Below are 60,948 nucleotides of genomic sequence, written 5' to 3' on the forward strand. Positions count from 1 at the left end.
ATTAAAGAAGAATGAAACTTGTGTACTCACTTAGGAGAGGATACATAAGAAGAACTTTTCTTTGATCAATACCAGGAGGGAACTTTGCATAATAAACCTTGCATAAAGAGGATACAAAATAAATGTGAATTATCCCTTTTACTCCCAAGATCTCATTTAATTCTTACCGTCTGCTATACGATGTTAGTTCTGAGAATTTGGTATTGGATCAACTTATGACCATCTCATGGACATTTTTCTTCATTCTCATTACTTGTCTGCTCGATATTGAAAGGAGAAATTCCCCCTCGGTCACTCATGGGAGTTAAAGGGTCAACTTTAAGTTAATACCAGTAAATGCAATGAGACTTGATATTGCAAAAAATTGCAATTTTGTAGAAGTGGAAAACAAATTCGTAGTCATTATCATGATAAAGGTAAAGAATCTGAAGTGTCGGCCAACACACTACCAGCATTGGCCGACACACTACCAATGCATTGGCCAACAAACTGCCAATGCATTGGCTAACACACTACCAACATGTCAGCCAACACACTACCACTGCATTGGCCGACACACTACCTACATGTTGGTAAAATTGAATGCATAAGACCACCCTCATAAGAAAAGAAATCTAAATCACTGCCATTTTGAGAATGAAACACTACCGTAATTTCCGGTCGATTACCCGCGGGTAATCTGTTGATTTTGCATTAAATCCGCGCCACTGCGGGTAATAGGGAGGTGCGGGTTATGTGACAATTTTAAATTCTTCTGGAAGTTGAATTGAAAAAATTTCTCACCTACCTGCGTTTCCACCTCTCAAATGAATTTTATTGTATCAAAAGTGCCACAAAGCGGCACGAAAACATGATGCCAACTCGAGTTTATTTCACGCATAATTAGTTGCGTGACAAACAAATTTTTATCGGCACGCGTGAAAACAAAACCTTGATGGTGACAAAAATAATCCAAGGATATCCGGCGCATCAGTAACAAATTTCCAGTTTTCACTAGCTTGAGCTAAAGAGAATTTTCCCGTTTTAAGGGACTTGTTAGGCCCAGTAGAACAGGAGATATCGATTTTTTTGAGAAATTGCCGACAGTAATTTTAAATCCCAAATGCATCACCAGAATGTTGAAAATAATAGGTGCGAAACTTAACTAATTTCGCGCTGAGAAAGTATTTTAACGACAAATGAACAATGGATATTGCTCATTACGCTCCTACATGCTATAAAAAGGTAACTGACTGAATAAGAATTATAAACCTTGATCATTCGCGATAAGTGTATCCACGAGTCACCAATTAAGTTAAAATGCCTGCTGTGAAACGCCCACGTCACAGTTTTACGTTTGATTATAAGCTTAGAGTAATAACTCTTGCCGATGAAATCGGTAATAGAGCAGCAGCAATAATCAATCAATAAAGTATAAGCTAATATTGACACAGAATTGTGCACATGTCTGAATCGAAAGACTGAAATGTATCGCCTTAATGTCACGTTTTCGCCACCGAAAAAGTTGAATAACAACGTGCGGGTTATCCACCGGTGCGGGTAATCCGTTGACTTTTTTTTTCGCCGTATGCAATAATCGGCCGGTGCGGGTAATCGGCCGTGTGGGTAATCGACCGGAAATTACGGTAATACCTAGGTCTTCTCCTAGTGTTTTTTTTTTAAGGGTTGGGAGTTAGCATGTTACATGTTGGTAAGCTGGTCACACTAGAATGCACTGTTTAGCTATGTGCAGCTCATGTAGTGGTGAGAGCCTCAGAACAGCCAAAGTCTCCAGAAACTGAGCCAAACTAAAAAGCCATTTGTACTAACTGTAAAAACCATCACATAGGAATGTCAGAAGCAGCTGGGTGGACTCCTTCCGGTCATTAAAAGACTTTGCCTCATGAAGAAGCTGTTGCCACTGGCACTGGATGATGCCTTCTATTTGTAGAGGGCTTCATCTCCGAAAAAAAAGGCTCCTTTGGGATCCACCAAGTTTGAAAAAGTCAATGTCCAACATAATAATTATTCATTTTCATGTTGTCAGTGAAAGTTTTCCAAAGAAGACATTACAGATAAGTGTGGAAAAGGAAGGGTTAGAATTGCTTTACATAAATAAGGCCCAAACAAAGTCACCGACACACCATCAATACACCACTGACACATCTAGTATGTTAGACAGATAAACAGTGGCCACTGTGTCGGCTGACAGTTGGTCAACGTGTCAGTAGGATTGGATTCTTTAACTTTACCATTACCATTATGGTAACTTTTAAAACTTGTTTTAATGGTTTTTTGCTTTATCTAGTTAAAGAACTACACGGTAATAATAATTTAATCTTTAACAAAGATTAACTTACCGGGTGACATCAAACCAAATTAATTTAACTATGACAAACTGTGCTCTAGGTATAATCAACTGCATTACCATAGGTGTCTTGGATTCTTCATTGAATTTAATCAAAATCTTTCCTATTCTTATTGATCTGCAACAATCGCGTAATCCTTTCTCCATTGCTTCACCTATGGAAAAAGTTTGACAAAAAGAGATCCATGGATAAATCAATAATGTAAGCATTCTATATAGGCTTTACAGCTGGTACTTTTAATAATAGCATCTTTTTAACCTTTCATACCCTAACATGAGATGACTATGCTTATTCTCCGTACTGTTCTCTATACATTTCCTAAGGTGTTGAGAAGGAGAATTTGTCTAAAAATCAAAAGCTAATCTTAAGTTGGTGAGTAAAATTCATAAAATATAAAGATAACAAGACAACAAGCAGGGTTACTTCAGGAAAGCCTTGGATTGAAATTTGTTTGATTCCAAAAAAAAAAAAATTTACTTCTTCATGGACACAATAGTAGTTATTCGATTAAAAGAACTAAATGCAACACTCATTCAGATATTCTTTAGTTGTAATCTTTTTGATGAGTAAATGGAAACTTAATCATGTTATTCAGGATGTTTTTCTAATTCAAGGAACTAGAGATTGAAAAATCCTCTGCCTACCATGAAGAAATAATCTGGTTAAATTTCACGGCCTGGGCTATTTTTCATTTAAACATGAAGAGCATTATCTTTTCTTGGGAAAGGAATAATAATATAATTATAATAATAAGGAAAAAGTATTTCATGGATGAGGTCTTTCCATATTTCTCAGTTGTATGCAAAGTAAACAATGAATAGCCTGATGTAACTGCAATACCTTTACTTGAATGAAAGACAGAAAGAGAACAAACAATTTTGTACAAATACGGTTAAGAATATATGAAAGTCATATATTTGAACTGCGGATAAAGACATGAATGAAAGTGATCATCGCAGTGATGTGCACTACTAAGGCATATTTCATATATTTTCATATATTCTTAACCGTATATTCATCACTTCACGGGTTTATTTAGAACCACTATCATGACCAGCTCCCAGTTGGCTTGTTAGCTCAGTTGGTAGAGCGCTGCACTGGTATCGCAGAGGTCATGGGTTCAAATCCCGTACAGGCCTGAAATTTTTTTCAGGCCTTATTTTCACTACTGCCTAAGTAGTGCACATCACTGCTAGGATCACTTTCATTCAAATTTTGTACAAGTAACTCAATTTGGTTAAATCACAATATGTATGTGTTATTGACCAAGTGTGAGGTCAAATTGGCCAGATATTAGCTAAGTTCTTTATTTGCATTTTTATAGACCATGAGGAAGTTGAGTCAGAAAAGGAACAAGGCTAACATGCAGCCATCTTGACTGAACAAGCTTGGTCAAAAAGAATTTAGTATTTAGCAAAAAGATTTCACTTTATCAAGAATCAAGAATGATACTTTTATTTCAAGAGCAGGAAAGAAAGCCAACTGCGTTAGTGTATTTGGAACACAATAAACCCTCCAGAGTCATCAACATTTTCTTTGTTTTGACTGTTTTCTACCACTTTTTGCAACTTCATCCCCAACACTGCAATTGTTTGCTTGTGCGGGATCAAAGTGGGCAATCCTGAGCAGGCATGATGGGTCTATGTTGCCCTCTTAGGTAGCCAATCAGAACACAAGATTCCCCTCTTATTGCCCACAAGCAATGCAAGCGATGCAAGCGATGCGATAATACACTATACAAGTCATACATGGACATAACAAGAAAAAACTAATTTATAAAACATAGCTGTAAAAACCCTGAGCATACAAAAATTTCAGTCAGTTTGTGTCTATTTATTTGCTGAACAAATAAATGATACATTGTTGTTTATAATTTTTTCCTAATTTCACACTAACCACTTCGCATAATGCTGACACCACAGTTTCCTCTCTGAAAAGCTAACCCTTCATAGGAGGCTCCTGTGGAGATAAAAGAATAAAGTTAAGGGAATTGTAGAGGACCTTTGTTGCTACAAGTTCAGTCTATTATAATTTGAATTTCAAGCTATAGATATTAAAAAATAGTCCAAATGTCTAAATCTTTAAATTATTGACACTTCCAAGGAAAAAAAAGATCTTACCAGTGGGTGTCTTCACTGTGCAGGTTTCATATGGAAGCTGGTTCAGGCCTTCCTCTACCACCAGTCTTATCTGGGTAAGAATAAAAATCAGTTTTAACTATTAACTACTGAAAGATGAAAACCAGACTAAGTCTTACATTGACGCAGTGTGTTAATTCACTCACAAGGCGATCAGCATAAAAGACAAAGTCTCCTCTCTCTGTTTCTCTACAAAGACAAAAGGTAGTAAGCAATGAGGATTTGCAAACATCACCTTTCAGTTAAACGTATTGAAAATGGAGGATGTCAGAAGGTAGACCACTGGTTAGTCAAAGGTTAATGTTACGCTGAGCCAAAAATACAAATTTAGAAATAGGCAAATTGGAGCACAAGAGGACAATCTTTGTAGTAATGGAAAAATAAGGAGTTCCCTCCTTTTTCCATGTGGAGCATATCACATCGAAAAAGTAGCCTCTATCCCTACCAACCCAATGCGCCCAAGGTCAATGAAGTATGACGTGATTTTATGTATTCAATGAAAGAGAGACAGGTAAAAAAAAGGCACACACACACACACATCTAGCCAGCTCCTCAATAAAAGGGTCATCTGGAAAGGCACCTTAATTCAACTCTCGATCTTGAACTTGACTCAGCTGTGAATTTAATGATAGCTTGAAAGCATCTCGTAATGGCCATGCAATCACTCGTGAATTCATTTAAGTTTAACTAATTTTTAGACGTCTAAGATAGATTTGCATCGATCCTGTTGGCAGATTTAAACAAGAAAATAAGAACCTACTTGTCTCTCAAAATTGTCTGTAGCTCTCGAACTTGATCATTTATCTGGATTATTTTCAGTTGTGAGCCAAATTCGTCTCTCGTAGCCGTCACCGGCGGTTTTTCGTCGGGTGCTGCTGAAAGTCCATTCAAAAGTTCGCCGTTTTCTGCGGCAATGTTACATTTCCCGGTCGTTTTAGAATCTTTTCGTTTTCTACGCGTCTCATTTTCTTCCTTACAGCTCAAAACGTCGGGCATTTTCGACAAAATAGCAGTAATTCATGCCCAAACCTTCCACGCTACCCACGACACAACTAAAACACGTTTTGAACGAGGTTTCGAGCCTCGTTCCAGGACAAACCGCGCTAATACCGCTATCAGCTACTCGAATCAGATCGCAAGACTTAGTGCTCGTGCCGAAAAAGATCGGATTGTTGCACGCTGCTGAGTATGGCGAAACATAGTATTTTTGACTTTCAATCGCCCGATGCTGACCTAAAAGACGATGTCCTAAGGAGCCGACTGTTCGAAATTTTAAGAAAATATGCCAGTGGTCCTGTTATATCAACTGAACTGGAAGATGGCAAGAGCTGTTTGTTTATCTTCTTTGGAGAAAATGGGGGGTAAGGAAAGTTAACTATATAAACTTTCAGGAAGTTGGGTTAAACTGCAAAATGCCAGGTTATGAAGCTTACCCTTGACATAGATTCCTCTTCGTGGAGTTTTAATCACTGTAACTAAAGAATCGGTCGCAGGGCTTGGTGTGTGCGATCCTGAATGTCTTGGTTGGTCGCGCGATGAACAAATACTTTGCAAAATTGGTGGAAGGGGGCCGTGGGGAGAGGGGGAATAGGTAAAAATCATAGTAGGAGGATACCTAAGTGCAATAGTTAAAGTTATTAAATAAAGTCCCTCTATGTCTAAAAGTGAGTGACAAAAACGAATCATTCTGACCAAAGCCAAAACGTGCCTAATCAACCATGCCCTGGAGTGTTATTCAAGCTTACGAAATTTAAAGGACAACTCATGCATTAAATTAAACGTTATTCGCCAAATTAGGTTGGCTTTCTATATTGAAGATATCTTTTGCAAAATCTCTAACGGTCATTGACTGGAATATTTTTCCTTTTATATGCTATCAATGTCAAGGGTAGTAATGGACACTTTAAAAAGCCTCAAAAAGGAACTATGATCTTATCACTTCTAAGAGCAGGAAAATTTCAGAACGTTCCATTCCAGTGCTTCCAGTCCCTAGGAGATATCTCTTCGCTGAAGAGGTTTTTATGAGGCATCCAAAGAACTATGATACTGAAAATTGCTACTGCTGAACATTTTGACATTGACTTAAATTTCCTCTTTCTTTTCTCATTATAACTTGTATTTATTAACAGTTTATTTTACTTAATTTTTAGACCAGGTTAGGAAGGACCATCATGTGAAGTTAACTGACTTAACCATCTGTTATAAATGTCACTCATTGTTTAAAATGTTATTAATATTATTTATTTACTTAGTGGGCTTGTTTTTTGGAACACAAAACATACCATTAATATTTCAGTCTAGTTTTTTGGGTTTTCTGATTTTCATATATTACATTAAACTTATATTTTCCCAATATTTTTATTTTCTATAGACATTGGATTCTGCGAAGTTTCTCCACCGGTTTGATAACCTTGGATGTAATGCAATGTGGGAAAGAAGAAATATTGTCTAAGGATGTAAGATTTTATCACATGATCTGTTCAATCTTCAGCTAAGAATAAATGTCTTGACCCACTTAGTCACTGTGTTACTTGGTTGCTTCAAACCTTTACACCCTAACACCAATATTTATAATTTCTCTGTACTGTTCTCTATACATTTCCCATGGTGCTTACAAGGAGAATTTGGCTAACAATCAAGAGCTTCTTTACAATTTGGTGATCATTTCCTTTATTCTTGTGATCTTAGTGTTTGGTTCAAGGGTTATAATGTAAGGGTGACCATGTAAGGAGAAATTAGAAGTCAGTCACTCTTAGGAATAAGGGTTGAATAAACTCCCATCTCTAGTAGAACTGTACTTACAAAGGTAATCCTTTTTTTCCCTTTTCTGGAAGAAATCTTGTAAAGGTTCATTAGGTGATGATGTTTAATGCCACATTCTTTCCCTGACAAGAAGGACAATTTTTTGCACAAAATGTGATGTTAGATGATCTGACTTTTGTGAAGTATACCAAATATGCTCACTACTGTTTAGGGGTGTAGGAAATTCAATGCCACTTGCATGTACATGTAGTTTAGTCTTTGGAAATTATGAGTGCCTTCTATATTGGTCAACATGATAAACATTCTTTAAACATCTCAGGTGTTCATGATCTTCCAAGTTGGAGACTAACATGAATATTCTCTTTTATTTGGAACTTCAGACTTTAAAAAGTATAGAAAAGGAGATCTGCAAAGTTCTCTCAGCTGAGAAGTCACTGCATTTGCCACCAATAAATCGAGGAGCTAAAGTGAACACCTATTATCCAACTGTAGATGATCTTCTAATCCAGTATGACTTTGACAGGTACGCATTATGATTTAATGAAAAGTGGGAAAAGCATTAAAAATATATGGAGAAGGGAAAAAAAAGGCAGAGCACGCTGCTTGTAAAAGAGTTTCCTATGGTGTTTTAATTTTAAGAGATTTTTTTCTAGTTAATGATATAAATTAGATTTTTAAAATGTAATTTTAGTTTCAAAATATTATTATTTTTATTTTGATACTGGGCCTTTATGGATACCAGCCTTCTCAAACTGATTGTTAAGAAATTGTTTTTTTTTAGTTTCTAATGTGTTCCTTTCCTCTTTGATTTAGATTAGAATTTGAAACCAATTCTCCCTACCAAAACATCAAAATTCTTCACTCCCAGCAGTTTGGGAATATACTTATTCTAGATGATGACATAAGTAAGTATTTTAGAGCTGCAAACTAAGGCTTTAAAGCTTTGGTTGCAGCTCTCTTTGTAATCATACACAATCATTATTTCAAGGGATGATCTGACAACTCTCTAGGCACACATAGATTGTCACCAGATGAAAACAACATAAAACAGGGAAACATTATTGACAGAAGAAAATACTCAACTTGCTCTTACATTGTACACAGAATTGTGATGACCATTAATAATACTAGCTTCTTTGCACAGATCTTGCTGAAAGTGACTTCATCTATACTAAGACAATAACAGGAAGTGGCAGAGAAGTCTTTAAGGACAAAACCATTCTTATTCTTGGGGGAGGGGATGGTGGAATTCTAAATGAACTCCTGCAATGCTCCCCTGAGTTTGTCACAATGGTTGATGTATCCTTTGAGTAATCCAAGCAACTTTGTAAATTGTATTTTGTAATTTTTTTCCTATTAGGAAACATGTTTTCCCTGTAGGGAAGTTCCAAAACAAGCATGTTGCTTTCTTTTCTTTCTAAACTGTTACGCCATGAATGCAGCTGATTAAGCCACACATTTTTTTCCCAATATTTTTGTAATAAATTAGGGGTGCAGCTTTGGCCACAAGAACATCTGAAAAATGTGCTACAATTTGCTTGAATTAACATTATTGATCTGAAATTTTTAAGTGTGCTTAGCAAACAACTAGGAACTTCATAAAAATATACAACAATAGAAATTATATGTACAGTTTTAAGCTGTTAGTTCATGTGTCTAAGCTGGCCGCATCAACAGGAAATTTTCAATTTGCTTAAAGTTGTATTACCATATGCTTGATCCTTAATTTATCCATTTTTTAAACTATGTAAGATTGATGAAGATGTGATAAACTGTGCTATAAAGTATTTACGAGGGATATGTGGAAATGCTTTAGACAATCTCTCGGGTGAACATCACAAGGTTTGTTGCACCACAGGTTGAGCTTAGAAATCTATGTAATTCATGAGGCCATTTGTGGTACTTACTACCATTTCAAGAAATAGTGTTTGACATGAGGAGGACTCAGCCTCATCCTATTGTCCCGTGCTAATTTTCTTCAGTAATTATCTTTTTTTGTCTTCAGTACACCCTTCTTGTGCCGCCTTGAATGGATTTGGGCCCAGTTTTATAAAGGGTAGATAATGCTATCCAACCAATAAATTGCTATCCAGTAGATAAGTGATAGCAAAAGGTATAGTGTTATCCACTGGATAGAGATTTATCCTTTGGATGGAGTTATCCGACCTTCAAACAACTAGGGCCTGAGGGATAATGTGTATAAATTTGGTTTTGGACATGTGATGTGCTTTGTAAACAGAATGGTGTCATCTTAATGACACTAATAGTGGTCCAATTAACTTCTAAAATCACAACTCAAAGTTTATTGTTATTCATATGTATTTATTATAATACTGAACTGTAGTCATTAATGATGATAATGCGGGTATCAGCGGCCATCCCGAGGGGTCGACCCTCGGGCACCCAGGGGCATTTGTCACAGCTGCCGTGACAAATACATGCTAAAGCCCCTCGGGTAGGGCAAAAAATTGGGACAAATACCCCCACCCTTGGAGCAACCTGGACAACATATAGTCGGTGTTGCCTGTTCCTCGATGCAAAAGTACGAGTGATCATGGTTTACTGAAGCCACATCAGCACTAAAATCCACACAAGTCTCTATGGAGTCCTCAAATTCAAGCTTTCTGGGGCAAACTTTCTTGGCTTGCGGTTGTTCATCACACTGTCTCTTCCTATCGGCAAGACGCTTAGAATGCGAACTAACCGTATGAAATTGAAATCTCGATGTCGCTTTCCTTAAAATGCAATGAACAGATTCTTGGATCGCCGAGTGTCTTGAATTTTTTATCCGCTGGAGGGCTAGAAGAACATTGAGCGAGCGAGCTTGCTTGTCCTGTGGCGAAAACCGCTGAACGTTGAGACAGCAGATTACGTGCAAATCCCGTGGGTATGGCCCCGGGGTATTTTGCCAGAAACACAAAAGCGCTCTAATGCCCCGCATGCGGGGCATGCCTTTGCTACAAATCCCCTGCTAAGCTGGTGGGTTGCCCTTGGGTTGCCCGGGGGTCGACCCCTCGGGATGGCCGCTGATACCCGCATAATTGGTCAGTACATTTTCATAGGTACACATTGGTGATTGCGTGAAATATTTAGAGCAGTGTATAGAGGAAGGCAGAACATTTGATTATGTCATCAATGATTTGACAGCAATTCCTGTCACCAAGGAGCCAATAGGTATGCTAAGATAAGGGAATCTCGTTTCTTTCTTGGTAACAATTATTGAGTGAGTAGGCAAGCTGGTCACATTCTCCATTAAGAAAGGATGTGTCTTGACCTTTTTTTTCTTAACCCTTTAACACCCTATTGTGATTGGCCTCTAATTTCTCCCCAAAGTATAACCCTTGAATCATATGTAAAGATTGTGAGAGTTATGAAAATGATCACCTACTTAAGAAGCTCCTGATTGTCAAATGAATTCTCCTTGTCATTGACACGGTAAATGTGGAAATATCAGTGTGGAGAATATGAATACCTATGTTAGGGTTTAATGGATTGAAAGATAACCGTGTTGATCAAGAGGTCTGGGCATGAGTATGGGTAGGGGTTGCTTGGTGCTAATAGGCAAGACACGTTGCCCTCTCACAAGCTCTCTCCACTGGCAAATAGTTAAATGGGTCTATGCACCTAGAAACTGTGCAGACAACTTGACCCAATGTCATGGGGTAACTTCTAAACTAGCTAAATGAGTCGGTCATCTATGCAAATTTTCTATGAAATGGTATGTCTAAAATTTCTTACCTTAGAGGTCTCAAACCTTCTTGTGTATCTCTGCCTTTATGAGAAGGAAGGAGCAATTTATTTCAAAATACTTGGGCACAGGGACTTGACAACAAGCTGCCTTGATATTTTGTACTTTGCTTGTTTTCTTTTTATGGTGTAATACTGATAAATGTTAAGTTGAAGTGCAACTTTTAGTAAGAGATCCTAATGTTTTCATCTGCTGTTTTGAAAGGTTCCTTGTGGGAATTCTTAAGACTGATTCTGGATATGTCAATGAAGGTGCTGTCATCTAGTGGGAAATATTTCACCCAGGTTTGTAAATTTTATTATTTTACATCATGAAATCTGTACTGGTAATTGTGTGTATATCCTCAGGGAAAGCTCTCAGCACTAAAACTAAACCTTGCACTCTTTTGTTTACATTAGACATAGCTTCTTTGTTGCATGTACTGTGTGCTTCTTTTCTGTTAAGAAAATTTAATAGTAAAGTAACTCATTGATGGTGGAATGAGCACCTTCTAGCCTATTAATTACGAACCTTGTAAATAGGAGACAAATAACACGAACAGGACACAAGGTTGGGTCTCTGAATTGTAACTTCTTCGGTTACACTCATTAAATCTGTAAACCAGAGTAGTATCAAACCATGTCAGGACAAAAGTAGTTAAGACTCATTACTGCAGCCTCATTTCTAGGAAGAACATAGACCTTGGGAACGAGGCTGTCCCAACTGTCAAACCAACTGACTGCTGAAAGAAGAACAGTAGAAGGTTTGAACTCAGATTAACAGAGAACAAAGATGCTTAAGTGTCGTTATGGAAAATTTAACCCTTGCACCTCTAGACTCTCTTCTACCACCTTTGAAGCAATTGGTCATGTTGTATCTTGCCTAAAGTAATATCATAACGAAAAATCAGCCTTATTGTACTTTAAGACTATATATGTATATATATATTTTTTATTTCCAGGGTAACAGTTACAATAAGCCGGATGCTTTACTAATGTACGAACAACAGTTAACCAAGCTGTCTTGCTCTGTCCAATTCAGAAAAGAAGACGTCTTTGTTCCATCTTACCACGAAAAGTATCCTTTGATCATCTAACTACACCGTTTTCCCCTTGTGTCTTTGACCACATTTCCATTGTAGTTTTGCATTCATAGTAGGGTTTACAGTTTGGGGTTTTGATTAAAAGTTCTTGGAACCGTGTGGCCTATAACTGTCCTTGCTTATACCAGGTTTCGTTGCCATGGAGTTACGAGGGTGATGTTTAAAGCCGAATAAAGGGGGTAAATTTCTAAAGAAACTGTGGTGCTGGGTCGGTGGGAGAGTATAACAAAACAATTCAGTATTATTAACTGAGTTGATAACGTAAATTGGCTACCATTATAAGAGTTTCAAAGCTGATTTTTACAGCCTCTGGAATGGAATGCTAGTACATCATAGGTTCATGTACCCGCCATGTTTTTTGTCACATTTCCGTGACGGTTCTCTCACATCCATGTGTACTTCTGGGTGGAGAAAGACAGGTTGAAGGTGAAGTGTCTAGTGTTATGTTCATTTTACCAAAATGAAATAACCCAGCTATTTAAAGTCGTTACATTTGACTAAGATAATAAAGCGTCTTAGTATGAAGAGCAACGGCGCGTTGAAAAGGTTGAACAGCATAGAAACATCAGATCCGCTTCAAGGTTTGTAATTATGTTCTTAACTCTATAAAAACCCTATATAATAATGATATATTGGCTCCTTGACTTATTTGATCCAGATGGGTATTCTACGAAATATGGAAGACGAATGAAAGTACACTCTCATAATACCAATTGTAAACTGAGCTTAATTGATGTCTTACTGGCGATGAAAGTATCGAAATCAATTGTATTTTAGCCGAAATTAGCTTAGTTTGAGGCACTAAACCGTCAAACGACTATGTTTAACAAAGAGACCTTGGAACATAATTAGGTCATCGTTTTAAATAATTTATTATACAACCGTTGTAATAGAACACGCATACCCCCACTAAAATCGTTGGTGTTTATTGTCATGAATATTAAACAACAGTCTATCAGCCCGCTTCTATGTAGCTACCTACTTTGCGTACATTTTAGCCTGACTGCTTGGCTTAGTTTGTCGTCGTGAAAAGAGAACGCTTACACCGAGGCATAGATGCCGTAATGATTTCTCAACGAGCGAACACTCAACTCCCAATGCCTTGTTTAAGGAACCGAAACGAGATAACCTGTGTCTGATACAACTCCCGCTTGCTACGCATGGTTATCTCGAGCCACGAGTATTTTGAACTTCTGTTTAGGCCAATTCGTCTTCCTAAACATTTATTTGACCCCGTCGATCATTTGAGCTTGTTGCTGATCCCCATAAGCTTAGAGAAAGCTTCTCAAATCAAGCCCAAAGGAAAAATGAACAACAAGGCCTACAGCTAACTTGGTCCTAACCGGGATTATCTTTGTAAGTATAAATAAATGGTGAGTAGGGCTACCCTCTCCCCAAATAAAGAAGAAACAAAGACAAAGTAACTTTACAATTAGCCATTGCAACTTATAATGTTAAATGCCTGCCCTCTCCCCCCTCCTGAAAAGTATCTCCCGTGATCTATGTTGGTATGTGTGGACTCGTAAGAAAATGAATCGAATTCTCGTCTCTCTCCTAAGGTGAGATTCATAGGGCTATCTTTAAGGTTAAGGTAGCTTCAAGGTTGCCATTAGAGAAGTAAAAAATTGTATTTGTGTTATTGTGATGCGGCAAGTTTGAAGGGTTTGAAGATTGTAGGGTGGGCTCTCGGCGACTTCCGAGCGAGAGAAATCGTCTTTCAAATCATGGTCTAACTCTAACTCGTTTGTGTATGTTAGACCAGTAGTGTTTTTTTTCATGAGAAAACATCATGTGAGCTTAAGGTCTTTCTGGACTTGAAAAAGGTAATAAAACGACGCAAAGATTGGTCTGCCTCATTGTCAGTTAACCAAACCTCAAAGTCATGACGATTGAATACTGAAGAAACATCTTCAAGAAAGCATCCACTTTGAAAGACCATAATAGTCATGAAAGGATTGTTCCTTTGGCCCAAGCCTCCTCTATCTCTCAGAGGAACTGTGACGTCAGCACTACCTTCACAGCGGCTCGCACACTTTCAACCCCCTTATAATCAAAGACGAATTTCAATACGGTTATTGTCTCAGAGTCAGTCATTGTGTTTCCAGTACTAGTCGATAGGAAACGTTTGATAAGAGTGCCCTTGACTTATTTTGCCCGAACTTCTTCGTACACCGCCTCTCGATTTACTACGTTCTGTTAAAGAAAGCGAGCTCATTCAATTTCATAAGATGGCTTCTAATAATTCTGGCGAAGGAGCAGAAACCGTTGAGATCACTGAGTTAAATGCTATCAAAAGCATAACAAACGATGAGATAATCGTTGAAAAGGGTAAGTTATATTGTTGAAGAGATTTTTCAAGTTATCCTGAACACGAGAGATGTTGGAAAGTACACTAACACTGTTTAAGCCTCCACCTCCCTCGAATTATGAAATCCGATACAGCAAAGCACTCGAATTGTTCTCGTTTTGAGACCAGAGTGCCTGTAAATGGGCGCACTGAATATCAATGAAAAATCAGAATATCATGAGAAATTTTACTTGACTATGTATGGTAGCGAAGAAAATATGGGGAACGACAGAGTGGGATGCTACGGAGTCCTGTACGCTTTTAATCTAAACACTTACGGGCAATAAAATAAGGAAGATGGCGGAATGATTGTGAACCAACGGGCCATATTACATAGTCGATGGGCGTCGTATTATATTTAGCAAGACTCAAGATCAGCCGCAAGAGTGACTTCATCGATACTCTGATGTAAAACTGACACGATTTTAAAGCTCTTGGCACAGACACGAAGGCCTAATTAGCATTTTAACAGGGCTAAATTGAGCAGAGGCCATTCTGCAATTAACATAAATGTCACGCAAATGTTTCGAATGATAGCTTTGTTTCCAGTCAGTCCTAAAAGCTACTTTCGGTAGGAGCCGTTCCTATCCATTAGTAAATGATATAACTGCCGTATTCTTTATTAGAGGTCATATGTTTGCTCCTTCGGTGATAGAGGTTTGTACATAGATCAGTCACGTTCATGCTCTATTTTTGTGGACTCCGAGTTTTCTGTGAATAGAATTCTGTACTTCTGGCCAGGCTTCGCTTTTAGCTGGTTTATTATCGGCGGAGATGTCCCAACTCTAAATTCTTAGCAGGTTGCCTCAAATGATTTATATTTTTTGCCCATGAAGAGCATAGCAGACGGGAAAGTGTATCATTGTTTCCCTGTGTCGTGAGAAGTCTCTAATAAATATGGTTTCTTCGTAAGCAGGAGCTGATTCAAGTGACGAGAAGAGAGAGAAAGCAAGACATCATTTCTCTGAGCCGTGGGAAGACAGTGATGTGATTCTAGTTGTGGAGAATGAAAAGTTTCATGTCCATCGCCTGATAATGAGTATGAACTCGCCAGTGTTTAAAGCCATATTCAAATCTCAGTTTAAAGAGGCAACCGCTAACGAGATTCCACTGCCTGGGAAAAACGCAAAGGGAGTCTTGGACTTTTTAATGAAAATTTATGGACCCCAGTACACAAAAAAGAAAGTGGAAATCACAAGTAAGAATTATTAGGATAATTATTATTTTTGTTTTGAGAAAAATGACTCATCTACGAGAGAACTTCGTAGACAGCTATGATTTATTCAACAAGGGAAGAGTACAATTCAACAAATCCTGAAAGTCACGCATCTTTTCTCATTTCCATTTGCTCCTTGGAATACCGTTATCAAAAATGACATTCAAATACAAGCACAAAAGTACAAAAGTTAAAAGTTATGACAAAAAAATAAAATCTTGTATTTCCATTTAGAGAATTCTTCTTTAAAAGCTACTTTGTCGATATTTTGAAGAATCCTTCTCTTTCATAGCCTTATCCCGTCAACCAAACACTGGGGTAGTGGGGTCAGGACGAGAGAATTTTAAACGTTTTGCAAACCTCTTGACTACGTCTGAGATTTAGCGAGGCCCTTTGAAGGACTTTGAATCCGTCCAGGAAGGTTTCGAGTGATTATACAGTCGTGGAAAAAAATTTAATGTCACCACTTGCATAATTTACACTTAGGTGTGCATGTACCACAGTATTAATCGGTACTGATTCTGCGGGGAATCAGTCAATTAACTTTCTCAATATTTACAAAATATTAAATCTTAGTGGAAAACGTGGAACAACTTATGCAGTTAAGTGACGAGTATCAAGTTACAGAACACATTTTCAAACCTTGTGTGGAGTTCCTTGAAGACGAACCTAAAACTAAGGAAAATGTCATGAAGATTCGAGCGCTTGCAGAGTTTTATGACCTGGAGAAAGTGTGTCAGGATTGCGACGAACTGCTCAGGGGTATGACGCTGGGGACTCTTTCTGAAACCGTCCAGTTTGAAAATGTTGAGAAGGATAAACTGCAGCATTTTCTGACGCAGAGGATAAAAGTGCTGGAAGATTATCTGGAGAAATTGTATCCACAATTCATAGGCCTCCTGGAATGTTGTTTGTGGTTGTGGCATGAGAATAACCGGTCCCTTGAATGGTGTCCTACTCATTTCAGCAGAGGAAAAGTAGATTTCAATCTTGATAAATGTATCAAGGGATGTAATGATTGTAAGAAAATGCTGGGTCGTTTGGCTTCATCCACTTTCCCAAGAATTAAAGGCTATTATACTAACAATACACCATACTATAATTTCCAAAACACTTATGGCAATGCTATCTCCAATCGTCATCGTTTTGACAAGTGTTTGCCAGATATAATTCAGAGATACTCTCAGTTAATGGCTTTATAAATGAAACATTAAGAAATGTGGCGCCAATGTAACATAAGTTAATAACTTACTAAGATTCGGTGTACATTTTTTCGAACTACATCGCATGAACATTTATTTTAAGATGAAATTTTCATTATTCTGGAACACTTGATAACTTGAATTTTGAGCATCATGGTATTCATGCATGGTTTTCACGAAGTCGCTCCTGATCATTCGGAAATAATTAAAATAAGGCTTATGCTCCACTGTTAGGGGCTTATTTTACAACAGAATTAGGAGAAATTTGTGAAGTATGTAGCCATAAAAGGTAAATTTGAAGAGGAAAGAGTTTTTAGATGTGACATGGATTGTAAACGGGGTTAAATTAAATTTGTAAACATGAGGGGCCTTAGGCCCCCCCAAAAATTCGCAGCATGCATTCTACGGAGGCGCTATCATTTGTCATCAATTTAGAGAATTACGTTAACACTTGCATTCCGTAGCAGTCCATTTGGTTCATTAAAACGGGACATGCCATGAAGATCAATCAACAGGTCACGAAGAATTAAACGTGCTCTTGAATTATGTAAAAAAAATAGTAGATTAAAGCAGTAAAATATTGGAGAAAAAGATTTGCGTTCAGGATGAATGCCGCCAAAGCATTACAAATGCATGTAGCCTCTTCAACTGTAGTTTAAAATTTGTGGCAAAATAGTGCTGTATTTAAATACTCATGTATTTCTGGGTATCATGAAACTTAGTCTCATTATAAATGAGAAGTATTACTTCAAATAAATTTCAAAGTTTCAGCGGTTGTTGTATCTGTGAACGGTAGCGCTCGCGTCAGCGTTTAGGATTCGTTTGCATATAAATTGCGTAACGTCATATGTTGTTTCCTTGTGCGTGCCACATACAGCTGGGCAAGGAACCTTCCGTCCATTGTGGTTGGTTTTCATAAACGTTAAAGGTTCACCTAATAATTCATGTTTCACCTAAACTCTAATGAAAATTTAGAAAAAACAATAAATCTTGGATCGGAATCGCGTGGCGCGAAGCTGAGTTAGATGGTGAGTTGGAAAAGTATCATGAGACCCTGGCCTGTATATTAGGCAACAGTTTTTTTGTATGGCAGTGATGAACAGAGAGCAAAGGTCTCAAAAGCCATATCAGAAGTGGCCAATTTAGTTATGGATGCACATGGAGCTAAGGATGCACATGGAACTTACCAACCGCTTATCAACAGCTCTTGAAAGAGTATGCGTGTGCCTGATTGGGTCTTGCTCTATTTTAAATTGCAAGCAAAATTGCCAGATGCTGCCTGGCAAACTCTTTTTAATCTCACTCAGCTTGGAAAAAGTAGGGTAAGTTTGACCTTATAACTCCAAGGTATTATGTTCAGAGTATAATGACTTTTTCTAATCCTTTGAAAAATTTAACGGCTCAATTTTTATCAAATTTGATGATTTCCAGTAGTTTGAAGCTAGATTTTAATCTCACGGGCAAGTAGCTAAAACCACAAAACCTAAAATTTTATACGACAAGAAGATAAAAAAGACCACCAAGATAATCCCAATGGATTCTAGTAAACTCACCTCTCACCCTTCCACCAAAGCCTTATTTTGTGGTCAGCGGGTGTTACCAGAAATAAGTTCTCTCAATTTCAACGGTTTACGATCAAGTCGCCCGAAACCAGAGTCATGTTCCCCGAAATTCATATTCATGTCGCCCGAAATCCCAAGTCATGTCGCCCGAAATTTTATCGAGTGTTTAAACTTGAAGAAAAGAAACATCTTAAGTAAATCGCAAGGAATAAAGTCGTAAAATGTTGACTCGTGAAACTCGGGCTGTTCGTTTCGCTCTCGTTTGATATCACGGAGATAGTAATCCTAAAATAGAACACGAAAATAAAAAAAATAAAAAATAATAGTAATAGCAGTTACAGTATGGTTCTAACTGTTATTGTTTTACCTGTGGAAGCATTCTGTTTCGAACGAAGGTTCACATCACTACGATTGGAACATTGGAAAACGCCGCCATCTTGAATACAGCACCTGCTCAAGAATCATCATATGGTCGCCAAGCAAGATTGTGACGTTGCGGTAAATTCAGACACGCATTAATACAAACATATTTATTGCTAGCAACGAAACCTAATCACACGCGAGGACGTGGGGGTTGTCCAAGTGACACCCGCCCCTTGAAAACCAATTCAAATGCCAACTTAAGGTATATTCGTTATGAAAAAAAAATACTTATTACATATCTGTTTTTTTTTTCATCGTGATAAAATAAACTATTCCTTTTAAAATAGAATAATAATAATAATAATAATAATAATAATAATAATAATAATATCATTTCTTGCCTAAACGCGAGCAAAACTAAAGAAAGCTAATCTGTACGAACCGGTCCATGTGCTAAATGAGTCGGTTCTTGAGCTCTCAGCAGCGGGGACCTGGTCACTTGGGTTAGATGCCGCAAGAGAACATGCAACACACAACCAATCTATTCTTCCTCTGATTATTTCCAAACGGTAGGTGGCTTGGTCGACACCAGTCCCGCAGATACGATGCTGCTAAAATCCGCAATCGTCGCACCGAAGGGCTTGCTGGCGTAGTCGAACCTCATTTCCGCACTCGACACAGGGATGAAGGCTCATTGTATAATTCTTTTGCGTACGCGTAATGATCTCGTGTTTCAGCCAGCTGATTATCTCGGAATGAGGTGGCTGTTATTCATTTACCCTCTTTATATATGGTTAACCGGATCAAAATTTACATGTGACCTTTTTTTAGTTTTTACTGATTAAAATAGTGGTTGGTTTGAGCGTATGATTCCTTATAGCTTGAATTCAGGAGTAAGCATAGGAAAGAATCCGAGTTATGCAGGTTAAATTTTGCCTTCCCCACGACATTGGGCATTCTAGCTACTTGATAACTCATTACATGTAAAGCAAGAGATGACATACATATTGCCCAGATAATCATATTCAGGACCCTGTTCAGGCCTTTGTAAAAATATAGCGAGATACTACTGTGCGCAGATGTCTTAATTAGGCTAAAAGAGCACATTTTTCTGGATAATTGTTCTTTTATCGCATAATACGCTCAAACCATAGTTGAGCGTATTATGCGATTAACAAGGTATTTAATGCTATGCTTTGATCTCAAAACCAAGTCGTAACTCTGAAAGCAGGCATAAACAACAATCCGCTCATCCTGTATCATCTGTACCGTAGAAAGAGATGTAAATGTCCACATTATAAGCAAATACACGAAACCACTGAAAAAAATAAATTTAGAACGTTGAGAACAACCCCTGTCTAAGACATGGATATCGCTAAGAGAATATAGTTATCACCCTTGATATCGCCCAATATTGTTTAACATGCATAATTATTTCAAAACAGCGAAACTTCTTTGCCCCTAAAACACAAATGGATATCATAAAAACATTTCTAAAATTTGTTGCAAGTTAAAAGCCCAAAGTTGATGTTTCATAGAGAAACAGTGGAGTTGCATCGTTCAAAGAAGTTAAAGGAATTTCTTAATTAAACCAGGTTGCCGCACTTATTTTCATTGCGGTTATTCTCTTGAAAATACAGCTGTTGTAAGAGTCTATCATAAATAAGTATTTACGCGGGTTTGGAAAGAATTGTGATTTGACTTGTTAGCGATTTTGCAAAGAAGTGCTATCTCCTGTGGTTTATGAACTATTCAAATGATCTTTGAATGCTCCTCGTGTCTCCAAAATTACTAGTGTCAGCCAATAACCTACTAATTAGTTTTGTAAATTTAAAGTGCTCTTTTTGAATTGGAACTGCTTCGCATAGGATTTCAATTTTTGATATTCCAAATATCAGCGTATTTATATTGGTAGCGATTAGTCTTAAAATCAACCTGAAATATCATCAGTATAATTATTCGGGACAAATATTCTAATTGTTTCAGATAACTACAGTAGGATCAGACAGCCGAGAAGGATGCTATTTACATCGAAAAAGATCTATAACGGGGGCGAATCATTAGTCTTTTGCAATTAAGGGGTTGGGTGGGATATTTTTGGTGAGTGCTAGACTTGGTAACATATAAATATAACGAGCTAAAACACAAACCATTCATTCCAAGAATGACATCACAACTCTACCTATACCAGACTCCCAACCCTAACCGCAAGTAATATAGCGCTCAGTTCCAAGAATTCCACTGAAACCTAAGCGTAATCTCGCCCTTATAACAACACTTTTTTTAATCAGCTAACTTGGTGTGCTTTCTTCGTGGCATCACGACCTCAAGTATTATGGCCTCGAACACCACCTCAGCGACAGAAATAGGCGAAAGTTCAGGTATTAAGTTCCTTTCAATTTCAGCCTCCGTTACAGCATGTGACTAGCTTAGATAATCATTCAGGACCCTGCTCAGGCCTCTTGAAAACATACTGAGATATTGTTGCATGCAGATGTCTTAATTAGACGAAAATAGCTTATTTCTCTGGATAATTGTTCTTTTATCGTATAATACGCTCAAACCATGGTTGAATTACGTTCACAATCACTTAAAATCAATCATTTTCGACCAACTGGTAAATCCAACTGGAATCGAACGCGATGGATCGAATCTCGACCATTTCAGTTATAGTATTCGGCTATAAGAAAGCAAACCTTTTGCAGAGTTAGGTGGTTGATATGATGATGACTTCCGCGCAGGTGCTTGTTGGAAACACAAGTCAGGTTATCACCGAATGAAGTTCTTTTTAGTACTTCCCTCATTCGAACGACCACACAGTACAATCAGTTCTAACTCTATGGTTTAAACAAATTCGAATATTATGGGGTGTAAGTATGAAATTACGCCGTCTCAGCTGATTTCCATGGTCTTCGAGAACTCGAGAGGTTCGTGACAAGTGTGAAATGGCTGGTAAATTGCCTTCTCGCAATTGTACGTAAATGTACATCTGTTGTTACAAATATTTTGCAGGTCGATAGAAAGTCTAATGAGTATTCCGCTTCTGTGCTCTCGAATACTTTCTGTTGCCAACAGATATGTTATTTGATCTCTCAAAATTATTGTTTCCGTATAATATGTGATCAAAGAGTTAAAACATGAGAGTTAAAAATCTCTTATAGTCACGACTTTCAAAATCTTAGGCGATCTTTTGCGGTATACATCGATTCGAAACAAATGAACACATAAAAATATGCATGCGTAACTTGCTTTAATTGGTTACCTTCGTAATCATTCATCCGTGAGAGAAGTTGTTGATATCCAAATACATCAATTCAGGAGCGGACCATTTGACTTTTGTGGGGCTAGATGGGTGATTGGGCGTTTTCATTTGGAAAGGGAGAAGGGAAGGGAAAGGAGAGTCCTGGGGTGCCCCTACCCCTTGAGAGACTTTTTTTCAGTAATCAAAAAGCCATTGGAGAAAAGTCCACTTTTTAAAATTTGTTTTGTGTCAACTAGAGACGTCTAAAGGTGCATTTAAAACTCACTATATGGAGAATATCAGATTTAAGATAAAACAGGTCGCTGCAAAACACGAGCGAAAATTTAACCTCACAGTTTGTAAAGCATTCTTTGTTAGCTCTGTGTACTTTATTAATTCTTTCGTGGATCCACTGTTTGTGCCCGAGCCTGCATAAAACACTATCATTAATCGGTAATGTGACATTGAGGTGGAATGTCGGGTAAAATTTCCGTAAGCCCGCATCCTTCATTATGTATAAAGCTATTTAATGAAAGAAAACAATTTTTCCCTCTGGGACTAATGCTATATTTTAGAATAGTCTGGGGCTATACGGAAATCCTTCCGAGTGTCGTGCTGTCTGTTTGTGTCACTCCTCCTGACCTTTAATTTTTAAAAGCATCACGCCGCATAGATTTGTACAAGTCATATGACGCTTTTGCGAGCTGGACCGACTCGATCATTTGTCAATATCGTTTTTACCTGCTAGACCTTAGAGCCTAGCTCGGTCGGTGCTTTTGGTACGTGTAAGGAAAATCACCCCTGTATCCATCTTCTGTACCTACGGTATGTAGTGGGTGACCTATCGAGGGGCTTGTTGGCACGTAAAAAGTAGACCGCAAAATTTAAATTCTCCCCTAAACGAACAGCATTTGCTATTCCGAGTCAAGTGCTTTATGTATAATCAGCATTTAACTCAGTCTTATCTGACGTGACAGTTCAAGAGGCACAAGAAAAAGAGAAATTCAGGCATTGTTTCGCTGAGCCATTAGAGGACAGTGATGTGATCCTTGTTGTGGAAAATGAGCAGTTTCATGTCCATCGTCTGATATTAAGCATGAGCTCACCAGTGTTCAAGGCCATGTTCAAATCTCAGTTTAAGGAGGCAGCTGCTGATGAGATTCCGCTACCTGGAAAGAAACCCAATGAGGTGTTGGACTTCCTGATAAAAATGTATGGACCCCACCACTCCAAAACAGAACTGCAAATCACAAGTAAGGTGCTAACGGACTCTTCTTAGACTTCTTAGGCACCTGATTCACCAAACAACTTTGCATCTTATAGACCAAGCTTTAATATAACCTCGCTTAGACTATTGTAGCACTGGTTGAGGAACCTGTGCGGTAATTTAAAAGACAAGCTTCAAAAATTGCAGAATAAAGCAGCTCGCGTTATGATGATTCTCAAACTATGACGTTGATGCTGATCAATTGTTAGAAATTTTGGGGTAGAAAAATCTCGACCGCCAGCGGACCAAACAAAAAGCCACCATGGCATTAAAATGCCTACATGGGTTAGCTCCGAACTCTTTATCATCGAAATTCCCTGAACGCAATACAATCTACAACCTGAGAATAATGTTTTAAAGCTGTGAATAAGCAAAGCCCAGGTGTTAGCTTTATCAGTTATTTCTAAATGGTTTGAGAATTTCTCAACGCACTCAGTCTTTCTCTTACTCTGTGGTCGAATAGCTTGAATTGCATACATTTTACCCATTATTTACTCATCGACCGTCGGTTATTGTGTAGTCTGCAGCTCGTTGAATGTAACCTCCTGTATAATGCTTAGGATAGGTACCTACCGGTATGCAATAATAATTATGTTTTCAGTGCGGCTGTGGTCTCTGTTCCGGCAGTTCATAGACAGTAGTCCACCATACATACCTTTTAACTGAGTGTTATATCTTTAACCATGCTTTTTGATCCTAGTGGAGAATGTGGAACATCTTCTGCTCTTAAGTGATGAGTACCAAGTAACAAAACAGATTTTCGAACCCTCCTGTGTTAAGTTCATTGATGAGGAGCCAAAAACAAAGGAAAATGTCATGAAGATTCTATCGCTCGCCGAGTTGTACAATTTAGAGAAAGTACGCCAAGACTGCGATGATCTGCTGAAGGGTTTGAGCCTCGAAACTCTTTCTGATACCGTTCAGTTTCAAAATATTGACAAGGATAAACTGCAGTATTTCTTAACGCAAAGAATTGAATTGTTAGAAGGATTACTAAAAGAGGTATATCCACAATTCATTGGCTTGGCGGAATGTTGTATGTGGTTGTGGGATGAAGAAAAAAACAGGCATGCCAGATTTGTGCCCCACTCATTATAGTGATGGAAAACCAACTACTGATCTTGTTGATCGTTTCGAGGAATGTAACAAATGCCGATTTGTGCTAGACAAAATTGCAAGATATACTGCCCCACAAAGACGGAGGGGCGGGTATTTGGAATTTTCTGGTACTTACGCTACTTATCATGCTAGTAGGCATCGCTTTGACAACAATGTGTCAGGTATTATCAACAAGTTCTCTCAGATAATGACTCAATTAAAATGAAAAATTAAGAAAGTCTTAAAGTAGTTGTTGAGAATCCCGGCAGAGGCAATGAAAAAATAGAAATATATAGAGCTGAAATAATATCTAATCGGACTTAGCATTTCCACCATACATCATTAAGGGTTTTAGTGCATGCTTTCAAATGAACTGAATTTGTCATAGGTCTGTTATAGCTTACGTAGGTCTCATATCTTACATGTCGATTTTTGAAGAAACTAATAGATCCTATGAGTTTGAATTTTACATATTTTACACATTATTTACTCATCGAACGCCGATTATCGATAACTGAATAAAAGCGATTATTGTTAATGTGCAGCTTCTTGATCCTTAGAGCCTGTATTTACAAGACTCTCGGCGTGCATTGTTAAAGATCGATCTAATTCTTGAAAGGTCGATTATTTTGTAATCAATGAAAAGTAGATTTTCTGCTAGATCAGTTTCGAACATTTGTAGTGGTAAAAGATTAATTTGTAGACTGTGAAATGCATGGCCTTGTAGGTTAAATCGGTTTGAGATGAATGATTTTGGAAAATAAAATATTTTAGAACATAAATGTATTTCTTGAACCTCATTGCGTAAAGTTCTGTAACTTAAAATAGTTTATTAAAATAAATTTTCTGAAGAAAGAAAAGGAGTTACAAAGATACAAAAGTACTTTGACGAACCTCACCAACACAAGTCCCAGTGTCTCCAGCTTGTCCGTCCTTATCCAAAAATTTTAGAATAAGAACGGAGATCTACAGAAGGGACTCGAACCTTTTCGATTTAAATACACACATAGTCCAGGTGAGATTCTCTCATTAGTTTGCTCTTTTTGCTGTTTTTTCGGGTGTTAGTCGTCTTTGAAGAGCCTTACAATGTGAGTCAAGATTTCTGCGATTGTTATCTTTGTTACGATTCAGGACTTGGCACGATTTTTAAGCTTTTTACCAAAACGTTTGAAATTTCTCGAATCTTTAGGGCCTGCTACTCAGTTCGCTTATTCGCCCATGCGGTAGATATACATTGAACGTTTCCATCCGGCTTGTTGGTCGCTTGCAAGTAATAAGAATAAAGTTGTTGTCATTCTAAGCACTTCGCTGCTCAGTCTCTTAGCGTTTTCATCTCAGCAAAACCAGCTGGACATAATCTTTCGCTCGGCCGATTCTAAAGTGTTCACAAACCGAGCGAACACTTAGCTACAGATGCCTGGTTTAGGACTCGAAACGAGATAATACTGTAACGTAGTCACAAATAGAGACGCCTGTGACTCGAGACACGGAAACTTGAACTTACGTTTAACCTGTCTTCCCGTGCATTTAGTTTGACATAGTCGACCGTTTGAACTTTTTTGCTAGTCCTCATTGCCGTGACGGAAGCGTTACAAGGTGCTCGTCGATAAGTTCTTGACAGACGCACGGAAATTAGGGTTTTGATTGTATAAGACCGTGGGTTTTTAGTGATTCAAAGAATACACAGTGACCATCGAACTGACCCGTGTGATTGTTTGTCGCGAGATCATTTACGACACCATACATATGTAAGCTTAGAGAAATTCGGTGTCACGGCGGATTTGGACCCCCCCGGTCCAAATCCGCTAGCGGATATGGACCCCTCTTCGCAGATTTGGACCCCCCCCCCCCCGCTACCAAACTTTCCTTTTAAGCATCGTTTGTATCATATTCGGTAACTAATTCTATTTGCAAGCTTTCTGTCGATGATTTTTTCAATCACAACACAACATTCCTCGATAAAGAAATTGAAATTATAACAATAACTCTCTGCTTCTTCTGATGCGAATCAACATCGATACGAAACGTCATAACAATAGTGCAGACTATTGCGTCCAGTCACAAAAATAACTCAGTCTGATTTTTTAATTAAATAACATTAAACAGTTTCTGAGCAAGAACGAAGTAACAGCTCCTACTACAAGTCGTTCGTAAAGCCTATGATAAGAAAAAATGTTTCTATTCTGAACTATTGGCACTCTCAGCTTATTTTCAGATGCAAATCAACATTAATGTCTACGTCTTAACAAAAGTGGAGACTATTTCATCGATCTCAATCTTATTTTCGAATTTTAACGATTATTAACTGTTGAGGGATCTAAAATAACAAACTCGCACTGTACCATGTCGTCCCAACACTTGGGCATTGAACAATAACAAATTAAATAAGTGTCATAAGTTTGTCTCTTACTGAATCTAGCGGTTTTCGACTATCGCGGAAAAGGTTCAAAAACGACCTTTCTCCGAACATTGAACTAAATGCTTGTACATTTTCCCTTGGTCAAAAGAAACATCCGACGGCTCATTTCTAGCTGCCAGTTCGTATGCATGGGCGATAGGCATATTTTGAATTAAAAACATACTTTAGTACGCACTGAAACGTAAAGTATTATCTATTTCTGCTAGAACGTTAAGGATGATGTTTTCACTCAGTTCTGTTGGGGGGTCCAAATCCGCGGAGGGGGGTCCATATCCGCTAGCAGATTTGGACTGGGGGATCCAAATCTAGGGGGGGGGGTCCAAATCCGCCAGGACACCGGCGCTATTGCTGTTATTATCAAAAACGCTCGCCATTCTTTCAGTGCGCGCAAGATGAATCAAGGATATCCTGAATATGCTGAAATGTTTGGAGCACTTTGATTAGGTGATTTAATACTTGGGCGGCCATTCGGCTTTGTTTCCATTTTTTAATTACGGCCTCTAAATCCTGCCGTGGTAAACTGGTACCTTATGGGCCCGGGGCAAGCTTTTTCGCGGAAAGTTTAAGTAATTTAATTACTTAAACTTTCCGCGAAAAAGCTTGTCCCGGGCCCATAAGGTACCAGTTTACCACGGCAGGATTTAGCACAGCAAAACACAAATTCTCGGAAACAGCTACGCATCCGCAATTTCCGTAGTTTCTGAGAATTACCGTGATTTGACTTCATCATTTGAAACAAAAGCTTTTTCCACGAATTGAAAGCAGCTTTGCTTAACTTTATTATTACTTGCTGGAGGAACTGAGCAACGGCTTCACACGCGTAAAAATCCGCTCAAGATGGCAAGTTCTTTAAGTCACGAAGAAACTGGTAAGTTTCACAAAATAAAGATGGTACCAGTATTTAACAATCGGGGATGTATATTTGTATAATTCAAGTACATGTAACACGCCGGCTTCGTTGGGATCACTAACTTTCATCTCATTTATGGGTTGCATCTTATTCTCTGCCGAACATTACAGTGCACGTTAACAGGAATCGCATCAAATTTTTATTTGCTATTCGAGCTTTAGCGAACGAATAGCCATTGATCAAATGTGAAAACGAAATGGCGTGGGTCCGGAACTGTTCCATTACGCGAAGAGATCGCGTAATTTTAAACAGATATGGTGCGCGCTGAGGTCAGCAATTTCAGCTGCGTTTGAAATCGAATGATTGATAGCACTAACTGAAATCCTAAAAACATTAAGTCTTGGAACAGAGACGAAACGTCAAAATAACCTTTATGTCAGCCGAGGTAGCTGTTCCCAGATCAAGGATTCTCGAATCCTACTTTGATTTCTTTCTTTATAGCTATATGTTACTTTTCTTTTCATTTTATTAACTTCTGATAAAAACCTTGGGGAAAAAGCTTTATCAGAGATATGTGCCTCTATGAAATGATTCAAAATAAAGCAAAGTGCTTTAAAATTTTTGAGGTAGAGGTACGTGACAGAAGATGCCAGTGACTCGCTGATGAGATATTTTTTTTCCAATTCATTCTCAAGCGCCAAAATTTCGGATAAACCATACTCGCTTTGATAGGGAATAATAAACTCAGCGCAATCAGCCCAGAAGCGAGGAAATGGAAAATTTCTCGCCGACAGACTGAAACGACTCAGACTTTTCTAAGAAAAAAATTGATATTCTTCTCTAGTGTTAAATTACAAATTTCGGGGAATAAGATGATTCAAAACACTTCAACTGAATCTGACTGAATAAAAGCCAGTTTCTTTTGATTTAAAAATCAAACACACGCTTAAGTTTTAACGGGGAAATAGATGAATGATGTGAGCTCCGATTACCTGGCCGATTTAGTTTAGAACGAGTATGGCTGAAAGGCAACCGATTATTACATTCAAATGAACGGTTGGATTGCGGTTGGAATACAAGTCCTCTTCCTTGTGCTGATTGATTTCACATTTCAGTGATGTATCTCAGCTGACAACTTTTCCCCAACTTGATTTATTTCAGTAAATAAACTGAGCTGTATTTAACAATCACTCAATGTAGGTCTTTGCAAGTTAATCACCAAATTTAAGTTAAAACTGTTGGTCTGAGACAAGGACAAGCGGAAATTTACCGTCACAATTTGTATATAATTTTTTCTTTATATTCGTGAAGTTCAACTCTCTAACGTGCTCGAGCCTGTTCTTAAAACACAGTCTACATTATTACTATCAACGACATGTCGTGCCATATGTTTGTTCAAAGTCACTCCTCCTGATGACTGAAACTTGCAAAAGCATCACGACTGTTCAGCAAAACTATGCTGCATAGGTCTGTCTTCACTTGCCCTCATTGAGTATTTTAAAAACTGGTGATTGTATTTTTCTTTTAATAATCTAAGCGAAATGAGGCGAAGGCAGAGCTCGTTGTCAACACGTGCGTTCCTCCAAATTCGCAATGGGCAATTAATGGGAAAAATGTTTCGGTGAAGCCTCACTCTTTAATTTGCATTACCTTTTTTTTTTAACTACCATCTACTCGCTCAAAAATTGTTCAGTTTTTGGAAGACTAAATCGTTCGGGTTCCTTTGGAAAGAATATCGTGCTGTCTGCTGTCACTCCTCCTGATCGACCTTTAACTTTTAAAAGCATCACGTCATCTGTAACGCTACAAACGACAGGAAAGTCCGGTAAGATTTCTGTAAAGCCTTATCCTTCATTGTGCATAAAGTTATTTGATGAAAGAAAACAATTTTTACCTTCGAGGCTAATGCTCTATTTTAGAATAGTTTGGGGCTATACGGAAATCTTTCCGAATGTCGTGCTGTCTGTTTGTGTCACTCCTCATGACCTTTAATTTTTAAAAGCATCACGTCACATAGATTTGTACAAGTCTTATGACGCTTTTGCGAGCTAGACCGACTCGATCATTTGTCAATATCTTTTTACCCGCTAGACCTTAGAGCCTTGCTTGGTAGGTGCTTTTCTGGTGGAAAGCCTGCGATAAAGCTGCCTTTTCCTTTTGCGTCAATGATTTAAATCAGTTGTTACCTCTCCTAACCAAGTGATATGTGACATATCAGTCATATGATATGTTTGTGTCACTTTTGTAAACTCTAAGTCGGCCTAAATGAAATCTTTGCATCCTGGTTCCGCTGTTAAGTCGTTTCCTATCGACTGAATTGATTTTATAAAGTGCATAAAACGGAATTCAATATGGAGGCAGGAACTTCCGTAAGAAGTGATAGGGCATTACGAGATCGGTTCTAGAAGATATGTTGCGTGGATAGTTCCTCTAACACGACATTCCCTTTCTTGGCAAAAATTTCTAGATCTGTCATGGAGATAATGTTTCGATTCCACAGTTTTATGTTGCATGAAATTCAGCAGGTTCGATTTCGTACTACAAGCTGTGGAAGGAAAATGACCCCTGTATCCAATTTCACATCTTCTGTACCTGCGGTATGTAATGGGTGACCTATCGAGAGGCTTGTTGGCGCGTAAAAAGTAGACCGCAAAATTTAAATTCTCCCACAAACAAACTGCATTTGCTATTCCGAGTCAAGTGCTTTATGTATAATCAGCATTTAACTCAGTCTTATCTGACGTGACAGTTCAAGAGGCACAAGAAAAAGAGAAAGTCAAGCATTGTTTCGCTGAGCCATGGGAGGACAGCGATGTGATCCTTGTTGTGGAAAATGAGCAGTTTCATGTCCATCGTCTGATATTAAGCATGAGCTCACCAGTGTTCAAGGCCATGTTCAAATCTCAGTTTAAGGAGGCAGCTGCTGATGAGATTCCGCTACCTGGAAAGAAACCCAATGAGGTGTTGGACTTCCTGATAAAAATGTATGGACCCCACCACTCCAAAACAGAACTGCAAATCACAAGTAAGGTGCTAACGGACTCTCCTTAGACTTCTTAGGCACCTGATTCCCCAAGCAACCTTGCATCTTATAGATCAAGCTTTAATATAACCTCGCTTAGACTATTGTAGCACTGGTTGAGGAACCTGTGCGGTAATTTAAAAGACAAGCTTCAAAAATTGCAGAATAAAGCAGCTCGCGTTATGATGATTCTCAAACTATGACGTTGATGCTGATCAATTGTTAGAAATTTTGGGGTAGAAAAATCTCGACCGCCAGCGGACCAAACAAAAAGCCACCATGGCATTAAAATGCCTGCATGGGTTAGCTCCGAACTCTTTATCATCGAAATTCCCTGAACGTAATAAAATCTACAACCTGAGAATAATGTTTTAAAGCTGTGAATGAGCAAAGCCAAGGTGTTAGCTTTATCACGGTTATTTCTAAATGGTTTGAGAATTTCTCAACGCACTCAGTCTTTCTCTTACTCTGTGGTCGAATAGCTTGAATTGCATACATTTTACCCATTATTTACTCATCGATCGCCGGTTATTGTGTAGTCTGCAGCTCGTTGAATGTAACCTCCTGTATAATGCTTAGGATAGGTACCTACCGGTATGCAATAATAATTATGTTTTCAGTGCGGTTGTGGTCTCTGTTCCGGCAGTTCATAGACAGTAGTCCACCATACATACCTTTTAACTGAGTGTTATATCTTTAACCATGCTTTTTGATCCTAGTGGAGAATGTGGAACATCTTCTGCTCTTAAGTGATGAGTACCAAGTAACAGAACAGATTTTCAAACCCTGTGTTAAGTTCCTTGATGAGGAGCCAAAAACAAAGGAAAATGTCATGAAGATTCTAGCGCTCGCCGAGTTGTACAATTTAGAGAAAGTACGCCAAGACTGCGATGATCTGCTTAAGGGTTTGAGCCTCAAAACTCTTTCTGATACCGTTCAGTTTCAAAATATTGACAAGGACAAACTGCAGTATTTCTTAACGCAAAGAATTGAATTGTTAGAAGGATTACTAAAAGAGGTATATCCACAATTCATTGGCTTGGCGGAATGTTGTATGTGGTTGTGGGATGAAGAAAAAAAAGACATGCCAGATTTGTGCCCCACTCACTATAGTTATGGAAAACCAACTACTAATCTTGTTGATCGTTTCAAGGAATGTGATGAATGCCGATTTGTGCTAGACAAAATTGCAAGATATACTGCCCCACAAAGACGGAGGGGCAGGTATTTGGAATTTTCTGGTACTTACGCTACTTATTATGCTAGTAGGCATCGCTTTGACGACGATGTGTCAGATATTATTAACAAGTTCTCTCAGATAATGACTCAATTAAAATGAAAAATTGAGAAAGTCTTAAAGTGGTTGTTGAGAATCCCGGCAGAGGCAATGAAAAAATAGAAATATATAGAGTTGAAATAATATCTCATCGGACATAGCATTTCCACCATACATCATTAAGGGTTTTAGTGCATGCTTTCAAATGAACTGAATTTGTCATAGGTCTGTTATAGCTTACGTAGGTCTCATATCTTACATGTCGATTTTTGAAGAAACTAATGGATCCTAAGAGTTTGAATTTTACATATTTTACACATTATTTACTCATCGAACGCCGATTATCGATAACTGAATAAAAGCGGTTATTGTTAATGTGCAGCTTCTTGATCCTTGGAGCCTGTATTTTACATGACTCTCGGCGTGCATTGTTAAAGATCGATCTTTAAAGATCAGTTTCGAACATTTGTAGTTCTAAAAGGTTAATTTGTAGACTGTGAAATGCATGGACTTGTAGGTTAAATCGGTTTGAGATGAATGATTTTGGAAAATAAAATATTTTAGAACATGAATTTATTTCTTGAACCTCATTGCATAAAGTTCTGTAATTTAAAATAGTTTATTAAAATAAATTTTCTGAAGAAATTAAAGAAAAGGAGTTACAAAGATACAAAAGTACTTTGACGAACCTCATCAACACAAGAAGTTTTCCGAGTGACTTCTGCTTGTCCGTCCTTATCCAAAATTTTTAGAATAAGAACGGAGATCTTCAAGAAGGCGGAAGGGACTCGAACCTTTTCAATGTAAATACACACATAGTCCAGTTGAGATTCTCCCAATAGTTTGCTCTTTTTGCTGATTTTTCGGGTGTTAGTCGTCTTTGAAGAGCCTTAAGGCCTATTTACACGGTACGACTTTGTCGCATGCGACAAGCTTACGACAGGCCTACGACATGACTTAGGACAATTTACACGCGCACGACATTTTCACCTACGACATGCCAAAATCGCGTGCAATTCCACTCGTTTCGGCCGCGGTCATTGTTTCAATAGGGAGCTTAATAAGCAAACCACGACGACAACGGCAACGAGAACGTCATCCAACAAAAGGTTTAATGAGCAGAACAATGGCTATGCACGTGTGTTATAAATCTTTGTACATTTCTTTGCCATCCTCTGCAAAACAACAACGTGAAATGACCAAATTCTGCGTCCTGTACGGAACGTGGACGACGACGGCTAATATTTCGTATTTCCATTTGGAATTACACGCCGCCATTGCACATTTAGCTCGAGCACGATTTTAGAGCCATTAACGAACCGAACAGATCTAGACAACTGTGAATTTCGCTCATAAAATATAAATTCATTTTTTACTTGGCGTCGTACCCAGCGTCGTCGTCGTGGTTGCTTAAGCTCCCTAATAATTTGCAAGAGAAGGAAAAGAACCTCTTCCTCGCTCCACAGTGATATAATATTCTCTGTTTCCTCATCTGAGAATGTATTTTTCGCTTTGGAAGCAGTCTTCGACTTTCCGGAGCCGACTTCCTCCGCCATTTTGACGCAAGAAAATTTCACCTTCCTCCCCTACTCAGTAGAAATTTGTCACAAAATACGTCATTTTCTATCAATTTCGGCTACGATTGTCGCAGCGTTTTAAAACATGTTTTAAAATCCTACGACATTTTTCGTGACGTGCACGACAGTCGTAAGCGAGTGGTAGGTTTGATTTACACGATACAATTCGTGTCGTAGGCCTGTCGTAAGCTTGTCGCATGCGACAAAGTCGTACCGTGTAAATAGGCCTTTACAATGTGAGTCAAGATTTCTGCGATTGTTATCTCTGTTACGATTCAGGACTTGGCACGATTTTTAAGCTTTTTACCAAAACGTTTGAAATTTCTCGAATCTTTAGGGCCTGCTACTCAGTTCGCTTATTCGCCCATGCGGTGGATATACATTGAACGTTTCCATCCGGCTTGTTGGTCGCTTGCAAGTAACAAGAATAAAGTTGTTGTCATTCTAAGCACTTCGCTGCTCAGTCTCTTGGCGTTTTCATCTCAGCAAAACCAGCTGGACATAATCTTTCGCTCGGCCGATTCTAAGGTGTTAACAAACCGAGCGAACACTTAGCTATAGATGCCTGGTTTAGGACCCGAAACGAGATAATACTGTAACGTAGTGACAAATAGAGACGCCAGTGACTCGAGACACGTAAACTTGAACTTACGTTTAACCTGTCTTTATGGGGCGCCATACTGCACATATATCAAAGGTTTGCAATAATGTCCAGTATGGCGCCCCATATGTCTTCCCGTGCATTTAGTTTGACATAGTCAACCGTTTGAACTTTTTGCTTATCCCCATTGCCGTGACGGAAGCGTTACAAGGTGCTAGTCGATAAGTTCTTGACAGTAGCACGGAAATTAGGTTTTTTGATTGTATAAGACCGTGGGTTTTTAGTGATTTAAAGAATACACAGTGTTACGAGTGTCGATGTAGAGCAGGGTTGTTCCTAGACAAAACTCAGGATCGTCGGTAACAACAACAAACTGTTTTATTTCCGCGTAGCTGACTTCTTGTTTTTATAGCACTAAGCTTCCTCGAAAATCTCTCTCTCTGTTCGATGGAACTGTCGCTCTTATATACATAAAGTATAAGGATCTAGAAACTTCTGTAAAGAACTAAATTTAGTAGATTAACGAGGTTTCTAAATTTGAATAATTACGTAAGAAATAGAACGTTCCAGAATGTTCTTTTTACCAGAAGGTCACGTCTAGATGACTTCGGGTTCTAGAATGTTCTATTAGAATGTTCTGGGACTTTACTTAGACAATTTTTCGTAACACACAGTGACCATCGAACTGACCCGTGTGATTGTTTGTCGCGAGATCATTTACGACACCATACATATGTAAGCTTAGAGAAATTCGGTGTCACGGCGGATTTGGACCCCCCCGGTCCAAATCCGCTGGCGGATATGGACCCCACTTCGCAGATTTGGACCCCCCCTCCCCCCGGCTACCAAACTTTCCTTTTAAGCATCGTTTGTATCATATTCGGTAACTAATTCTATTTGCAAGCTTTCTGTCGATGTTTTTTTCAATCACAACACAACATTCCTCGATAAAGAAATTGAAATTATAACAATAAATCTCTGCTTCTTCTGATGCGAATCAACATCGATACGAAACGTCATAACAATAGTGCAGACTATTGCGTCCAGTCACAAAAATAACTCAGTCTGATTTTTTAATTAAATAACATTAAACAGTTTCTGAGCAAGAACGAAGTAACAGCTCCTACTACAAGTCGTTCGTAAAGCCTATGATAAGAAAAAATGTTTCTATTCTGAACTATTGGCACTCTCAGCTTATTTTCAGATGCAAATCAACATTAATGTCTACGTCTTAACAAAAGTGGAGACTATTTCATCGATCTCAATCTTATTTTCGATTTTTAACGATTATTAACTGTTGAGGGATCTGAAATAACAAACTCGCACTGTACCATGTCGTCCCAACACTTGGGCATTGAACAATAACAAATTAAATTAGTGTCATAAGTTTGTCTCTTACTGAATCTAGCGGTTTTCGACTATCGCGGAAAAGGTTCAAAAACGACCGTTCTCCGAACATTGAACTAAATGCTTGCACATTTTCCCTTGGTCAAAAGAAACATCCGACGGCTCATTTCTAGCTGCCAGTTTGTATGCATGGGCGATAGGCATATTTTGAATTAAAAACATACTTTAGTACGCACTGGTACCAACACTTGGGCATTGAACAATAACAAATTAAATTAGTGTCATAAGTTTGTCTCTTACTGAATCTAGCGGTTTTCGACTATCGCGGAAAAGGTTCAAAAACGACCTTTCTCCGAACATTGAACTAAATGCTTGCACATTTTCCCTTGGTCAAAAGAAACATCCGACGGCTCATTTCTAGCTGCCAGTTCGTATGCATGGGCGATAGGCATATTTTGAATTAAAAACATACTTTAGTACGCACTGAAACGTAAAGTATTATCTATTTCTACGAGAACGTTAAGGATGATGTTTTCACTCAGTTCTGTTGGGGGGTCCAAATCCGCGGAGGGGGGTCCGTAAAAATCAAACACACGCGTAAGTTTTAACGGGGAAAAAGACGAATGATGTGAGCTCTGATTACTTGGCCGATTTAGTTTAGACGGAGTATGGCTGAAAGGCAACCAATTATTACATTATAATGGAACGGTTGGCTTGCGGTTGGAATACAAGTCCTCTTCCTTGTGCTGATTGATTTCACATTTCAGTGATGTATCTTAGCTGACAACTTTTCCCCATCTTGATTTATTTCAGTAAATAAACTGAGCTGTATTCAACAATCACTCAATGTAGGTCTTTGCAAGTTAATCACCAAATTTAAGTTAAAACTGCTGGTCTGAGACAAGGACAAGCGGAAATTTACCGTCACAATTTGTACATTATTTTTTCTCTATATTCGTGAAGTTCAACTCTCTAACGTGCTCGAGCCTGTTCTTAAAACACAGTCGATCATTATTACTATCAACGACATTGAGGTGGAATGTCGTACCATATGTTTGTTCAAAGTCACTCCTCCTGACTGGAACTTGTAAAAGCATCACGACTGTTCAGCAAAACTATGCTGCATAGGTCTGTCTTCACTTGCCCTCATTGAGTATTTTAAAAACTAATGATGGTATATTTCTTTTAATAATCTAAGCGAAATTAGGCGAAGACAGAGCTCGTTGTCAACACGTGCATTCCTCCAAATTCGCGATGGGCAATTAATGGATGCTGCCTCAGTTTCCTCTGTTGGCTATTTGGGTGATTTACTTGCCCATCGCACCAGTAGGAGGAGGTCTTTGAGTAATGGATCGCTCGTTCTGCAAAGCTTCATTGTTTTCTATCCTTACACCGTTTCCTTCTGACTTAGGCCATAGAATCAAAGAACAGAAAATATTTTCTGAAACTGTTCAATAACTTGCATTATTTTTTTCTCAGAGGGTACGGTAACGAATCCTGCAATCTCAGATTGGTTCTTAGCGCGGTCCGTATTTTTCTATCTCTACCCACGGGTAACGGTAATGCTTCCGTGAGTCGCCATATCTCGTTTTTGCGGCTGGGCAGTATTTTTAAGCAAAGACGTAGTCATTACCTCAAGTCAACAAATAACCTATTATTCCTCTCTTTTCTCTCTCTCTCTCAAATCACTTTGGTTGACAGAAAAACATTGGTTTCGAGTTTAATTTGTATAAACAAACGTTTTGTTAAATTGGTTGACAATCGGCCTAAAAACCGTCTATAATTAAGTACCAAGAAAGATAAAGCGTGAGGTATTTGGTTACCACTGAATTAATCGATGGAACTTTCATTCATTTAATATCTGACTTCTCTAAAATAATTTTTTCGTAGTGAAAGGGCGAGCGAAGTTTTCAGTTCTACAACAAATATACGCTCTCGGTGAGTCTCTCCAAGTCCGTTCAATTTGTACATTTGTACCGTAAATTACACAACAGAAACTAGCGTACTGAAGGAATTCAATGAGAATAAGCCGCATTAAATCCCCTCGTTACTAGTACTAGTTGAAGTGTCTCATTCGAATTTAGTTTTTGTGCGGGAGGAAAGTCCAGATTTACACACGCCATTGCAAACAAACGAGCAAACTGTCACAACTTCAAAATAAAAAAAATTTGAATTAACTTACAATTACTTTCCTTGCCATTTACTAACTGAACAAAGGTAAATCTTCGTACATTTATTAATTGTCGATAAGGACAAATAATACTTTCCGTAACGTCATTGACTATTTTTGAAGAAAACATTGTCGCGGTGACAGTCCTTGCTAAACTAGTTCCGTTCTTTTTTCAAAAGGATACACGCGCTCTCTAATTGACAGTTGTCAGATTGTGACAGATAGTTGTAAATTAAATGTTTCAAACTTTGTTTGGACGCCTTTTAAATCACCTTTATCATAACGCAAATGAAAAAGTTTCGGTGAAGCCACTTTCTTTAATTTGCATTACTTCTATTTTAACTACCATCCACTCGCTCAAAAATTGTTCAGTTTTTGGAAGACTAAATCGTTCGGGTTCCTTTGCAAAGAATTTAGTTAAGTTTAAGTGAAAAAATAAAAATGTCATTCACCAGCCTAGTGCCTCGGGCGGTACTCAAGACCTCGGGCACAGTTTTCCCAATACGGACCTCCCAGTTGGCGAATAACATATATTTATTATATCTCTCAGTTAGTACGTCCACTATGATTGGTTCATTTTGCGGGCCGTATTTCACTGCCCAAAAGTTAAAAGTTTGTCTTGATTGTCAAAATGTCTCTTGAAGAAAAATTTGAAACACATAAAAGAAAAGGTACGAAAACGAGTAAAAAGAGCAAAACTAAGAAGCAGATATCCCAAACTTTCAAGTTGGATTCTTAGAGTTTTTTTTGAGAAAGATAGAGAAAGACGACCCTCCACGACGAAGATAACTCGGAAAAAATTTTTGCTTATTTAGTGACACTTACTAGCTTCATGTTAAACTCAGTGAGCTTTTTACCTTTATCAATAATGGAGAGTTTGGTAGATGACTTTGTTTTTATGACCTCCTGCCGTTTGCGAGAAATGAAAAAATATCAAGATAATAGCAGAAGTTAAGCTAACCAAAACTACCGGTTTGGCACGATTTTTTGTTTATTCATTAATCTGTGTGCCTATGAATCAATAAAGGTAAGTATTCGAATGGTGAAGCAAACTTTTATCATTTTTTCGATAATAAGACAATACAGAAGATATTGAGATCGTTAACCGCGTTTTCATGGGAGGCATAAATAAGAATAACTTCCCAGCATGTTGCGAAATTTAAAATAGACTTTAAATAATTATCATGGGTCACGGAGTTAAGTCCTCTTAGTTTATATTATCTTAGTGAACGTACATTTCTGATTGATTATTGCTAACATGAAGACGCTTTCTTATACTTACTTGATATGAAGCTAATTCACATTTTCTAACGTAAAAGCATTCCGTTTCAAAGTTCCTATTTTCAACCATTTATTCCTTTTTTACTTGTCATTACCTCTCTTGTCCTTTTCCATCTTAGCAAATGATTTTTTTTGTGATCTCCTTTAAGTTCATGCTTGTTTTGTATTCGTAAAGTAACTCCTTGAGACTGTTACTCGTATTCTGTTCAAACATGACCTATAATTTGGTGTTTAGGAAAATTGCGTCAGAAACTGTTTGATCTACGTAATGTACTGCAGGCCATCATTTTACCTGGGTCTCAATGGCCGTAGATCCAAACTCAGTAAAAGATCAATAGAAGAAAAGGGAAGTTAATGGATTACATCGTTGAATTTCAGGTTTTGTTTCAGTATTACATGACAAAAAGGATAAAAATCCCTTTTCGGAGTCTTGGGAGGATAGTGATTTGGTGCTTGTGGTGGAAAATGAAAGATTCCACGTCCATCGACAGATACTGAGCATCCACTCGCCAGTTTTTAAAGCCATGTTGAGTACCCAATTCAAGGAAGCAGAAGCCAAAGAGATCCCATTACCAGAGAAGAAGGCAGATGAGGTGTTGAACTTCCTGAAGCAATTGTACATGAAAGATAGAGATGAAATCACATGTGAGTAATAATGTAAGGAGAACTGCAGACTGCCTGTGCACTCTCAGATATCCGAAGTATATTATGTTAAATGGATTGTCGCTTTTATGCAATACACGTGATAAAAACTGTGATAAGTTCCAGCTTCAATTTTCCTGCATTGTTTCTCGGCTTCAATCCTTTCGCTTACCGTGAGGTCCATGCAAGCTTATTGTATTTCAGTTCTAAACGGAATGTTTTGTTTTACTTGACAGTGGACAAAGTGGAGCATCTCCTGAGGTTAGCCGACGAGTACCAAACGAAGTCTGTTTTTGACGTTTGCTGGAATTACCTCAAAGTCCTGCCAGGATCTAAGGAAAATGCAGTCAGAACACTTTTCCTAACAAATATGACAGCCATGGCAAGGGGAGATAGAAGGTTAGATATTGTCCGCAGTGGATGCTACAACCTGATTAAAGACATGTCACTGCAAGACATCGTGAAGAAAGATGACTTCAAGAATTTGATTTGCGAGATGGCGTAGAAAGTGTTCTTGTTGAGAGGGTTAAAAAATTAGAAGGGCTTGTGGAAGTGGCGTATCCGCAACTTATTGGGTTAGTGGAGTTTTGCTTAGTGTTGTGCTTAGGGCCAAAAAAGCAGAATGCATTTTTCCGTAGTTGCCCCGAGCACTTTAATAGTGACCATATGGCACTTGAGGAGCTCTATACGCGAATCAAAAAATGCACAACTTGCAGAAAAATGATTGAGCAGCTAGTTTCCCATTCACAACAGGTAAAGAGTCAAAAATACCTAGGCCCGCCTACGACATCTTTCTCGTCAAGGGGTACTAAAGGTACCTACAAGGATGCCAAGCTGGAGCACTTATATGGAGGCAGTCATCATTTTGACTCAAAATTGGTCTCCGTCATTCAAGATTTTTATAAAGCTTACAAAGTGATTGCATCAACAAAAGCAAGTTTAGCTGGGGATTTTACTGGAGGGGCATCCCAAAAATTGTATTTCAGCACTTCCTTTCCGTTTAGTGATTTTGGAGAATAGAATTTGGACTAATCTAAGTATTGTCTCTTCGGATGGAGGCATCAAGCTACCTAAGACTCGCTAATCACTGAGCGGTGGGAACCTGTCACTAAATTTAGACGCACAGTCAAACCTGTATTAAGCGGTCACCCATGGGGAATGGCGTGGAGCCCCTTTAATACAGGCTGACCGGTTAATATAGGTTCCACCGAATAGGGTATTATCAAGTAATTTTTTTTGCCATAATCGACTCTTAATGCACTAAAATCGCTCAAAAAAATACTATTAACATTGTGCAGTTTCCGGAGATAAATATGCTATAATTTTTACTTGAAAGAATTATTTTTTAGAATTATTCCCTTTCCAAGAGATTTTTCCAGTAAATATGCTCTAGGCTCTACAATTTTATGATCAGAATCAAAATGAGTAGTACTTTTAGTTTCTTTTCCCAGAGATCTTAAAATTGTTGGCCAGCTCAAAAATGAGAAGGGGGCTTGGAAAAGGGTTTTCTAAGGAATGTAAAATAGGTGCATGTAAGCAACTCTATAGTTACTTGAAGATTCAGACTTGTAGGTTAGCCCTTTTTTCACAAATGGTCGATTATGTATGATTAAGCTTGTTCGGATTGTTTCCTTTTTAATTCAGGCCTTTGCTATCTTTAAATACTTTTAGGCAGATTAATTGGTAAGTTCAGCCTTTCTGATTTTATCGATGGGAGTTAATAGAGAGATCAGAGAATAGACCTGTTAGTAACAGAAAGTTTTCGAGAGCAAAGAAAGGGAATTCTCAATTTACGGCTAACGGTTAGCATCTTTCCATTGTTGTCATAGCAAATGTATTTTTACGACTAACGGTTAAATTTTGTGGCCATTTTGCAGCTAACAGTTAACCCCATTGAGACCCTCTTAATATTACTTGGAGAAATTGCATTTAACATTGGACTCTCGAGAATAGGCCATTAAATTGGGAGTTCTAAAATACTCACTCTCAAATCGAATACCAAACCGCTTTCGTTAATTTTTTTTAACACTTACAGGACAATTTTGTTTTATAGAAAGATTGAATAAGTATGTATGGTTTTGTACTTTGCTCTAATAAACTGATTAATCATCACTGAATAGGTATGCAATACGTCCTGGTGGTTTGTCACCAGTGATCTTGAAAAACAAAACAGACAAATAATTTTTGATGATGTTACGGTTCCCAAAAAATGGCCAATAACTCGTCTTGTGGATTATATAACGGGGTATTCATTGAGGTGTAAGCTCCAAGAAGGAAAACTTGATACCGCCCATAAAGAGTAGAGAGTGCTTTTTTAGGAAAGACATCGATACTTTTCTCAAGCGTCGACTCGAGAGTTGAAACGTATCAAGAAATGGTTCATTGTTCCGGGTCAACTTTTCCATTAAGCATCAAACAAAAGTCCTTAGTAATTGGTAGTCCTGAGGGACTTTGGCCGAAGGGAGGCGGAAAAGCTCGTAACTGATCGAGAAAATTATCGGAGTAACAATTTTGCTGCACTGGGGGAGAGGGTAGTGTAAATATGCACTAGTACAATCAATCTCCATCGGTGTACCCAAGGGTAGACTTGACCCTCGTTTAGCGCATTGAGCCAAAGGTTCGCAAATTCAAAAATAATTAAAGTTATCCGTATTGCAGTTACTCATTTAAACCACCTCTGTCTACATGTAAATCAAGTCGCCTGGTTAAAATTCAACGCACAAATATATTTTTTGGTCTTACTAATGGTGTTAAATGCAATCGAAAGTGACGGTTTTCCGTGGAGAGCCTCGAGGCGATTAAAGACCTTGTTTCTGGCGCACGGCACAGAAGTTTTTTTAGGGGGAAAGAATTTAAAACAGTATAGCTAGATTACGAGCGAAATGGCCTTCCGGTGTCCCTCACACGTTAGCTAATAGTCCTCATGGCAAAATCATTTCGACCAAGACGACAGAGGGTAAGTTTTTACCATCGTAGTTGGTTTGGGTGTATGATCCCTTGTAGCTTGAAATCAGAAGGAAGCATGGAAAAGAATCCATGAAGGTTGAATTTTGCCTTTCCCTTGTCATGGTGAAATTCCATCGGTGTAATTATGCGGGAAAAATAGTCAAATTGTTTCAGATAACCACAGTGGGATCAGTCAGCCGAGAAGGATGCTATTTACATCGAAAAAGATCCCTAACAGGAGTGAACCATTGGTCTTCTACAATTAAGGGGTTAGGTGGGATATTTTTGGTGAGTGCTAGACTTGGTAACATGTAAATATATCGAGCTAAATTCTAATCAAAGTGCTCTGTGAGCAAACTCGTGAATTGACACATGATTTTTGAGATTATGTTTAATGTTATCTGGTTTAGGGAATTTTGTGGTTGATTGTCATCTAGAGTACGAGCAGTAGTTCAGTGTTCGCTAATGTAGCAAAGAAACAAAGTAACGTTGGGACAAGAAGGCATTACAATTGAAATGATCATGCTATTACATTTAACAAGGTGGATGATGTAATGTGTTTTAAACGTCTATCATTTTTGTTTCTGGTTCAAAAGAAAAGGTTGGAAGTAAATGTGGGTGAAAAGTGAAATTTACTGTCTTTCGTTGTAAATATTAGAAAGTCAAGGCAATACTGTCTTAATGAAAACATTAACGATTCCCTCTTTATCAAATGAGACAAACGGGAACGAGTTTTGAGTGATATAACTAAGCCAAGCCTGCCACCGTCATTTTAGATCTCCGCCTGGGTAGATTTAAGTCACGTGCTAGGCAACGTATAATCAATAACAAGATAGAATTTCATTTCAGGCCTATTTATCAATTTTGTGGTGTGTAATTTTCGCATTTTAGTACGTTGTATATATGTTGAATCTTCAAATTGTCTTGAAACTTACAAGAAAATTGTTCTTTAAAAATTCACTGAAAATCGGTAGCTAAAATTGTTTGTCTAAGTGTTATTTGATTTTCGTGTTAACTTGTTATTTAGTCAGTCGCCGGCATCTTCTGTTGCTTCACACAGGAAAAACACATGCGACGAAACGTAATGATCAATTTTGTCCTCAATCTCACGCTATAACAGAAAAAGCTTTTGAACATCTGTAAACTCCGAGCGCTTCGCAGTAAGTGATATTTTCAATGAATCTTCGGATTGTTTTCAAGTTCAAGGATTGTAAATTACAATTTTATGAAAACCGAAGGTTGTTGTTATTTCAGTGTGAATCCTTGAATGCTTGCCAGTCGCTGGCGCCGCTTGTTGAAACTAAAACGAAAAAAAAACTCTTTTAAGATTATCATTGGCTTCTTTTTCACCCCACCACTATTCTTAGCAACAAAGGTCGCCATTTCGTCTGTTTATTGCTCGCCAAAAACTATCAAATGTACTCAAAAGCCTAAAATCTAAAAAAAGTTTACAGGAATCGACCAATCGAGCGAGCGAGCGAATGCTATTCCCCACATCGTACGTATAACTCGCTCTTGCGCATGCGCGCAATTTACGAGTTAAAAATGACATCACAACTCTATACCAGACTCCCAACCCTAGCAGGAAGTAAATGTAGCGCTCAGTCCCCAGAATTCTACTGAAACCTAAGCGTAATCTTAAGCTGCCCTTATCACGACATTTTTTAAGTCAGTTTAATTTGGTGTGCTTTCTTCGTGATATTACGACCTCAAGTTTTATGGCCTCAGGGACAAGAATAAGCGGAAGTTCAGGTACTATTTTTTTCCAATTTCAGCCTACATTGCAGCATGTTATGATTAGCCAAAGCTTCATAATTATTCAGGACCCTGTACAGGCCTTGTGAAAACATTCTGGGATACTGCTGTACGCAGATGTCTTAATTAGACGGAAAAAGGACATTTTTTCTGGATAATTGTTCTTTTATCGCTTATTACGCTTAAACCATGCTTGAATTACATACACAATCGCTTTAAATGGACCATTTTTGACCAACTCATAAAATTCAAGGTGGAATCGAACGCGATGGATCTATTCCCGACCATTTCAATCATAACGTTCAGCTATAAGAACACAAACTTTTTGCAGAGTGATGTGGTTGATATGATGATGACTTCCGCTTAGGTGCTTGTTGGAAACACACTTCAAGTTATCACCGAATGAAGTTCCTCTTCGTACTTCTCTCTGAACAATCAGTTATAACTCTATGATTTAAAAAAATTCGAGTATTATGGAGTGTAAGTATAAAATTGCGCTGTCTTGGCTGATTTCCATAGTCTTCTAGGACTCGAAAGGCTCGTGACAAATGTGAAATTGCAGGTAAATTGCCTTCTCGCAGTTGTGCGTAAATGTACATTTGCTGTTACATTTGTTTGGCAGATCGATAGAAAGCCCAACGGATATTCTGTTTCTGTGCTTTCGAATACTTTCTGTTACCAACAGACATGTTCTCTGATCTCTCAAAATAATATGTGATCAGGCAGTTCAATCAAGAGAGTTTAAAATCTCTTAGTGTCACGAATTTCAAAATCTTAGGCGATCTTTTGCGGTATCAGACCGAATTCAAAACAAATTATCACCAGAAAATATGCATACGAAACTTGCTTCTATTGATTACTTTCATAATCATTCATCCGAGAGACAAGTTGTTGATATCTAGAGAGATTGATTCAGGGGTCGACCATTTGACTTTTGTGGGGCTAGTTGAGTGTTTTTAGTTGGGTTGTCATAGACTGAAATGACTCGTCCTTCCACTTACGAATTGCCTCAGATGATGTAGATTTGTTTTATCACGATGGGAAAAGCAGAAAAAAAGTGAATAATTGTTAGACTGAGTCGCGAGTAGTCAGCCTTTTAACACTTAGCATGCTGACTTTGAGTTCAGGTTACAATCCCTTAAACTGACTTTACTTTTAGAAACGCACTCATGCACGACAGTTGATCCTTTCAACAGCATTGAAAGCTTTACTTTTCGTCAAATCCCAACAACATATATATTAAATTAAAGCTTAATAAATTTCCTTTCTGATTATTCTATTATAATAAACTTTGAACCTAAGTTGCTTTTAAAATTTAGCTATGAAATCATGTTTTTGACAAAAGTTATACATTAACAAATAACACATCATATTCATTTCTTCCAAAAATTATCTGTACAAGCCTAAAATGGCAACCAGAGTTAAGCCCTAGTCCACCAACTTGATAAAACAATTCCTGTGACTGTGAGAGCATTTTTTTTTCTCAAAATAGTAGCAAAATTGCATATTTGTCTGGTCAACACATAATCAAATTAGGAATTTATTTACATTGTTCGGTTTTGAATTAGTTCAAAACAGTCAGCTCAGTTGTATGGGTCTAATTGGTCTAAATTTATCTATTTCTGTGTTTGAATTGACTTCAAAAACAAACAAAACCAAAAAAAAGATGAATAATGGCTATGATCAGTTAATCAATTGGTTTCAGCATCCACATTGTCATTATTGGCATCATGTCTTCGAATGTAAGCAGCAACATAGTCCTCAACAGTGTGGTACAACCGGAAGCAGCCTTGCATACAGAGTGCTACTTTACAGACACTGCACTGAAAGCTAGACTCCTTCCCTGGCCTCTTCCTTTTATCTCCTGTCCTTTTCAGAATCTTCTTTTGGGCAGGAAAGCAAACCACACATGCCCGGGTGATGTTGGACTTCTTCCCAGTACCCAGTATTTTGTCTGGGAAGTGACCTCCAACTTGAAGGCGGGTTAAGCCTTCAGCTGACCTCCTTGGGCGGCCTCTTGGAGTGAGAGAATGGGAGATGCCAGAATTCCTAACAAGCTCCTTCAAAAGCTCCCTTCGAAAGGTCCTTTGCAGCACAGGTGACTGGGTTCTTTGTTTGTAGAGGATGACTAAGCATTCAGGATACTTAAGGAAAACGGATGGAAGAACACTTTCTTCCACAATTTCATGGTGCGTTGCCTGAAGCAGGAATAGGCCACCATCTGATCACACCTGTCAACTGCCCCCATGAACTTGTTGTAGTCATGTACAATCTCGGTTTAGTGATTGGGCACCCAGTTCCAGGGTGATTTCGGCCAACTTCTACATCTGCAATGGAGTGAACAGATGACAGCATCTGGAAAACTCTGCGGTCCTTAAATTTAACAGCCAGCAAAGTTCCATTGTTCATAACAAACTTGTCACCTTTTTTTTCCACTTGTGCCCTTTTAAATTCCTGGGGAATACCTTTCCTGTAGCGGGCTGTTCCACAGGCCCCAGTGTTCTGCCTATAGAGCTCAGCAAATAAAGTAGGTGATGTGTAGTAGTTGTCAACATACAAACACCTACCCACATTCAAATAAGGTTGCATGAGCCTCATGACTAAGTCATATGTTTTGCCTTTAGCACTGGGTGGTTCTTGGTTTACACCAGTGTAAATTTCAAACCTACAACAATAGCCATTACTTGAGTCACACAACTGGTATGACTTTACACCATACTTATCTGGCTTGTCTGGATTGTACACTTTGAAGTGCACTTTTCCTCTGAATGGAATCATTCCCTCATCTATGCAAATATTTTTGCCTGGCTTCCAGACATCTGAAAAATTCCCAGTGACAACACTGTATATAGTGCCAAGCTTGTTTACTGGGTTATACCCTTCCTGTCCTCGAGGAATATAATTATCATTATTGCACAAGTGAAAAAATGTTAAAATGTTCATAAATTTGTCTCTTGACATAATTTGAGGGAAAAAGGGAGTAGATAAAACCTCGTCGGTGGACCAGTAATCCTGGATATTCTCTTGATTTACCAGGCCCATTGCAGTTATCATGGCAAGAAAAGCTTTCATCTCACCAGATGTCACACCATCCTCAGGCCAATTTCTAAACCTCGAGTGCTGAGGTAAACGATCTCTTCGCTGTAAAGATGCGATTGTTTCCCTTGCATATTTATTTGTTTGGGATGCAATCTCATCGAATAGGTTTTCAGGGAAGAGGAGATGAAAGTAGTCAGAGAATGATGGATTGTCAGGAAGCTCCACATTCAACCCTCGATCAGCTATGAAGTCAAGCCTTCGCGGGATACGATCGCCAACGACCCAGTTGTCTTCTTCGGTTTCTTCTTCGCTCTCCTCCTCGCCATCACTGTCTTCTTCGCTTCTGCCATCTTCTTCTTCGCTGCTTTCAGAATTATCCGTGTTTTCATCAAAATCGCTATCCTCTCCACCAACAACTTCATCGATAGTTCCTTCATCAACAAATATAATATTGGCCGCCATCTTTGTTTATCAGTTTTACCGCGCAACAAAATATATTTCATGCTAATTAATTCTTTTATTCTACTCGGATCTTCGGAACTCTGTCGGATGCTTAATTTATGTCCCTTTGGTAGGCCCATGACCGTAAACCTACCTAAGCCCGACATATTCCGAACTTCTACGTCAATAAAACAATTATGTTCGGAAACCCGGAATATTCCGGGACCCGTCCACATGGACGAACACGTGCGCCCGGAATATTCCGGGAGCCGCACGATAAGGTAATAAGTTTTCTCTCCGCTACAAGGCGTAGCTAGAAGCGGGAGGGGGGGGGGGGGGGGGGGGAGAGGTGGCGTGTACCCCTCTCCCTTGTAAGTGGTAAGACTTTTTTTTAAGCAATCAACCTACAGTACCCAGGTGGCGAAAACGCCATGACGATACCTTGGCCGCAAAAACCATTGGAGAAAAGCCCACTATTTAAATTTGTTTTGTACCAAAGTATTGTCGTCAGCGGCTCCTGTTTGTAGTCCGTTTGTGAGATCTATTGAACTCGCTCGTCAGATAATTTTTTTATAATTCATTTATTTGTCCCCCAAATTTTCTGTTTAAACCATGGTCACTTCAATGAAGTTAAAGTCGTTAAATGTTCCTCATGCAATCTGCGTGGGAGCGAGGAAATAGAAAATTTCTGGCCGTGTGAGACTGGAAAAAGTACTTTTCTAAGAAAGATATTGATATCCTTTTCTGGTGTTCAAATACAAATTTCCTGGAATTAAGGCGATTTAATACACTTCACCCACAAACGAAATGGTCTCTAATAATAAACCTGCAACTGATGGTTGGTTCAAGGTTTATATTCCGTCAGCAGGAACCGATTCAACTGATGACAAAGGAAAGAGAGTGATTCGATTCTTGTTGTGCGAGATCAATTCCATGCCCATCGTTTAATTGTACACATTTCTTCCGTCATTGTTTGAAAACCGATCAGGTCAAATAAAATGATAAAGGTAGCGTGCTGCTGTCCTTACTAATGACTGATTTATAAAAAAAAAACACTTTGGATGTCGTTACAAAGTAGAGTGCATGTATCTCTCAAACATCATGAATTTACTTACTGGACCTTTCTCGTATTGGTTTTTAGATAATTAATTGACAAAGGGTTAACTAGTCCAATCTAAGGGATCCTCGCAGCTAAGAACACTACTGAAACGAGTAGTTGTAAATTGGACCTGAAAAAAATATCAGGCCCGTACGGGATTTGAACCTATGACCTCTGCGATACCGGTGCAGCGCTCTACCAATTGAGCTAACAAGCCAACTGGGAGCTGGTCAATGAATTGGGTACAAATAAACATCCAAGTGAATGATGATTTTAGATATATGAAAATTCATATATTTGCACTGCGGTGGAGAGATGAAAATTAAGGGATCCTCGCAGCTAAGAACACTACTGAAACGAGTAGTTGTAAATTGGACCTGAAAAAAATTTCAGGCCCTTACGGGATTTGAACCCATGACCTCATAATCAACTGTAATTTTTAAAGTGCGCAAATGGATTCAATATGGAGGCAAGAACTTCCGTAAGGAGTCACACCAAAGTCAATAAAAGACGTCTTATTGCCGGAATTTTGAACAACAGGTTTTTTTTCGCCAGGTTCTCACCATGAGTCAAAAGAGAGCACGGTAGAGAAGACACACCCGTTTTCGGAGCCCTGGGAGGATAGTGATTTGGTCCTTGTGGTGGAAGATGAAAAATTCCACGTCCATCGACAGATACTGAGCATCCATTCTCCGGTTTTTAAGGTCATGCTGGGAACAAAGTTTAAGGAAGCAACAGCCAAAGAGATCCCCTTACCGGGAAAAAAGGCTAATGAAGTTTCGGATTTCCTGAAGCAACTGTACTTGAAAGAGAGTGATAGAGTCACATGTAAGGGAAAAATAAGTAAATTTACTCATAACTAAGGTCTTTTTACCACAAATTATGATCAAGTATTTAATAGTCTTAAATTTTAAGAAAAAGCTCAGAGGGCGATGGGATCTTCTATGAGCTTTTGGAAACAACGAAGAACAATATTGACTAACAAAAACCTGTCAAAAGGACTAATATACAAAGGAGGAAACCAGCTAACATATTAATAGGACTCAGACATTAAAAAAAAAAGATTTGTAAAAGGAGGACATGCAGTGTCGCATTAGCTTTAAGAGTCCCAAAAAAGTACAGAATAGGGTAACCATCAGGTGAGTAACTAACAGTCCTTGCAGATAAAAAAGATAAAATAGTGATCAGAGTCATTACAAGGAAGTTTTTTTATAATTTATCCCATTGGAATGAGGCTTACAGCTGCAAACTATGCAGCGTGAAAAATGTGCAGTCGAATGAATACATAATGACCAGAGATTATGATCTTTTGATAATCTTCAGTTGGGATTAATTAACATTTTAAGTTTTATCAAATTAAGATTTATGTAAACTTTTTTGAATTTTGATTTTATTCATTTTCTTTCCGTTCGGCTTCCGTTTCTCCTTGGGAGGGGGAGGGTATAGCTGCAGGTAGGATAGAACTAAGAGGTCATAGGATGTATGTGACTCCCCCACCCTGTGGTTTTAAAAAGTAACAACAATAATTAAAAATCAAAAAGCTCTAGGTCTGCCCCCAAAATGAAAAGAGAAATTTGTTGTATGACGCTTAGGAAAGTTTAAAGAAAACAGCCACCCCTTTCGGCTAATATTCTATGTTACCTCTCCATCCATCTGGTAACGCACATCAATTGAAAAGGTCTGAAAAGTCTAAGACGATGCAGTAGATCGGCGAAAGCTCGGAATAAGAGGGAAATCCTGTAGCTCAGGGCCTCAATCGAATCTTCAATCCAATCATTTAACTATCTTATCAGTAAAGAAATCTGTAAAACCTTGAGATTCTGCGGCAAATGATCCAGCTTTTTTAGACGACCTTGGCACTGTCTTCAAATGTAAGCAGAGACCGCATGGACGTTGAAATCTAGTTTCGTGAGCGCGATGCTAATCGAGGATCGTCTTCTCCTTAATCTATGAAGTCGGCAGTGGCAAGTGGAGAGTTGATCATTATGTCGAATGGATCGCAGCAAGAAACAACTAACTTTATCAGCTTCGCAGCACCGTTCGCAAAGAGGCCGAGCGTTGAAGGTAGAAAATCCTCTTGGCCCAAGTCCACTGAGATAATGCACCTGGTCTTTCATGAGAGCCTTAACGGGCGCCACAATAAATATGGCGAACGGCTTCTTCCAGAGAACAGCGGCGATCGATCACTGGCGCGGCTTGATATATTAAAGATTTTCCATAGCCAGTTGGTAACGAAACGGAGACATCGTTACCTTCGAAAAAACAAATCTATGGCTTTCTGCTGTTCTTCTTAAAATTCCTCTATGCCGAAAGTCGCGCAAACTTAAAACCTCGTCGTAAATCGCTGTTGTTCGTAAACTGTTGACCAAGAAAGCTCTCTATTCACCAGCTTGATCGTTAATATGAAAGAAAACCACCCACTCCAGCCAATCAGGATTCAAGAAAGAATCGACAAAACGGCTTGCCAATAAAAGTCATAGCATGTTTTCATGCGAAAGAGTGACGTCATTTTCGTAGACTTTTCCTCCCTTCAGTTTTTTTAAGGTGCATGAGGGGCTAAGCTTAGGCTACTCTTTTTGAAATTTTTCCTGATGGACTACTCTTAATTTTCCCCCTCCCGCTGTGCCGATTCTAATTTAATTTCTGTATTTTCTACATGATATTATTTTCATGACAGTGGACAAAGTCGAACATCTCCTGAAGTTAGCAGACGAGTACCAGACAAAGTCAGTGTTCAATGTTTGTGTGAATCTTCTCAAAAATGAAGTTGCGGGATCTAAAGAAAAAGCAATGAGGATACTTTACTTGGCAAACACTACCGACATGGCAAGGAAGGACGAAAAGTTAGATGTCGTTCGTAAAGTATGCTACGACTACATCAAAGACATGGCACTCCAAAATATTATGGAGAAGGAGGATTTTAAAAACTTAGAACAGGATGTGAGAGAAAACGTGTTAGTTAAAAGAATAGAAAAATTAGAGGAGCTTGTCAAAAAAGTACATCCTCAGTTTAAGGATTTAGTGAACTTTTGTGTGACTTTGTGCTTAGAATCGTCAAAGCATTGTAAGAAAGTAACTCGTTGCCCCATGCACTGTAGCGAGAACAGGGCTACACTGTCGCTCTTTACGCTGTTCGAAAAATGCACAGTTTGTGAAAAAATGTTACGCGAATTCAGTTCCCTATTATCAGCCTCAAATCGATCAAAGCAGGCAGGAGGATTTTTTCCATTTGGTGGCGACTTTATCGATTTGCATTCCATCATTCAAGATCTTCAACGCGCACACAATGATATTGAGATGTCTCATAAAGGATATGGCGCTGGAGGTTTCGGCTTATTTTCTGGAAGTGGATTGTTAAAGCCATGAACGTATAGACGAGCGATGTAGAATGATTTCGCTAAGTTGGTTGACTTCAGGAAAGTAGAAAGCAGGGATTATCCCTTAAGTAGCAAATATATGTTCTGCACGCCAAGAAATCACTGAAATGATCCAAAATTTATAAGCAAAACTATTCGTATGATTCTCTTAATTCAGTTGAGGGAATCGAATTTAGCTGAGCCAATCCTTCCCTTCGTAATAACGATACAATTATTAGTTTTATAAACTATATAAACTAAACGTGGACAGGGTCAAAGCCTACGAAACTGCCGGATTGAGCAATAATCACAAGACTATCTGGTGACTTTCCTTACGGTAGAATGTTCTTTGCGCAAGAGTCACATGTTTTGATAGGAATTTACTAAGTCAACAGCGATCAGAATAAGACGTGGCATGTTTCGTTAGTTCGGCAAAACAACTTAAACGTGCTGTTTTTGATCCTACCTATTTTGTATTTTGCTTCTAATAAACTCATTAATCATCCTTGAATAAGTATGCAATGCGTCCTGGTGGTTTGTCCCAGTGAAAATTAGGCATAGTCACTCAGTAATTTCTCATAACTTTTGTAAATTTAAAGCGCTCTTTTTGAACTGAAACTTCTTCGCATGGGATTTTAAAGCTGTCGTGTCGAGCGTTAGCCCTTCATCTTTCGCTCTGAGGAAGGGCTAACGCTCGTCACATCAGCTTTGAAACTCTTTACGGTGGCCAATTTACATTATTAACTCAGTTGATAACACCAAATTACCTTGCTATACTTTCCCACCGATGCACGCCACAGTTTCTATAGAAACTTCACGCCCCCTTTATTTTCTTCAACGTACAATACTCAGGTGGCGAAACGCCATGACGATATCTTGGCCGGAAAAACCATTAGTGAAAAGTCCACTTTTTCTTCAAAATTTGTTTTGTATCAGAGTATTTTCGTCTGTGGCTTTCGTATGTAGTCAATATGGGCCTTCATGCTGCGTCAATACGAGCCCTCTGGTACACAAGGGGAGTAGCGGTAGATGCCATACATAGATGGCGATCTCCAGCTGGTGTTGGCTGCCATTATGTCGAAACAAAGGAGAGTTTTCAGCTATTTTCAGCGCAGGGAAGAGAGTTAAGGAATATTCTTTTATTTGATTTGGGTTTGAGTCTTTCTTCTCGGGCAATCGGCACCGAAGCTTTGCTGCAGTGTGAACCCCTTTCTTCCCTATCTTTGAAAAATGCTGGATGCACAACAAAAGATATTAATAAACTTAACTTTAAGATCATTTGAACTTACTCATCAAATATTCAATGGTCACTTCGAAAGGTTAAATGTACCCAATACAATCTGCTGGAGGCGAGGAAACAGAAAAATTCTAGCCGAGTGAGACTGGAAAGAGTACTTTTCTAAGAAAGATATTGAAATTCTTCTCTGGTGTTAAATTGCAAATTCCGTAGAAGGAGGGCGATTCAGAAAAATTCATCTACAAACGAAATGGCCTCTAATACTGAAACTGCAACCGACGATACAAACGCCAGTCTTCCTGATATTACGACGCCAACTCTCACAAGTAAGTTTTTATCGAGGAAATGATTCATGTGAGCTCCGATTCCTTAGTTTGAAATAGAGTGAGTATGACTGTAATGCAACCGGTCCTTGACCTATTCTTACAAAACAGTTAAATTGCGAACAACAAGTGTTCGTGCCTTCTACTAAATGAATTCACAGCTGTGAAGTAAACTTCAAATATTTCAGCTTGGGATAATGTCTCCTGCCGATTTAGCCCAAGTTACTGAATCCAAATGCTGCTAAACTAAAGACATCTAAAGATACATTTAAAACTCACTAAATGCATAAAACAGATAAAACAGGTAGTTATAAAACACGAGCGAAAATTTAGCCCCACAGTTTGTAAAGAATATTTTGTTTGCTCTGTGTACTTTAATTCTTTCGTGGATCCATTGTTTTTGCCCGGGCCTGCACAAAACGCTATGATTAATCGGTAACGTTACAAACGTCAGGAAAGTCCGGCAAGATTTCAGTAAAGCCTTATCCTTCATTGTGTATAAAGTTATTTGATGAAAGAAAACAATTTTTACCCTCGGGGCTAATGCTATATTTTAGGATAGTCTGGGGCTATACGGAAATCCTTCCGAATGTCGTGCTGTCTGTTTGTGTCACTCCTCCTGACCTTTAATTTTTAAAAGCATCACGTCACATAGATTTGTATAAGTCTCATGACACTTAAGCGAACTGGACAAACTCGATTGATCATTGATCATTGATCATTGTCAGTATCGTTTGTTTCCTGCTAGACCTTAAAGCATTGTTAGGTAGTTTTGGTGCTTTTCTGGTGGAAAGCCTGGGATAAAGCTGCCTTTTCCTTTTGTGTCGAGGTATTAACCCTTTACACCCTAACATAGCTATGCATATTCTCCATACTGTTCTCTATACATTTCCTGTGCTGACAGGGAGAATTTTTTCAACAATGAGGAGCTTCTTTAGTTTTTGATCATGTCCTTTATTCTCATGACCTTAATGTTTGATTCAGGGTAATAATGTAAGGAGAAATAGGATGTTAGTCACTCTTAGGGGTTAAAGGGTTAAATCAGTTGTTTGCCCTCCTAACTAAGAGATGTGTAACATATCAGTGATGTGCGACATATTAGTTACATCATATTTTTTATGTGTGACTTGTGTAAAATCTAAGTCGGCCTAAATGCAATCTGTACATCCGGGTTTCGTTTCCAAGTCTTCTCCTATCAACTGAATTGATTTTGCTTTCAGCTCTAACTGTTTCAGAAGATTTATACTTTTTTGTTTACGAAGATCACAACAAACGAGAAAACCAATCATCTCTTCCCTGTGTCGCAAGCAGTTTCAAAATAGAAGAAGAACCTTTATTGATTTATACCGCTCAGAGTAGCCCCTTCAGATGCAAAAAGCTGTCTATTATCAATGGGAGCCCTGAGATTTATGTTCCGTCAGTAGGAACTAATTCAACCGATGACAAAGGAAAGAAAGTAATGTGATTCTTGATGTGGGAGATTAATTCCATGTCCATCGTATAATTATGCACACTTATTCCGTTACAAAAATAGCAACAATCGTGCCAAATGTCATCGCTTTGACAACCGATCAGGTCAAATAGTATAATGAATAGAGCTTAGCAAAGATGAATTGTAGAGATGGGTACGTTGGGAATCTTTCTTTTTTCATCCAAGGTGGATCACTTTGTTGAACATTGATCTGGTCGTGAATTCTAATCGTTCAGGAGAGGAGAGTCATAAGAAGGACTGCTGTCCTTACTAATGACTGACTTTTCAAAACGCACATCGGTGGTCATCTCAAAGTAGAGTGCATGCACTTGTTAAACGTGATGAATTTACTTACTGGACCATTCTCGTCTTGGCTTTAGATAGTTAATTGACGAGGGGGTTACTAGAAGTTAATTGTACAATTATGAAGTCCACTCTCGGACTTCTCCAAATCAGTCAGTTCTAGCTAACTAACGATCCAAATTTACTGGAATTTTTAAAGTGCGCAAATGGAACTCAGTATGGTGCCAGAAATCTCCGTAAGGAGTCACGCCAAAGTCAATAAAAGACGTCTTATTGCCGGAATTTTGAACTACAGGTTTTGTTTCGCCAGGTTGTGACCAAGAGTCAGAAGAGAGCACAGTAGAGGAGACACACCCGTTTTCGGAGCCTTGGGAGGATAGTGATTTGGTGCTTGTGGTGGAAGATGAAAAATTCCACGTCCATCGACAGATACTGAGCATCCATTCACCAGTTTTTAAGGCCATGCTGGGAACAAAGTTTAAGGAAACAACAGCCAAAGAGATCCCCTTACCAGGAAAGAAGGCTAATGAAGTTTCGGATTTCCTGAGGCAACTGTACTTGAAAGAGAGTGATGGAGTCACATGTAAGGGAATGAGAAGCTCATTTACTTATAATTAAGGTTTTTAACTCGTGAATTGCGCGCATGCGCAAGAGCGAGTTATTGATAAGATGTGGGGAATAGCACTCGCTCGCTCGCTCGATTGGTCGATTCCTGTAAACTTTTTTTCGATTTTAGGCTTTTGAGTGCATTTGATAGTTTTTGGCGAGCAATAAACAAACGAAATGGCAACCTTTGTGCTAAGAATAGTGGTGGGGTGAAAAAGAAGCCAATCAAAAGAGTGTTTTTTTTTCGTTTTAGTTTCAACAAGCGGCGCCAGCGACTGGCAGGCATGCAAGGATTCACTGAAATAACAGAACAACCTTCGTTTTTCATAAAATTGTAATTCACAATCCTTGAACTTGAAAACAATCCGAAGATTCATTGAAAATATCACTTACTGCGAAGCGCACGGAGTTTACAGATGTTTAAAAGCTTTTTCTGTTATGGCGTGAGATTGAGGACGAAATCGATCATTACGCTTCGTATCGTATGTTTTTCCTGTGTGAAGCAACAAAAGATGCCGGCGACTGACGAATTACAAGTCAACACGAAAATCAAATAACACCAAAACAAACAATTACCGATTTTCAACGAATTTTTAACGAAAAAATTTTCTTTTAAGTTTCAAGACAATTTGAAGATTCAAAATACGTATTACGTACTAAAATGCGAAAGTTATACACCAAAAAATTGATAAATAGGCCTGAAATGAAATTCTATCTTGTTATTGATTATACGTTGCTTAGCACGTGACTAAAATCTACCCAGGCGGAGATCCAAAATGACGGTGGCAGTCTTAGTTATATCACTCAAAACTTGTTCCCGTTTGTCTCATTTGATAAAGAGGGAATCGTTAATGTTTTCATTAAGACAGTATTGCCTTGATTTTCTAATTTTTACAATGATAGACAGTAAATTTCACTTTTCACCCACATTTACTTCCAACCTTTTCTTTCAAGAAAACAAAAATGATATACGTTTAAAACACATGACATCATTCACCCTTGTCAAATGTAATAGCATGATCATTTCAATTGTAATGCCTTCTTATCCCAACGTTATTTTGTTTCTTTGCTACATTAGCGAACACTGAACTACTGCTTGCATTGTACTCTAGATACGACAATCAACCACAAAATTCCCTAAACCAGATAACATCAAACATAATCCAAAAAATCATGTGTCAATTCACGAGTTTGCTCATAGAGCTCTTTGATTTTTTACACAAATTATGGTCAAGAATTTAACAACTAATCCTAAATTTTTAAGAAAAAGCTCTCAAGGCGATGGGATCTTCTATGAGCTTTTGGGAACAACGAAGATCAACGAAGATCAATAGTGACAATCCGTCAACCAGACTAATATACAAAGGAAGAAAATAATTAAGATAGTAATAGGTCTCAGATATAGAAAAACAATTTATATGAAGGGGACATGCAAGTATCGCATTAGCCAGAAGTGTCCCCAAAATTTACAAAATATGGTAACCATCAGGTGGGTAACATTCCTCACAGGCAAAATATGAAATCGGGGTGACCAGAGTCAATAAAATGATTTTTTTCTTCATAGTTGATTCCATTGCAATGAAGCTTACAGTTGTACACTTTACAGAGTGAAAAATGTGCAGTTCAATGAATATGTAATGATCATTTACGATTATAAGTTGAGGTTTGTTTAATTTACATTTATTTTGAGCCTGTCACTAAGAATTAGAAACTTTAAAAGGTAATTTACAAAACGTGCGACCTGGTCACTGAAACATTAACTTTTTTATTTCACAGTGACCAAGGCAGAGCATCTCCTCAAGTTAGCCGACGAATACCAAACAAAGTCAGTTTTTGATCTTTGCGTAAATTACCTGAAAACTCTGCAGAGGTCTGAACATAATGCGATCCAAATGCTTTACCTGGCGAATGGTACAATCATGGCAAGGGAAGACAAGAGACTGGATGGTGTTCGCAGCGAATGCTACGGTCTAATAAAAAACATGGCAATTGAGAAAATCTCGAAAAATGAGTATTTCCAGAATTTAGATAACGTTAGCCTGCAGAATGCTTTTGTGGAAAAAGTTGAAAGGTTAGAGAAATTAGTTTGCGAGGTTCATCCTCAATTTATCGGGTTGGTGGAGTTTTGTATGTCACTGTGCTTAAATTCAACTGAGTATGAATCAAAAATTACTCGTTGTCCCACACATTTTTCAAACAACAATAAAGCAACGATGAACCTCAATTTTAGAATGGAAACGTGCGCTGTTTGTAAGAGCATGATCCAGCAGTTAGTTTCCATATCAAAGGAAAAAAGGGCCGTCGGGGCGAGATTATCCTCTTTTGGGTATAGTTTGGGATCAAATCCTTTCGCTGAGGGCGGTGATCATCTGGGAGGGGATCATCTATACGGAGGCACTAGTCATTTTGACTTAAAATTATCATCTGTTGTAGCTGAATTTTCTCGCACTTACAATAAGATTACTCCGGAAAAAAATCCGCTGATAAATCAATCTGGTCTCGGGGGATTTTCCTTTTCTTCATCACAAAAAAAAAAAAAAAAGAAAAAAGAACTTTAGTAAAAGACGCTTAAGTTCGTTTAAGAAAAAGAGCCACCCCTTTCGGCTAATATTATGGGTTACCTCCCTATCGATCTGGTAACGCGCATCAACTGAAAAGGTCTGAAAAGTCTGAGACGATGCCGTAGATCGACGATAGCTCGGAATAAAAAGAATAAAACAATCGTCAATTTAATCATTTAATCGATATCAACATGCTATTGAAGGACAACTTTAAACAATTACAATACGATTCAGACATATTTCGGGACACTATGGCCACGTTTGAACAATTTTTAAAAAAGAACGACAGGTTGAACTGCAGCCATTTTATGTAAAAGGCATAATTAAAGACCAACAGATACCTTACGTATTGATATTTAGTGATATTAATAATGATTATCAGAAGTTGTTATAAGGTGAAGGGTTTTACAAGATAATTTAGATTTATCAACTGATTTGAAATAAATTGGCCTCTGTATCAACTCATCATCAATTCATAAATAAAGGGCGTAAGTTTCTATGGAAACTGTGGTACTGCGTCGGTGGGAGAGTATAACAGGGTAATTTAGCATTAGCAACTGAGTTGATAACGTAAATTGGCTACCGTAAAGAGTTTAAAAGCTGACGTGTCGAACGTTAGCCCTTCGTTAGAGCAATTTACGAAGGGCTAACGCTCGAAACACCAGCTTTTAAACTCTTTACGGTGGCCAATTTACGTTATCAACTCAGTTGATAATACTAAATTACCTCATTATCAACTTAGATAATGAAACCAAACTATCTATTATAGGTTAGTTGCGAGGTGTAGTTTTTGTTCCTATTTGGATAAATACCTTAGCTATTATATAATCTTTATTCTATTGGTTAGCACACCTTTGACCGCAGTCACGTGATTATGCTCATATATCATTGTGTGTAATTAAATTCATGGCATTCTAATAAAGCAGTTGTGTAGAGCACTTGGTCTGTGCACGCTTTACTCTATAGTAGTATATAACGAACCCTAATACACAACAACTGGCGACGAGGATGAGCACTCTTGGAACGATTGAGTTCTTTAACCCCAGTTCAGAAGACTGGAACGCATACTGCGAACGTTTCGATCAATACGTGATCGTGAACGAAATCAAAGAAGAAAAGAAGATCGTGGCCACGTTCCTGACCTCAATAGGCAGCAAGACCTACAACGTCTTGAGAGATTTACTAGCCCCGATGAAGCCATCTAGCGTAGAGCTTACAGATTTGGTCACAACTTAACGAGATCACTATGAGCCCAAGCCGATCGTCATCGCTGAACGTTTTCACTTCCAGAAGCGCGAACAGCGCGAGGGGGAAGGTGTGGCGGCGTACAGTGCAGCCCTAAAGAAGTGTTCAGAACATTGTGCCTTCAGTGCATTTCTAGACTCTAGGGAAGCCCTTAGAGACCGACTCGTCTAGTGAGAAGCAGACAAATTCAGAGAAGACTCTTGGCAGAAAAAAGTCTCACATGGAAAACAGCAGTAGAAATGGCGTTGGCAATGGAAGTTGCTGTTGAGCAAACCAACAACTTCAGGAATTCGCTCGCAGATAGTGGCATGCATTATGTGAGATCACCGCATCCGCTAAAAGCGACAAAGCCAAAGAGACCGTGTTTCCGTTGCGGCGAGGACCACATCTCGCAAAAGTGCCGATTTAAAGAAGAATTATGTCGGAATTGTAAGTCAAAAAGGCATATCGCCAAAGTTTGTAAGAAGAAAGCACCTTCATCCTCAGGTGGTTACGCCTATGGATTACGTTCAAATCAAGGTGGGAGAAGACAACCAGTTCGGTACGTGGAGGACGACATCCTTCAAAAAGAGCCAAACGACGACTTCAAACTATTTCACATTCATCAGGAAAAGCCTGAACCATCCATCATGGTTCCTGTAAAGGTGAATGGTGTAAGCTTTTCGATGGAGTTGGACACTGGTGCGTCAGTTTCAGTCATGTCCGAGGAGGCATGTAGAAGACGGTTCCCGAAAGTTCCGTTAGAGGAGTCCCAAATCAAGTTGAAGACTTACACAGGAGAAGCCCTCGAAATTATAAGACAAGCACTGGTGGAAGTAACCTATCAAGATCAGACCACCAAGTTACCGTGTCGGGGACTGGGACTCACATTACGCAATCGTGTAATCTTAGCTTCGACTACAGGGCCCAGTAGTTCGAAGGCCGATTAGCGCTAACCCAGGGTTAGATTTTAATCTGGGTTTCTCTATTCCTTTACTCTAAAGCCTTTTTGGGAAAATTTTCAATGT

General features: G+C 38.5%; 8 protein-coding genes across 9 annotated transcripts in view; 7 read left to right on the top strand and 1 right to left on the bottom strand.

Moving 5' to 3' along the window:
- Window positions 1-5,573, bottom strand: part of LOC113671993 (uracil phosphoribosyltransferase homolog) — an 8,095-nt gene extending 2,522 nt beyond the window's left edge. For both annotated transcript variants that reach the window (XM_027188261.2, XM_027188260.2), the window contains exons 1-6: window positions 5,247-5,573; window positions 4,633-4,675; window positions 4,469-4,538; window positions 4,245-4,307; window positions 2,408-2,502; window positions 31-97 (exon numbers count right to left, since the gene is read on the bottom strand). In XM_027188261.2, the coding sequence (XP_027044062.1) occupies window positions 31-97; window positions 2,408-2,502; window positions 4,245-4,307; window positions 4,469-4,538; window positions 4,633-4,675; window positions 5,247-5,482 (574 nt within the window). In that variant the 5' untranslated portion in view covers window positions 5,483-5,573. The remainder of the gene's footprint in view (window positions 1-30; window positions 98-2,407; window positions 2,503-4,244; window positions 4,308-4,468; window positions 4,539-4,632; window positions 4,676-5,246) is intronic.
- Window positions 5,567-13,039, top strand: LOC113671991 (spermine synthase). Its single transcript, XM_027188258.2, has 10 exons — window positions 5,567-5,847; window positions 6,858-6,942; window positions 7,630-7,772; window positions 8,063-8,154; window positions 8,394-8,548; window positions 9,002-9,091; window positions 10,312-10,423; window positions 11,202-11,281; window positions 11,938-12,053; window positions 12,737-13,039. Exons 1-10 carry the CDS (start codon window positions 5,675-5,677, stop codon window positions 12,783-12,785), a joined length of 1,095 nt encoding a protein of 364 aa, XP_027044059.2. The 5' UTR covers window positions 5,567-5,674; the 3' UTR covers window positions 12,786-13,039.
- A 1,053-nt stretch (window positions 13,040-14,092) lies between these two features.
- On the top strand, window positions 14,093-17,613 carry LOC113671992 (actin-binding protein IPP-like). Its single transcript, XM_027188259.2, has 3 exons — window positions 14,093-14,406; window positions 15,342-15,623; window positions 16,218-17,613. The coding sequence occupies exons 1-3, from the start codon at window positions 14,307-14,309 to the stop codon at window positions 16,841-16,843; spliced, it is 1,008 nt and encodes a 335-aa protein (XP_027044060.2). The 5' UTR covers window positions 14,093-14,306; the 3' UTR covers window positions 16,844-17,613.
- A 4,870-nt stretch (window positions 17,614-22,483) lies between these two features.
- On the top strand, window positions 22,484-25,156 carry LOC113671980 (BTB and MATH domain-containing protein 15-like). The gene is made up of 3 exons (XM_089180903.1): window positions 22,484-22,490; window positions 22,987-23,262; window positions 23,977-25,156. The coding sequence occupies exons 1-3, from the start codon at window positions 22,484-22,486 to the stop codon at window positions 24,372-24,374; spliced, it is 681 nt and encodes a 226-aa protein (XP_089037029.1). The 3' UTR covers window positions 24,375-25,156.
- A 2,255-nt stretch (window positions 25,157-27,411) lies between these two features.
- On the top strand, window positions 27,412-32,513 carry LOC149041654 (BTB and MATH domain-containing protein 38-like). Its single transcript, XM_089213805.1, has 3 exons — window positions 27,412-27,661; window positions 30,393-30,668; window positions 31,385-32,513. Exons 1-3 carry the CDS (start codon window positions 27,631-27,633, stop codon window positions 32,002-32,004), a joined length of 927 nt encoding a protein of 308 aa, XP_089069931.1. The 5' UTR covers window positions 27,412-27,630; the 3' UTR covers window positions 32,005-32,513.
- Window positions 32,514-38,267: 5,754 nt separating this feature from the next.
- On the top strand, window positions 38,268-40,064 carry LOC149041655 (BTB and MATH domain-containing protein 38-like). Its single transcript, XM_089180904.1, has 3 exons — window positions 38,268-38,307; window positions 39,296-39,562; window positions 39,796-40,064. Exons 1-3 carry the CDS (start codon window positions 38,268-38,270, stop codon window positions 40,062-40,064), a joined length of 576 nt encoding a protein of 191 aa, XP_089037030.1.
- A 4,065-nt stretch (window positions 40,065-44,129) lies between these two features.
- On the top strand, window positions 44,130-52,710 carry LOC149041656 (uncharacterized). The gene is made up of 3 exons (XM_089213804.1): window positions 44,130-44,257; window positions 49,395-49,667; window positions 51,517-52,710. Exons 1-3 carry the CDS (start codon window positions 44,224-44,226, stop codon window positions 52,203-52,205), a joined length of 996 nt encoding a protein of 331 aa, XP_089069930.1. The 5' UTR covers window positions 44,130-44,223; the 3' UTR covers window positions 52,206-52,710.
- Window positions 52,711-53,640: 930 nt separating this feature from the next.
- On the top strand, window positions 53,641-59,670 carry LOC149041657 (uncharacterized). The gene is made up of 3 exons (XM_089213803.1): window positions 53,641-53,758; window positions 55,840-56,112; window positions 57,912-59,670. The coding sequence occupies exons 1-3, from the start codon at window positions 53,683-53,685 to the stop codon at window positions 58,691-58,693; spliced, it is 1,131 nt and encodes a 376-aa protein (XP_089069929.1). The 5' UTR covers window positions 53,641-53,682; the 3' UTR covers window positions 58,694-59,670.
- The last annotated feature ends 1,278 nt before the right edge of the window (window positions 59,671-60,948 follow it).

This window comes from Pocillopora damicornis, chromosome 8 (assembly GCF_964200805.1).
Source record: "Pocillopora damicornis chromosome 8, jaPocDami1.2, whole genome shotgun sequence".
Taxonomy (NCBI): Eukaryota; Metazoa; Cnidaria; class Anthozoa; order Scleractinia; family Pocilloporidae; genus Pocillopora; species Pocillopora damicornis.

Coding starts and splice junctions, on each gene's coding strand:
- LOC113671992 (XM_027188259.2), top strand. CDS start 14,307: ATGGCTTCTAATAATTCTGGCGAAGGAGCAGAAACCGTTGAGATCACT. Junction 14,407..15,341: donor TGAGATAATCGTTGAAAAGG/GTAAGTTATATT, acceptor CTTCGTAAGCAG/GAGCTGATTCAAGTGACGAG. Junction 15,624..16,217: donor AAAGAAAGTGGAAATCACAA/GTAAGAATTATT, acceptor ATTAAATCTTAG/TGGAAAACGTGGAACAACTT.
- LOC149041657 (XM_089213803.1), top strand. CDS start 53,683: ATGGCCTCTAATACTGAAACTGCAACCGACGATACAAACGCCAGTCTT. Junction 53,759..55,839: donor TACGACGCCAACTCTCACAA/GTAAGTTTTTAT, acceptor TTGTTTCGCCAG/GTTGTGACCAAGAGTCAGAA. Junction 56,113..57,911: donor AGAGAGTGATGGAGTCACAT/GTAAGGGAATGA, acceptor TTTATTTCACAG/TGACCAAGGCAGAGCATCTC.
- LOC149041654 (XM_089213805.1), top strand. CDS start 27,631: ATGGCAAGTTCTTTAAGTCACGAAGAAACTG. Junction 27,662..30,392: donor TTTAAGTCACGAAGAAACTG/GTAAGTTTCACA, acceptor CTGACGTGACAG/TTCAAGAGGCACAAGAAAAA. Junction 30,669..31,384: donor AACAGAACTGCAAATCACAA/GTAAGGTGCTAA, acceptor TTTTGATCCTAG/TGGAGAATGTGGAACATCTT.
- LOC113671980 (XM_089180903.1), top strand. Junction 23,263..23,976: donor AACAGAACTGCAAATCACAA/GTAAGGTGCTAA, acceptor TTTTGATCCTAG/TGGAGAATGTGGAACATCTT.
- LOC149041655 (XM_089180904.1), top strand. CDS start 38,268: ATGTCTCTTGAAGAAAAATTTGAAACACATAAAAGAAAAG. Junction 38,308..39,295: donor TGAAACACATAAAAGAAAAG/GTACGAAAACGA, acceptor GTTGAATTTCAG/GTTTTGTTTCAGTATTACAT. Junction 39,563..39,795: donor AGATAGAGATGAAATCACAT/GTGAGTAATAAT, acceptor TTTACTTGACAG/TGGACAAAGTGGAGCATCTC.
- LOC113671991 (XM_027188258.2), top strand. CDS start 5,675: ATGGCGAAACATAGTATTTTTGACTTTCAATCGCCCGATGCTGACCTA. Junction 8,155..8,393: donor TATTCTAGATGATGACATAA/GTAAGTATTTTA, acceptor TTCTTTGCACAG/ATCTTGCTGAAAGTGACTTC. Junction 9,092..10,311: donor TCTCGGGTGAACATCACAAG/GTTTGTTGCACC, acceptor ACATTTTCATAG/GTACACATTGGTGATTGCGT.
- LOC149041656 (XM_089213804.1), top strand. CDS start 44,224: ATGGCCTCAGGGACAAGAATAAGCGGAAGTTCAG. Junction 44,258..49,394: donor AAGAATAAGCGGAAGTTCAG/GTACTATTTTTT, acceptor TTTTTTCGCCAG/GTTCTCACCATGAGTCAAAA. Junction 49,668..51,516: donor AGAGAGTGATAGAGTCACAT/GTAAGGGAAAAA, acceptor TTTTCATGACAG/TGGACAAAGTCGAACATCTC.